Consider the following 72,089-nt stretch of genomic DNA (forward strand, 5'->3'; position numbering starts at 1 on the left):
TAAAAAAATTAACTAAAGTGATTCTGCACTTTTTAAGTAAAAAAAGTTACTTGTAACAAATCATAAATGAAGAACAATTATCTGAAATAAGTCACTTATCTACTGATGTCGGTAGAAAAAGTTACTTATTTGGTGGTATCCAAATGGTACATAAGTAATTTTAAATAAAATAAAATAAAATAAAACTTATTTGGCAGTATCCAAACAAGCCCTTGATATCTTTGGGAAAGACTGACGGATTCTTGTGAGACCCATTGCCAAATCATCTTGGTCCGTGTCTAGTTTGCTAAGCTCCGAAGCGTGTGCAATGAGACTCATGTAGAAGCCACACACGAGCTAACATGACATGACATGTAGGAGACCCAGCCTATCCATCATAACAACACTAAGGCTTTGATAACTTGGCCCAAGAACGATCTACTGATCATGTGGGCTATAATTTACAAAATAAATGTATGGTCCTGAAAATTTCAACCCGTTTTCAATATTCGGGCCCATGCTGATATGGCCAGATTCTAGTTTTCTAAAAACATGTAAAAGGTCAAACAAACACAAACCTTTCCTTACGCTGGAATATCATGTTTCTGTCACCTCGTGTTTCTCACTCTCTACCCTTTCACGATCGAGGATTTCTTTCATTTCACACTTTTACGCGTGGTTATAAATTGCACTGATCTTATGCCCCTGAGTCTGATTGCCAACTGTTAAAGTACCCCATATGCTGCTCGCAGCTTTTAGAGAAAGTGGTTATTTGACATGGATGGTATGTATCTAGTCGTATATGGTGCCAGTTATGTTCCCCCAGGTGAGGGCATGTTAGTTTTTACTTCATCCAAGTCTTTGTAACCTAATCAACGGGGCTAGATGGCGAATGGACATTACAATTGGCCTTAGGAAGTTTTTAATGGTGGGCATTCAATCACTCCTATTTTCATATGGTGTATTTTATATATTATTTTATTATTAAAATATTTTTTATTAAAATCAATATTTTTGCAACACATACATCATAGTAGCTGAAGCTAGAGAAATACACCAAATTAAGAATACGAGGTGTTGGTAGTGAAATTTGTTAGGTGTTGGTCGGAAGATTTGCCTGGTGTCGTGATGGATTTTTTCTCGATTTTCTTGTGCTCTATTCTCATCTACTAACTACTATTTATACTTTAATGATTGCTTCAACTCAATCATTTCCACGTTAGTGCGTATTGAGCTGAAATCCCTTTCTCAATATTTTAGTAGCATGTGGATCACGGTCTAGACTTTTGCACCGATTTGAAAATGATAGAGATCCTCCTCGCACATGGGCACTCATGTACATCCAGACCATCCAAATTGAGATATTTGACACTATCTAGAGAGAGCGGATTAGCTGTTTTCTTGCTGAGAGGAACCACGCGTCCATCCTCTTTGTCAGCTATTTTTACGGCATACGAAACAAATGAAGCAGGTCCAAATTTCAGGTGGACCACACCACAGAAAAAAGTGGTGATTGAACCCTCACCATTAGAAAGTCCTTGAGGACCATGGTAATATTTTTTTGCCATCCGACCTGTTGATAAAGTCACAGGGGCGTGTGTATTAAAGGAAAGGCAGATATCAATTTAATTCCAATACTTGTGTGGTCTCCAAGAAGTTTTTGACCGTTGCAAAGTTGCTAGAAAAAGGTAAAAACTATAGAAGAGGAGGAGAAAGAAAAGAGGGGAGGAACTCTCTCTTTTGCAGTGCATATTTTCATTAGACCAATCCGGTATTTATTCAATAAGTGAAACTAATTTAAGAAGATTAAAATAGGAGTTTTTACCTGAAAATTGCTCCCAAGTTCGTGATAATCCAAGAGACATTTCTAAAGTAGCGACACGGATGGTGAGTGAAAAGTCTAATTTACCTCTACAATGAATTAGTGAGCTGGAAGCCTCACCAAAGGTCGAGGATAATTAGGATTATGAAAACTGGACACTATATGGGTCCATTTTTGAAATCCAATCCAATTACTAGCTGTGTAACTCAATTTTATATGTAGGTCTCAAAAACTAGCCCCATCTGTAGTTCAGGTGGACAACCTTCGAAACTGCTTTCATTAGTGTGCCCACCTAAATCACAGATTATCATGACTTTTCGGCCTAGCTTAAATGTTTTTTTTTTTTTTTTGACATCTAATGGTTGGAGTCGATTCATATAATCATCACAGTGGACTCTATAGAAAATCAACTGTAGACTTCTCTCTCCCAACTGTCTTCTTTGGTGTGCCCCATCTAAATCACATGTCCGCTTGATCTTCTGGCCGTCGCCTTAAGGCAGGTTTACATATCTAATGATTAGAGTGGATTTCACATACTTAATGGGTGATGCCAAAAATTGGCGGGACATCCCTCTCCGTGGTGTTTGATGAGGAAGGAATTGCCTGCACCACCACTACATGATATCTTGTGGCATAATCTGACCCAAGCTCAGGGCCCACCATGATGTATGTGTTTTATCCACCCCGTCCATCTGTTTCAGGGCATACGATCAATAATGATGCAGATCCAAAGCTCAAGTGGACCACACCACAAAAAACAGTGGGAATTGAACTTCCATTATTGACACCTTCCTAGGGCCCATCATGATGTTTTATTTGCCATCTAACCTCCTCATGAGGTCACAAAGAACTCCACGAAGGGAAGGCATAAATATAAGTTCCATCCAAAACTAATCCGGTATTTATACAATAAGTGAAATTAATTTAAGAAGATAACAATAAATCTATTTTCAATCAAATCTAGATTTTTTTCAACTGTACAATAACAGTTAAATTTAAAACAAATATAGCAATTATCTTAACAAGTCATCTTAACTATCCTTACTGTTATGGATGAACAGTCCTGATCATGTAGTGCTTTAACAGGGAATTGAATCCCTACTGTGTGGTCCATTTGTGATTTGGATCAACTTTTTTGGGAAGATGCCCTAAAATGATTTGGAAAAATGGATGGATGGCATGGATAAACAGCACATATATCAAGGTTGGCCCCACAGTCAGGGAAACACCCACTATTATGTTGTACGGTTGACACCTAGTCCGTTACCTATTTAAAAGTTTGCTAAACCATTTCTTACCGTGGTCTTAAGTTACTTAAAACAAGATATTTATGCCTTAAGTAGCTTATTATTATGATTTTTACTTATTAAATTGAACTGATTAAGGGCCATTTGGATAGTAAGTTGCTTAAGATAAGCTACTTATTCCACAAGTAGCTTATCTTAGTTTCTACTCATTAAGAATATGATTATGTTTGACAAATAACATATTTATCAGCTTCTCCTCTCTTTCATCCATCCTTATGCCTCTCTTCAACAACTTATGAAAGTAGAAGAGCTAAAAAAATTAACTGAAGTGATTTTGCACTTTCAAGTAAAAAAGTTACTTATAGTAAAAATTAAACCAAACTCACTTATTTGAAATAAGTCACTTATCTATTTCTATAAGTTTTTAGAAAAAGTTACTTATGTGGTAGTATCCAAATGGGCCATAAATAACTTTAAAAAAAAAAAAAACTACTTAAAAATGATCATAAATTAACTTATTTATATCGAATTAAGTAACTGATGTGAGTTAAAAAAGTAACATATTTGGCAGTATCCAAACAAGCCCTTGATATATTTGGGAAAGACTGACAGATTCTTGTGAGACACATCCCCGAATCATCTTGGTCTGTGGTTAGTTTGCTAAGCTCCCAAGCGTGTGCAATGAGACTCATGTAGACGCCACACACCAGCCAACACGGCATGACAGGTGGAAGACCCAACCCATCCATCAGAACAACACCACGGCATTGATGTCCTGGCCCAAGAATCAGGTTGATCCACTAATCAGGTGGGGTACAATTTACAAAATAAATGTATGGTCCTGAAAACTTCTACCTGTTTTCGAGATTCGGCCCATGCTGATAGGACCAGATTTTACTTTTGGAAAAACATGTAAAAAGGTCAGACAAACCTTTCTTTACGCTGGAATATGTGTTGGCCACCTCGTGTTTCTCACTCTCCACCTTCTCATGAGAAATTCTTTCCTTTCACACTTATTATAATTTAAAATGTATGTAGGACCAGAGCCACGTCCCAAGTAATTGGGTCACCCATTACAAATCCTATTTGATCAAATAATCTGTAAGGCCCTATCCTTGATGAATGAGTAAGTGATGTGGAGCAGGCCGCGGACACTTTCATAGCCAAGATGTACCAGAGAAGGCCTGATCAGCGGCCAAAGTGATCAGAACCGTCAGAACCCTAAACCAGGCATATCTTGAGGTGTTGGTAGTGTGATTTGCTGGGTGTTGGTAGAGAGATTTGCATGGTGTCGTGATGAATTTTTATTTTTCTTTTCTTTTCCTTCCGTCGTGTGCTCTCTTCCCGTCAACTTACTAATCTTATTTATATTTGGGCTATGCTTTAAGTTAATCTTGACATTACTTTCTTAATATTTTAGCAGCACTTATTGCACCACTTTGAAAACGGTAGGGCCTCCTCACACGTATCTATAACATCCAAATTGCGAATCCCATTGTGGATGGAGCCTATATTTAAAATAACACTGATCAAGAAACCCTAACCATCCACTTAATGGTAATATTTTGTCAAGAGTAATTTTTGGGTTATGCACCATCCACAGTTCGGTCATCAATTTGGAAGGTCTAGATTGCATGAAACTATGCCTCGTGCAGCATTGAAGAGCCACTCCCATGTGGGCATGCATGTGCGGTCAGCAATTTTAATGGTCTTGGATTGAATGGAACTTTGCGAGCACTAGGTAGAAACTGCTCTGTACCCATCTCTTAGAAACTGCTTGGGGTCTTCTGGGACCCACCAAGTACCTGTAGTTACTCATCTGTGGTACAGTCGGCAAATCCAATCAATCTAGTATGTTTGATCTGAGGTGGATTAGGATAGTTATGATTTTTCATGCAGTGGCCAATCCATAATAGTTTCAATGAGATGGGCAGGTGAACTATACTAACAAGCAATGGCTGGAGTGCACAAACAAGAGGTGTCCCAAAGCCCGGGCTGGACCAGGCGAACCGACTCATTTCCCATAGCTTTGCATCAACTCACGTCCCCCTTGCCATGGAAGTTTCTTTCATTTCACACCTACGCAAATTTTGTCCTTTTAATCATATCCAGACAAAACCACACGAGGGCCAAGCTCACTTAATCGCATATATATAAGCAAGTCTTCAAAGACATCCATGAAAAAGCATAACTGACATTGTCAGCATTATACAATGTGTGATGATGTGGCTCCTGTATGTTGCAAGTAGAGGATCCGGATTCCTATTTAAAATATATATACAGGAGATGAGCATAACTTCAAAATATGCACGAATGTATCATGATCAACCTCTGTCATAATTTACTTCATTATCTAAGATATGCTTAACCAGTATCTATTCTAACACTAATTTGTACAGGTGGGCCCATGTTTCAGAGAGGCCCCATTCTAGAGGGCCATGCATGATGCACCAAACAACTCTCTGACAAGAAAATCCTAACTCATCAGTTAATGGTCAGGAGGTAGGCAATTCACCTGGAAAGGGACAAACATGCAAACCCCTTCAAATCTGGGGGCGCTGGCCATCTGGGTTGGGGCCCATCATAGAAATAGTTCCAATCACTGGATTATCAGCCTACTTGTACCCAAAATAAAAATAAAAAACGCAAACCTGAGTGCACCATTAGAACCCTCAGTCGAGCATTATGTAATGCCCTCTTACAAATGTCCTCATTGGGGTGGATGCAGACTGGAACCGAGTCAAGGGAATGTTAATTGGCCTACAAGTCAAGCCTAGGGGCAAGCCATTTAGTAATGAGGCCTTTGACTTTAACACCATGAACAGGCCTAGTCTTATATCAGCTTGAAAACTTTTCAAGCTCCATTTATTAAATCAGCTTCAAAATCAGGTCATCGCCCCACCCATGGCCCATCCATTATAGGAGCATTAACCCAACCCATATCAGGCCCAAACCCAAAACCCAACGGACCAGCCTGGATCTTTTTGCCACACCTAGTCCTCACATACAATTTTAAGTGACAGGCAAGTGCAGATCATGGCAGAATCGATTAAACTGCTGTCCAATGTGGCAGTGAAATAGCAAGCACAATTGAGAAGAAGAACAAAGAAATGATGAACAAAAATAATGTAAAGTTCACCACCAACGATTGGAAACATGGACATGCAAAGAGATGGAGTGGGAGAAGTAAATACTGATAGGTGTTGCTTAGTCTTGAACATCCATTATCTCGATGACAGATGAGTCCCCAACTTTCTGAAAGATGACAGCCCTATCATTAGGCTTGACTATCCCCACTGCCTTACCATATTTCAATGCTAGTGTGAGCCCAGACTGTCCACTGAATGCACCCGAACCAGCCTGCCATTATAATTATAAAATATGCATCATTTAACTACCTTGTATAATGTAAATTTACTGGGAACAATAAAAAAAACAATTGGAAAAAGTGGAACTTCAGATTTGCTGGAACTTGTTTTGAACAGTAGACCAAGGTTACCTGGATCATGGCTAAATCCACTGTGTTACGGAAACATGTGTGCTATGTGCTACTTCCTCCAAAATGTGGAATGCTAGGGGTTGGATCACGTAGGTCTCGATGGTGCATGCATTAAGTATGTGCAATTTAGTTTTATTTATGAATTTTCTTTCTAATTTACATAAGAAATGATAATTGTACTTATGATATAGGGGTAATTGTAAAAACTCCTTTGTGGTTTCTAACAATTGCAAAAAAACTCCCCTCTTGTTTGAATTATTGCCAGTACCTCCTCTTTTGTTTAAATTATTGCTAGTACCTCCCCTTTGGTTTACAGACTCATTGCAGCTTCCCCACACGGTCTATTAGCACCATTATCTTTGAGAAGTTCACCATCTTACCCCCTATTTCATAGGCAACTGGTTATAATTGTGTGGGCCTAGTATAGTGTACGTATGCCATACCCCCTATTTCATAGGTAACTAGTTAAAATTGTGTGGGCCAAGCATACTGTATGTACGCATACCCCTTATTTCATAGTTAACCAGTTATACTTGTGTGGGCCTAGCATAGTGTATGTATGTCATCCAACCCGTTTAGTGTGGCCCCACCACCATGAAATTGGGAAACCGCAAAAATCAGGCAGATCCAACCAATATGTGTCCCACCACGTAAATTTTGGAAGTAGTTAATTAGGTGTGGCCCATCAGATGATTCGATTAGCATAGGGCCTATTTGGTTTGCTTCCAGAGAGAGAGAGAGAGAGAGAGAGAGAGAGAGATACGAATGCAATTGCAAAGGAAGAAGAAAGAAGAAGAGAGGAAGGATCTTTTACAGATATGTGATGTTTTTTTCCTTTGGATTTAGTTTTTTTTTTTTAAAAAGATTTTTTTCGGAAAATTGGGCCCTGGCACTGTCCAATCTTGATTTCTGCACTATAATCTGGATTTTCCTCCAAAAAATCAAGAAGGGTTTGTTGGAATTACCTAAATGTTAAATTAGAAGCAAAAGATTTAGAGGAAAATGGGGGGTTTTTTATTATAGAAAAAACGAAAAATAAAATAAAATGGTTGGTTTGTATCGCACAATATCGATTTGTATCGATGGTTTGGAATCTTCATAAAGGGTTGCTGATGAGATAGCGACACGTATCAAATATCAGCCATAAATTGTGATATTGTGCTAACATCACCGATATCAGGAAGAATGGTAAATAAACCCTGATTTTGTATCACTAACTTGTCATACAAATAATATTGGCCAATATTATCAATGTTGTCAACACTGGAGGAGGCTAATCCAAACCAAGGGGGAGAGAGGTATTACAATTGTCAGAAACCAAAGGGGAGGTGTTTACAATTATCCCTGTAATATAGGCATGTTATTAAGTAAATCGAAGTATAAGTCTCTTACGTTCTAAACATAACTTTCAATACGACTTCATCAACACTAATCATATAGAACCACCATTTTGGGTCAGCAAAAATAGTGAACCAGATCACCCTAGTTCAACAGTTTGGAGTCTTTGGACAGAACCTTCTTTTGGAAAAACTTTAGGCAGTATGGGCTGTCCTATCTTTACCCTTCTCCTTTCTTATTCTAGAAACAATGCTGTCACTAGGGGTTTCTATGGGCCCATTTTGGCATGAGATGGGTTAAACTAACAGTACATTTGGGTGCCTCCAGTTCCTGATGCCAACATGATGCACTAGCACCAAGCCACAGAAGAGATAAAAACAGGACCTTCCTGATCTCAACCATCATTCCAATCAGAAAAAGTGGGAAAACAGTAGCCCACTTGATGTGCAATCGATTTCTATGCCGACCCAAATACGAAGTGCATCAACTAGAGGCTTGGAAAGCCCCGTCAAACATGACGGGGCAGTAAAACACAAATGCTAGCTCAAGAAAAAACAAGATCATTTTGTTATTTAAGCAAGAGATGCTAGCATGAAGCAAACACTGCATAGCCATCCAATAAGTGGGGCCTGCAAAAGGGACAGTTAGAGTAATGGTCTCCATTGAACACTTAAAACTCACAAGAATGGGAGGGTTTCACTGTCATTCTGGTAGCCCACCAGACAACTGTCCCTATCAGCACATGTTTACCACCTGCACCTTGAGGAGGGAACTGCATATTACTTCTATGCAGCGCAGGCTGCAGATTATCATGTCCCTTTTAAGAAATCAGGGATGTCGCTGACAGATTATATCAGAAGAATTTCTCCAAACCGAGGGTCTAATGATAGTGTCAATGAATGTTGGTTATGAGGATGATATCCTAATCTTTGTAATTCAAGAAACCCTTAACTTGCTTACCACATTAGGAATGGCCAGAATAGGATATACTCCTCTTGCTGCAAGACATTGCCGAGCCTGCACTGAAGAAACATTAGTGTATTTCCATCTTTAAAAAGCAAGAGATATTAAAACTTCCCAAATCTGAAGTCATCCCAGTAATATTGACTTTCAATTTTATTTTTTTTTCTTATTCTTTTTTGGTATGGTAGAATTTCAAACAACCAACATATATTTAAAACACTGAAATGGCCCTAAACTCAGCTGGAAAAAATTATGATACCTGTGATGTACCAGAAAAACTCCAATTCAGTGAGTCCGTCTTAAGCCTTGGGATCACGACTGCTAGAACGGGTACCATGGGCCTATATTTTGCGATCAACCTATGTACACGAACTCAACAAAGTTCAGTCAGTCATCTGCAATTTAAATCTTTTGTGCCAATTTAACATAACAGTAGTTCAGGACTGAGAGCTTGAAGATATGTACCTCGCGGCTCTACCAGATGACGTGAACACGACAATGACTGCAGCCTTGACTTTAATTGCAGCACGAACCTTGTGGAAACAAAAATAATCGGCAGATACATCAATACACGCACAGAGATCTATTTACCAAGACGTACAAACAGATGTATTTCATTTCACCTGATTACTGTCACAAGAAGGTAATAACTGTAAGGATAATAGAAAATGGAATATTTAAATACCGCTGATGACGCAACAGATTCGGCATGTGACATTGGCTCTCCAACATATTTGGACGTTTTCTTGAACTGAAGCGGCTGGTTGTAGACACTTTCGGCCTGCAAAGCATATTAGTTTTGAGTTACGCCAAATTAAATATACATGTGTTTCTGAATGGGAGAGGATCTAGTGCCTTGGGACTTTGGTGGCACAGGAGGTATCATGCTTCTGTGTCATTATTGCTCACATAACATGCATGGATGAGATAGACATCACTCATTCAGTTTGCCAATACTTGCACTGTTTGGACAATCCTAACCTTTAATCAGTCACATAAAAATTAACACACAAATTAGCAAAGATTCATTTATTAGAAGGTTAGGATAGTCCAATCAAAGCAATTGTTGATGGGTGGTCAGTCATTGCACAACCCAATGCTTGGCATGGATCACCATACGCATGCTGCATCTATGGTACACAATATGCAGGCATGTGAAAATGGCATGTTTCCAGAGGTACAAGTGTGTGTATGCGATCCACAAAAGCATGGCCCTGAAGTTGGCATAAGAATCATGAGCATCTGTCAATCTTCCATTACAAGTATCAGGAGGTAGAGTTGATCATGGGATTGAGAAGTCAGCAACACTGTATCATCAAACCCCATTAAGACATTTTCTTTATCAAAAGCCTCAAATCTTGTAGAGAAACATTTGGGTGCTAAAGAATGTGTTTTTCTTGTCATGGCACAATTTCTTTTTCTTATTATTTTCAAGAAAAATAGGACTTTTAAAGTTTCAACAGAAATGAAATACTGTGATTGGTTTGATAAATATTCTTTCAAGGTTCCCTTGTTGCCTGAAATTTCTTTTATCTGATTGCTTTTCTTCTTTTTTTTTTGTTTTTTTGTTTTTTTTCTGGTTTTTATCTATAGACCCTTTTTGTTTAGAGTTTATATTATTTGATGGTTCGGATTTTTCCTGGATTGATTCGGGTCTTTTTCTCATTGTTTTTCTATATTTGAAATCTCTGTTATTTGATTGTCTGGATAATTAGCTTGTGTTTTTAAAAATATCTGTCTATTTTATTTCACTATTTAATTCTTAGTTTTTAATGGATATTTGTTTTTGTTTTAACATGCACACGCGCTTAAAAGCCAATCGGATCTTGTTTATTGAAACAGGGTCATGAGGGATCCTGGAGATTATTGGAATAGAGTTGTTAATGACTTTGTTCTTATTGATTGTGAATGGAAACTTAGACGTATATATTTTTAGTGGTCATAGTAGATTCCTCTGCTATGCTATGCATGATGTCTTTGTAGGGAGACACGTGATGGGAGGATCAGATTTACAGTAGGCCCCACAAACAGTCATGTATATCAACCATCATACTCTGCTACGCATAATGTCTTTGTAGGAGTAATCTCTTCACCTTTAATATGAAACCTAGGGGTTTTGCCAGTAAAAAAAAAAAAAAGAAGGCCGGGGGATCTCTTGTAAAGTGTTCACAATTTTGTAAAACACTTTACAAGTAAATTTCTCCATCCAAACACTAGTTGTCAGCCATTTACTTGTAAAACCTTTACAACTAAAGGATTTTACATGCATCCAAATGACCCTCTAGTCTCATGAACATAGTGACAAATCTCATACCCAGCAATTTCTCTGCTCTAAAATTTCTTGAGAGATTTTCAGATTTTGAGGTTTTTCTTGAGATATTATCAGGGAGATCTCACTTAGAATTTATTTTAAAAAAAAAAAAAAAAAAAAAACATTTATAAATATTCTATTCTAAATTAATAAATAGTTTAAAGCATATATATATCTAGTGAATTGTTTAAGGTTTTTACTATTTCCAAAGTTAAATCACAATGATTTCATAATATTTTAAAGTCTACCAACATTTTAAAATCTCGGGATAATAAATATTGATTAGAATTTTTATTTTTATTTTATTTATTTATTTATTTTTTTTTTTGTGAAATCATTGCAAGATTTTCAAAATCTCATCAACATCTATCACACTGCTCATAAAGCTTTGCTTGGAAAATGGTTGCAGTGCTTTGGGATGAGGACAATTTTTTTGGAGAAGAGTGATTAACAAAATATGGTCTTCGAGAAGACAGTCGAGGGCGGCCTATCCAGATACACCAGTTCGGGGACTTGAAAAGCTATTATGGCTATGGAGCCAACTTTCTCTTAAGGGAGTTGGCTTTGAAATTGGTGATGGACAAGTTATAGGTTTTGGGAAGATTTGTCAAGTGGAAGTGGCCCCCTTTTGTAGAAGGTTTCCCTCCATCTACAACATCGCATCCAATTGCCATGCAATGGTTATGGAATGCTTCAAAAGTTTTAGTGGTCACACAGTTCAGAAACTTAACTTTTAGGTGGAATCTTTAAAGAGGGAGAGTTGGAATATCTGGTTGGGCTTCAGGAGCACTTTCAAATGGCTGAGAAATTCCATTGAATTTAACATGACAACTCATATTGATGCAGAGACATACCTCAGCACAAATTCTACCCACAGTTTTTATCGTCTCGACGGGATAGAGGCCTCTAAGTGTCTCCGCACCCAATAAAATACCATCGGTCCCTGTACAAAAAGCATTAGAGAGAGAGAGAGAGAGGAGGCTTTCAGTTAAGTTCTTTAAAAGCATCTACAAATTAAGGTTCATGACCATACAGATCTACAAACCATCAAGGACAGCATTTGCAACATCAGTTGCTTCTGCACGAGTGGGGCGTAGATTGTCAGTCATGCTATCCACTACTCGAGTGATTATAGCAGACTTCCCAACCAAGTTGCACCTATGAACAGCAGACTTCTGAAACAGGAATACCTGCAATAGAATGGGATCACAAGCATGGGCCTGCATTGGTCAGGTAACATTCTCGGAGAAGCAGGCTAAAACTACAAACAAAAAAAGTATATGCAGGATTTTTTTTATCCAATTGTTTGTTTCCACCACAGGAGGCAAAACAAAAGCTACTACAATGAAACCCTTCATAGACGACCTTTTCCTTTTGATGGTTAAAAATATTTTCATTTTCCACAACATCAGACACGTTTTTCCATCATATCCTATCAAATATAAAACCAAGAAACAACCAACAGTATGATCTGCTCAAGTGGAATATCATACCATTTTGTCAACACATTCAAACCATCAACCTTAAATCCTTCTAGTTAATCTTAGTGTCAGCTTACACTAATCCAGTTTTACATTGTTCTTTCCAAGTGTAGATCATGTCTACCATGCCCACTATAGTCAAAGTGAATGAACAAAAGGTTTATAAGTAGATTATTACTTTATCAAGAAAAAACTCCATAAGCAATAGGTTTCAGTTTAAGAGATTAACTTCTGATGCAAGCTTTATTTGCTGAGAGAAATGTTGACCTCATACCTTACAACTCAATGTCAGAGAAGAGTTAGATATTGCATTGCACACATCATGACCACCACAACCATCACGATCATTTGGTAGGCAAACATGAACCATTGAGAGAAATGATTATGAGGGGCTGTTTTTTTTTTTTTTTTTTTTTTTTAAGTAAGCTTTCTCACCTTCCCAAATATCCTCTTCCCTTCTCTTCTTCACCTCAAAAACTGTGGACATTCAGTTCCCACACAAGAGAAACACAAGGTGACCATTTGAGGTGAACATATGTGGAATCCATGTAAAACTGGAACCCAACAACGAAAGGAAAAAAGCCATGCTTTCCATTTCCTGAGGAATCCATGTTATATTTTTGGATCCACATTTTAGTTTTCCTTCATCCAATCAGCCTTTAAGCACAACTTCACTAACTGATGATGCAATCAAGTTCAAAGTTTCATCCGATTGAAGCAAGAATTTAATTCTAAATGTTTATATCATATTGACAACATCTGTGTCCAAGAAGGTTCTAATGCCATAACAAGAATTAGAGAAATTGATTATCACTGTGATCTGAAAAGAATTCTACGCCATGAAGGAACCAGGGAAAAAAGATAGAAAGAAAGAAACAGGTGGCAATACTTTGACAGTAAGTACATGCATACAACCTTTTCAGGGGGAAGGTCTATTCCCAAATTCCCACGAGAAAGGATAATGCCATCCGCTTCTTGGAGGATCTCATCAAAGTGCTTCAAACCCTGTTGAGTTAAAATCACAAATATAAAATGAAAAAAAAAACCTAACTAAAATTTACACGCATTTAGTCATTATTATTATTATTATTATCATGGCCAGACCTACCCATCTGACCCAACAGATGAATGAGCTTGATCTGATGTGTCGGACCAATGACTAGACCTGAACTCAACCTAATTATTATTGTGTCTGATCTTTAACACCTGCGAGGCCTAGCTTGATGACCTGGCGGGCTAGTCGAACTCATTAATCCCTTACCAACCACAAAAAAGATTTTAACAAATGTTCTGTCACAGCAACAAAGCTTGTCAAAGTATCTAAATATTTTCATCTTAATTTAAGGTGCGTTTGGTTGAACCCAATGAAATTTCATGGCTAATCACTCTAGTTTGGTACAAAATTTCATAAATTTTAGTTCAACCAAATAAACCCATGGCAATTCTATGTTCTGTTTCTCATAGTAATTCTATTTCTTTTGCTTACCTAGATTGGACCATGCTTTTATGTAGAGTTCAATGTTGTGTCTATTTGAACTGCTTGACTAAAAATTGCAATTTAGCGATGACAAGGCATGCTGCACACCACTTAAAGAAGTTGTTAGATTAAAAGGTTAAAAAAAAAAAAAGATTTGAAAAATCTAGGAAAATGATTTTTTGTTTTCGTTAACTAACTTGTTTTAATTGAGATTACTTTTGTTCCATATTGAAAAGTTGTTAAGAAAACTAAGCATTTATATTAAAGTTCTTCATTAATTTTTTGTATTGAAAACAAGGATATGCCTTGAGGGCAACTTCACATGCACTTGGCCGCATCCATGGTCGTGGTGCGGTGCGGCGCGGCCGGGGGCAGACTTTACTAGCACCCAAAGTGCACTACATGTAAGCCATTCATCTTGAAGGAGAAGCTGTTGTATCCTAGGGGCAAACTTACTAGGACCTAGTGCATCAGGGATCCTCTTCCTATGAGGGCAAATTTGTCTTTAAGACAACGTGCCTCAACTCTCCGAAATCTTCTCTTCTTATTATGGTTTATCATTTTAGATTTTCTACTACATATTTGTATTTTAGAATCAACAAAAGTGACATTTATTTCTGCAAGATACTTGGCGTACATGTTATATACAAGTATGTCCGTTTGACCTGCATAACTAAGAATTTACTATATCTATCAATTAATCTTCCAATATCACCATATCTAACCATTGATCTTCAATTGTTACAATATCTGATAGTTGATCATCACTTATCGGTCCATCTGACCATTGATCTTCCATTATTGCTAGATTGGATGGTTGATCACTGCTAAATCCAACCTTTTATCATCCATTATCGCTATATATAGCGATTGTCCATTGTTGTTGTTGATTTATTATTTGTCAACATGATATCTAATATGGACTTCTTGTTCGTCAGCCGGTGACAAGCTAACCATTGATCATTGTCATCTGACCTTTGTTTTGGCTCACCTGGGTGTCTTTGTGCCCTCTGATTTCATTTTGAACAAATTGGGATGATGGATCTCACTTTGAGAGGCTGGATGTTGGTATGGGCAATGTGAACAATGGGAAACGATTCTGAGTGCTAACATGTTGCTTGACAAGTCGGCCACTAACTGGGATGATTTAATTTGAATTTCATCTTTGATAGGGTGTAGTTGGGGAGAGGCTGCTTGCATGATAGAGAGAGCCATTATGTTGTTATTTCCAAAATGAGAAATCTATTTCTCTCTCAATCCATTATACTTTTCTTAATTCTGAGTGGGAGTTCTAAAATTTCCAATTCTGCCACTCTTTACTCGAATTCTAATTTTGGAAATTTAAAATTTTAAAATTTCAATAAACTACTGTTTCTTTATCATGCAAGCAAAGCTGCAGTTTGTTAACTCATGAAATTACCATGATACTCTGTGCACTAAAACAAACCCTTAGGTACTATTTCAGGTGAGGGATTTGGGGCAGTAATTTGTGAAATCCATGGATTTCAGATCTCCACTGTTTGTTTTTGGTTAAGGATTTGTCAAATTTGTGGATATCCCAAATCCACATCTCCATAAATCCTTGGGCAAATTCAAAATCCAATCCCACCCCAACAACAACAACAACAACAAGAGAGAGAGAGAGAGAGAGAGAGAGAGAGAGAGAGAGAGAGAGAGAGAGGAAAAAACTTTGCAAATCCACTAAATGAGAGACTTGCTTAAAAGCAATAAAATTTATTACATTGCAATAAGTGCTCTCAAACCTAAGGATTTGTAGCTTGATTCCCAAACGGCAGACTTTGGGATTTGCCAAACCAAAATCCAATGCATATCCATGACTTTGACAATCAAGGCCTGAGAGAGCTAGAAGAGTATTTACACCGGCCCATATAAGTTGAGAACAGGGTTCGTCAAGAAAGAAACTTACTATAGAAGATGATGAATGTACATGATGGGTAAATATCTGCGTAAGCTAGGAAAGAACTTAACCATGTGGACCATGGCTTGACTTGGTAAAGAAACTGAACCCTATACAATAAACATGCTTTTCATATTTTGAGATCCATCAATTGATACAATGTAATAGCGTGGGAAGGCTCTGGCAAATGTTTCTTGCAAGCAGACAGCTCATGGGAAACACGCCGCATGGTCGGACGATGTTGTGGGCTGGAATGTAAGCATGCGAATGCCACCATTACTATCAAAATCACTTCCATTTCGACTCTAACAGTTGGAGGTGAGAGACGTTGGTCTAACACATCCTTCAGAAGTATATTTTCACCACCTGATGATGATAAAGAGGAGATGAGTTCCCCAGGATGCCTTCCCATAATCACTTCTAAAGCTACCACTCCAAAGCTGTATACATCGCACTTTTCCGTCATCGCCATTGTGTATGCAAGCTCTACAAAGAAGAAAGAAAAAAGAATGAAGTAAAATTGAATATTTCATTCATGTCCATTTGCTATATAACATTGCAAGTGGGTGGGCAGCACAGGATGCATACAGTGGCCTGAACCATGAGCTAAGAAAAGTAAAAAGGGATTGGGCCATGGGGTTCATTCGCCTGTTAGTAGTTGAGAGAGAGAGAGAGAGAGAGAGAGAGAGAGAGAGAGAGCATTGGACTTAACCTGGAGCAACATATCCGTAGGTGCCAACGGGTGTCGTCCAATTAGATGAATCAGGCTTCAAAAATCTGGCAGTGCCGAAGTCAGAAACACAGGCTTCATATTCCAAATCCAACAAAACATTGTTACTCGAAAGGTCGCGATGTACCATTGGAGGGGTGCAGTCATGGTGCATGTATGATAGAGCATGTGATATTCCTTTGATAACTTCGACCCTTTTAGCCCACTCCAATTCTCTAGCCCCTTCCTCATTCCTTAGGATGCTAGCCAAGCTTCCCCTATCCATGTACTCATACACCAAAAACATGCATTGAGAATGGGAACAAAACCCATAGAGCCTCACTATATTACGGTGCCGAATTTCTGTTAATGCTCTTATCTCATTCCTGAAGTTCAATTCAGCAGTCAGCTCATTCCCTTCCGTCAGCTGAATCTTCTTTACTGCTACTACCTGATCAGTTGATAACTCTGCTTTGTAGACTCTCCCGCTTCCTCCCACCCCAATGCAATATTCATCATCGAAATGGTTTGTTGCATCAATGATGTCTTCGTATGCAATCCTTCCATCATAGTTCCATACCGAAAAGAGATCTCGACGGGCCATTTCTCTTCCCTCTTTCTCTACACTTCTTTCTCTTCGCCAAAAGGTGAAAAAGATTCTGAAAAATGCAGATGAAAGAAATAACATGCCCAAAAGAGGAACAACAACGAAGATGACAACTTTGTGACTGTTTCTTGCACCCCGACTTTTCATTAGAGAGGAATTGCATGGTGCCAAACCTTGTACTTCACCACATAAACCTTTATTTCTTATGAAGGCATCCGGGCATGCCGATGCCTTTTGGAATGTTCTGCTTTTAGGAACAGGGCCCACCAAGTTGTTGAATGACAGATTAACACATGACAAACTGAGCATCTCATTGAAAGAGGATGGAATGAGTCCTGAGAGATTATTGTGGGAGAGATTCAGGTTTTCCAGCTTCTGCAGTTTTCCAAGCTGTGACGGTATCTCTCCACTAAGTGAGTTATGACTAAGATCTAGTAAAACCTGCAGCTGTACTAGATTACCAATCTGATATGGAATTCTTCCATTCAATTGATTTTTGCTCAGTTTCAGGAACCACAGCTTGGAGCAATCCCCTAGCTGTTGTGGTATTGGTCCAGTGAGGCTGTTTGCTGATAAATCAAGTTTATCCATGTTGGACAATTTTCCAATCTCCGGTGGTATCTGACCGGATAGCTGGTTATCATGTAAGTCGAACTTGATTAATGAAGTCAACCTAGCAAATTCCTTTGGAATTTCTCCAACAAGATTGTTTGAGGAAAGATCGAGTTCTTGAATCCGATTCAGATTTCCAAATTCAGGCGGTATCCTGCCTACAATCTTGTTCCCAGAGATACGCAGAATCAGCAAATTCCAGCATTCACCCAAGTTTGAGGAGATCTGACCATGCAATTTGTTGTAGCTCAGACTAATAGACGTGAGGTTGGGGTTAATGTTAAAAACTTCAGATATATTCCCCGTGAGCTGGTTTCCATCGAGAAAAACATGGGTCAAGCTAGAGCAATTTCTCAAGATTTTCATAATGGGACCTTGTAAATGATTGTCTGTCGCAGCTAAGTATGTCAGTGATCCTCCTCTGCACATATCTTGTGGTAAGTAGCCAGAGAAGTGGTTTTTACCCAAGTTGAGGAAATAGAGATTTGTCAGATTGGTTATTTCTTGAGGCACCGGACCGAATAACTGATTGTCGAATAGGACAAGATAGCTCAGCTTTGTCAGTTTACATAAAGATGGAGGTATCCGACCTGTGAGATTGTTGATTTCGAGACGCAGAACTTCCAGATCTTTTAGATTTCCCAATTCTTGAGGGATGGGGCCAGAAATCTGATTTTCGAACAGTTGCAACCTGGTAAGTTGAGTCAAGTTGCCTAAATCGGAAGGGATGGAACCTGTTAGAATGTTTTCTGACAAGTCTATGTCATCCAGTTTTTTCAGATTTCCTAATTCTTGAGGGATGGTGCCAGAAATGTGATTTTGGAACAGTTGCAAGCTGGTAAGCTGAGTCAAGTTCCCGAAAGTGGAAGGGACGGTGCCAGAAATGTGATTGTCGAGCAGTTGCAAGCCGGTAAGCTGAGTCAAGTTCCCAAAAGTGGAAGGGATGGAACCTGTTAGAATGTTTTCCGACATGTCCAGTTGACCCAGTTTTTTCAAGTTTCCTATTTCTTGAGGGATGGGGCCATTAATGTAATTTTTCCATAGGTACAAGATGGTAAGCTGAGTCAAGTTCCCAAAAGTGGAAGGGATGGAACCTGCTATAAGGTTTGTTTGCATGACTATTTCTATTAGATTTGTAAGATTTCCAATTTCTAGAGGAATTGAACCAGAAATTTTATTCCCATCTAGCCACAATAAGCTTAAGCTGATCAAATAATAAAAATCCCTATAAGATTGTTTGTTCTGAAACCGAGTTTAACTAATTTCTGCAGATTTCCTATCTCTGGAGGTATCAGACCGCCTATATTATTATCATAGAGGCACAAGTAACGGAGATTCGTAAGCAGGCTGATTTCAGATGGGATTTTTCCAGTGAGTTGATTGGTTTCGAGCCCAAGATACGTTAGTTTGGTCCAATTGGTGAAGAAACATGGATGTATTTCGCCGGTTATTGCATTGCCGGAGATGTTGAGCTCGAGAATGAGAGTGAGATTGGCCAGCGAAAGCGGCAAGGCACCAGATAGCTGATTCAGAGACAGATCAAGGTAGCTGAGTTTAGATAGAGTACCGACTTGTGACGGGATGTGCCCGTGGAGTTTGTTACTGCTGAGGTTGAGATAGGTGAGGTTTGGAAAGGAAGAGAAGCGAAGATTGTTGAGCGTGCCATGCAAACCAGCATTAGGGAGGTTTATACCGGTTACACTTCCGCTGATATCGTCGCATTCAATGCCAATCCACTTGCATGGACTTTTGATGCTGCCAGAAGTAGCATTGGGGAGCAACCATGAATGGAGGAGAGAATTGCTTTGGAGGGTGGATTTCCATATCAGGAGTGCTTTTGCTTCTGATTGTAATGGTATTGAAGCAGTAGCTGAGGCTAGAGAAAGACACCAAATTAAGAAGACAAGGTGTTGGTAGTGAGATTTGTTGGGTGTTGGTTGGGAGATTTGCATGGTGTCGTAATGGATTTTCTTGTGCTCTATTCTCATCAAGTAACTACTCCTATTTATACTTTTAAGGCTGTGCTTCAACTCAATCATTCCCACGTTAGTGTGTATTGAGCTGAAATCCCTTTCTCAATATTTTATAGTAGCGTGCGGATCACGGTCTAGACTTTTGCACCGCTTTGGAAATCTAGACTTTTGCACTGCTTTGAAAATGATGGAGATCCTTCCTCCTCGCACATGGGCCGGCACTCATGTACATGCATCCAGACCATCCAAATTGAGAATCCCGTTAGAGATGGAAGAGGGAAGAAGAGGGGGATTTGGCATTGGAAGAGATAAGTGCATAGTTGTTATAGATTGTTACTGATACCTATTCTTCATTAACTTCAACTTACTATATTCGGCTGGGTCATGCTGGAATTCAATGATGCATCCATCCCTTACTTTGATCATTTTATCTTGCTGTGTATAGAATTGTTACTTATTTGGTGGTATCCAAATGGTACATAAGTAATTTTAAATAAAATAAAATAAAATAAAACTTATTTGGCAGTATCCAAACAAGCCCTTGATATCTTTGGGAAAGACTGACGGATTCTTGTGAGACCCATTGCCAAATCATCTTGGTCCGTGTCTAGTTTGCTAAGCTCCGAAGCGTGTGCAATGAGACTCATGTAGAAGCCACACACGAGCTAACATGACATGACATGTAGGAGACCCAGCCTATCCATCATAACAACACTAAGTATTTGGCAGTATCCAAACAAGCCCTTGATATATTTGGGAAAGACTGACGGATTCTTGTGAGACACATCCCCGAATCATCTTTTGGTCTGTGTTTAGTTTGCTAAGCTCCCAAGCGTGTGCAATGAGACTCATGTAGACGCCACACGCCAGCCAACATGGCATGACAGGTGGGAGACCCAACCCATCCATCAGAACAACACCACGGCATTGATGTCCTGGCCCAAGAATCAGGTTGATCCACTAATCAGGTGCGGGTACAATTTACAAAATTAATGAATGCTCCTGAAAACTTCTACCTGTTTTCGAGATTCGGACCCATCCTGATAGGACCAGATTTTACTTTTGGAAAAGCATGTAAAAAGTTCAGAAAAACCTTTCTTTACGCTGGAATATGTGTTGGCCACCTCGTGTTTCTCACTCTCCACCTTCTCATGAGAATTTCTTTCCTTTCACACTTATTATAATTTAAAATGTATGTGGGACCAGAGCCACATCCCAAGTAATTGGGTCACCCATTACAAATCCTATTTGATCAAATAATTTGTAAGGCCCTATCCTTGATGAATGAGTAAGTGATGTGGAGCAGGCCGCGGACACTTTCATAGCCAAGATGTACCAGAGAAGGCCTGATCAGCAGCCAAAGTGATCAGAACCGTCAGAACCCTAAAGCAGCACATCTTGAGGTGTTGGTAGTGTGATTTGCTGGGGTGTTGGTAGAGAGATTTGCATGGTGTCGTGATGAATTTTTATTTTTCTTTTCTTTTCCTTCTGTCGTGTGCTCTCTTCCCGTCAACTTACTAATCTTATTTATATTTGGGCTATGCTTTAAGTTAATCTTGACATTACTTTCTTAATATTTTAGTAGTACTTATTGCACCACTTTGAAAACGGTAGGGCCTCCTCACACGTATCTATAACATCCAAATTGCGAATCCCATTGTGGATGGAGCCTATCTTTAAAATAACACTCATCAAGAAACCCTAACCATCCACTTAATGGTAATATCTTCTCAAGAGTAATTTTTGGGTTATGCACCATCCACAGTTCGGTCTTCAATTTGGAAGGTCTAGATTGCATGAAACTATGCCTCGTGCAGCATTGAAGAGCCACTCCCATGTGGGCATGCATGTGCGGTCATCAATTTTAATGGTCTTGGCTTGAATGGAACTTTGCGAGCACTAGGTAGAAACTGCTCTGTACCCATCTCTTAGAAACTGCTTGGGGTCTTCTGGGACCCACCAAGTACCTGTAGTTACTCATCTGTGGTACAGTCGGCAAATCCAGTCCATCTAGTATGTTTGATCTGAGGTGGATTAGGATAGTTATGATTTTTCATGCAGTGGCCAATCCATAATAGTTTCAATGAGATGGGCAGGTGAACTATACTAACAAGCAATGGCTGGAGTGCACAAACAAGAGGTGTCCCAAAGCCCGGACTGGACCAGGCGAACCGACTCATTTCCCATAGCTTTGCATCAACTCACGTCCTCCTTGCCATGGAAGTTTCTTTCATTTCACACCTACGCGAATTTTGTCCTTTTAATCATATCCAGACAAAACCACACGAGGGCCAAGCTCACTTAATCGCATCCGGGTATTTTTCCAACACACACACACACACACACACACACACACACACACACACACATATATATAAGCAAGTCTTCAAAGACATCCATGAAAAAGCATAACTGACGTTGTCAGCATTATACAATGTGTGATGATGTGGCTCCTGTTTGTTGCAAGTAGAGGATCCGGATTCCTATTTAAAATACACAAAAAGCAGACCATGGAGATGGTTTCTGAGGCATTCTTGAGCAAAAACAGGTAGCAAGAGTAGCTAGCAGACTTAAAACTGTGGAAAATCTGGTTGTATGGATTTTTGGCTTGAGTGGAGACCGTGGCAACAAAAATATATTTATTCAAAAATACTCAACAAGCAGATCATGTAAATGATTTCTGAGGCATTCTTGAGCAACAACAGGTAGCAAGAGTAGCTAGCAGACAACTGTGGAAAATCTGGTGATGGATTTTTTGCCAATGGAGATGATGGGAACAAAAATATTGTATTCAAAATACTTAAAAATCAGATATGGAAGTGGTTTTGAGGCATTCTTGAGCAACAGCAGATAGCAAGAGAAGCTATCAGACTAACTGTGGAAAATCTGGTGATGGATTTCTGGCGTGAGTGGAGATGGTGGCCACAATTGCAGGTTTGAGTGTTAGAAGTGGCAAAGTAGATTCTGCCGACGACAAACTTCAGGCGATTAATAACAGCTAAAGGAGACAAATGATGGTGACAACAGCTTTGGATTGATAGGAAATTATAACAAACATCAGACTTAAGAACCAACAGACAATGCAGACAGGGATGCAACATGATAAACAAAAAAATCTAATCTGGAGATGATCAAATCCAAATTTAGATGCCAGGTAAAGGACAATTCAATCAAATATGGCAGGTGGGCTGAAACAAGCTTGCAGATAGCAGTTACCAACTGCATTAGGCACAAGTGCAAAACATATCGGATTTTTGGATCCAGTGAACTAATGACACCGGATATCAGATCCAATCAAGATTGGGTGCTGGAGAAAAAATAGGACCAGCCAGAAATGCCAGGGGCAGGAACAAATCTTGAGTAGAAAAGTCCACACACAACAGAAGCCAGATCTAGGCAGAAAGCTCAGGACATCTGAAAACAGGTTTGGTCACAAGTTCCCGCACAACATTGATAAAGTCCGGTCACTTGAGCATTTGAAATGACAGATACTGAACATGCACACACATTTCAGTGCACCCAGAGCACCAAAGGAAAGCAAATAACACACCCCTTTTTTTTTCATATGGGTTGTTACGCATGGTATTGGTTGGTTGGTGTTTCTATGACAGGAATGAAACAGAGATGGCAGCGGACTATAGAGGTGTGGGCAGCATTTGACTAGCCAAGTGCAATGGTGATGAGATATGTCGTCAGATTTAATGGCAATGGTTGCTGGTGATATTGAGATTTGAACCATGAGCTTGGGTGTCGGTTGGGATGGCTGAGACAATGCTCTGACAGAGGCAATGCAGGCAGGCAAATCGATACAGGGGCCGCATGGACCAATGGTGGTGTGTAACGCACAGACTGATGGGTTCTGCTAGATCCACTCAGATCTGATCAGAGAAGATATAGTCATGTGAAATCGGGATGTAGCAGGTGTATTGAGTGCTGTAGCAGGTGTGGGCTGGGTGTGGCAAGTGCGGATTCAGGTTGTGAAGAGGAAGACGATGCAGGTGCAAATCTGATTTGGAATGTTGTTCACTGCAGGAGTTCCAGTGCTGGACACTGCAGAGATCCGAAAGCAGTGGCGGTCACGATGGCAGATATGCAGGTGGGGTACTGGAGACTGACAACCAATGGGCTGTATATCCAGCAGAGGAGAAGCAAGCATCGGTCACGCCAAAGATGGTGGGTACTGCTATTTGGGATATGAAGATGGATTAGGAGCAGTCTGCAGGCATTGACAAGATCAGGGTGGACGCTGATGAGGAGAGCGATGGGTTCTGGATCTGATGCAGAGCTCCGGTGGGATAGGATGCAAATCCATTCAGTTACACTGCAGTTTATGATGACAGATCGGATCAGGCGCAGTAGATCAAATGCTGGGATCGGGGATGGGTTGATGGATGCAGGATGAACCATGAGAAGCGGCTACATTGTAAATGACTTGTGTATTATTCCAATGGCAACAACCAATATACATACAGGAGATGAGCATAACTTCAAAATATGCATGAATGTATCATGATCAACCTCTGTCATAATTTACCTCATTATCAAAGATATGCATAACCAGTATCTATTCTAACACTAATTTGTACAGGTGGGCCCATGTTTCAGAGAGGCCCCATTCTAGATAGCCATGCATGATGCACCAAACAACTCTCTGACAAGAAAATCCTAACTCTTCAGTTAATGGTCAGGAGGTAGGCAATTCACCTGGAAAGGGACAAACATGCAAACCCCTTCAAATCTGGGAGCGCTGGCCATCTGGGTTGGGGCCCATCATAGAAATAGTTCCAATCACTGGATTATCAGCCTACTTGTACCCAAAATAAAAATAAAAAATGCAAACCTGAGTGCACCGTTAGAACCCTCGGTCGAGCATTATGTAATGCCCTCTTACAAATGTCCTCATTGGGGTGGATGCAGACTGGAACCGAGTCAAGGGAATGTTAATTGGCCTACAAGTCAAGCCTAGGGGCAAGCCATTTAGTAATGAGGCCTTTGACTTTAACACCATGAACAGGCCTATTCTTATATCAGCTTGAAAACTTTTCAAGCTCCATTTATTAAATCAGCTTCAAAATCAGGTCATCGCCCCACCCATGGCCCATCCATTATAGGCACATTAACCCAACCCATATCGGGCCCAAACCCAAAACCCAACGGACCAGCCTGGATCTTTTTGCCACACCTAGTCCTCACATACAATTATAAGTGACAGGCAAGTGCAGATCATGGCAGAATCGATTAAACTGTTGTCCAATGTGGCAGTGAAATAGCAAGCACAATTGAGAAGAACAACAAAGAAATGATGAACAAAAATAATGTAAAGTTCACCACCAACGATTGGAAACATGGACATGCAAAGAGATGGAGTGGGAGAAGTAAATACTGATAGGTGTTGCTTAGTCTTGAACATCCATTATCTCGATGACAGATGAGTCCCCAACTTTCTGAAAGATGACAGCCCTATCATTAGGCTTGACTATCCCCACTGCCTTACCATATTTCAATGCTAGTGTGAGCCCAGACTGTCCACTGAATGCACCCGAACCAGCCTGCCATTATAATTATAAAATATGCATCATTTAACTACCTTGTATAATGTAAATTTACTGGGAACTAAAAAAACAATTGGAAAAAGTGGAACTTCAGATTTGCTGGAACTTGTTTTGAACAGTAGACCAAGGTTACCTGGATCATGGCTAAATCCACTGTGTTACGGAAACATGTGTGCTATGTGCTACTTCCTCCAAAATGTGGAATGCTAGTGGTCGGATCATGTAGGTCTCGATGGTGCATGCATTAAGTATGTGCAATTTAGTTTTATGTATGAATTTTCTTTCTAATTTACATAAGAAATGATAATTGTACTTATGATATAGGGGTAATTGTAAAAACTCCTTTGTGGTTTCTAACAATTGCAAAAAACCCCCCTCTTGTTTGAATTATTGCCAGTACCTCCTCTTTTGTTTAAATTATTGCTAGTACCTCCCCTTTGGTTTACAGAATCATTGCAGCTTCCCCACACGGTCTATTAGCACCATTATCTTTGAGAAGTTCACCATCTTACCCCCTATTTCATAGGCAACTGGTTATAATTGTGTGGGCCTAGTATAGTGTATGTATGCCATACCCCCTATTTCATAGGTAACTAGTTAAAATTGTGTGGGCCAAGCATACTGTATGTATGGCATACCCCTTATTTCATAGTTAACCAGTTATACTTGTGTGGGCCTAGCATAGTGTATGTATGTCATCCAACCCGTTTAGTGTGGCCCCACCACCATGAAATTGGGAAACCCCAAAAATCAGGCAGATCCAACCAATATGTGTCCCACCACGTAAATTTTGGAAGTAGTTAATTAGGTGTGGCCCATCAGATGATTCGATTAGCGTAGGGCCTATTTGGTTTGCTTCCAGCGAGAGAGAGAGAGAGAGAGAGAGAGAGATCTTTGATTCTAGAGAGAGAGAGAGAGAGATCTTTGATTCTATGAGTGCTTTTCGCAAGTTTGTAGATATGGAAACAATAGTAGAACATAAGGGGCTACAGTGATGTGGAAAAAAGCGCAAATTTGAACTTTTATTTTTCTAAAATTGATTAATTAAACAGTAACCAAACACACTTAAAACCTAAGAAAGTGACATTTATAATCAAAATCACCCAAAAAAAACCTTTTTAGCAAAGCCAAACCAGACCCTAATTTTTTGGGCATCCAATATTTATGGAGGTTAATAGACGGATTGAATACAGGGGAAGAATGAAGTCTTAAGATGAGGGTATTTTTGTCATTTGGTGAAGATTCCTCTATTGTGTCTACCAAAGAGGAGGTCAATGTTTTCCATATTGGTATCAACAGATGCATTGCACCCTTGGGATATGGAAACACATCAGTTATCGCATGGAAAATATCAGATGCCTCGCTGTTTTTGGGAAACAATGGGAAATTGCTCAAAATTTTCAATGAAACTTTAGGAGATATTAAAAAAGACATTATTACACACTTAGAAATGAATAATATGTTTTCTTAGCATAGGGAAATAAGCTATAACCTGTCTAACAAAACATAAGTGATGCAGTGATATCCAAAAGAAGTTCATCTCATACAAATATCCTATTACTAATCAGATTAAACCATCCAAAATTACGGGTCCCAATTAGGTGTATGGTGAACCAGAAATTATGCTTATTTATTCATCTGACTATTAGATGAGTGGGCTAACAATTCGGACGGTCTAGATTATTGTACAACTATGGCATGCATACGATCAAAGAGCTACACCATTTTTTATACAATGTTAAACTTAAATGGCAGTTTATTCTAAATAAGAAAAGACAAAAACTTCAATACTCTAGCAGAGTGTGATGGATAATATGAAGGCACTTAGAAATTACTCAGAAATTGCAGATGGCATTCAAGAAGTTAAATAAAGCCATCCAAATTATGGTAGCCAATGCAGATGTATCATCAACCAAAAGTTAAGCCTATTTAATTTTCTGATTATCGGCTTAGAGACATTTATTGGATGGCTAAAAGTGAACTATATCCAACGGTCTTATTTCCACAAACAAGTATCCACGAATTAGAGGTTAGGATGATTCAACCAATCTTTGGATTGTGATTTGGTGACAGTGGGCTGCACAGTCTACACAGTTTTATTTAAATTAATATATGCCATGTGTATAATTTGAGAGTGCATGTGTATCAAGTGTCATACATTGCCTGAGTATCATATAACTTGTAAGAAAAACTCTGATACTCTATCAGAATGTGTTGGATGATACAAACCATTTAGAAATTACTTAAAAATTGCAAAAGTTGCATGAGAGTATTAAACTCTCCTGATTATTCTTTTGTAGTTTAGATGTATTATAATGCAAAAAGTACGCTTATTTCATCATCTAACAATCAAATTGGTGGATATTTATTGGATGGTTAACAATGGAAATATGCAATGGTTCTGTATCAACAACCGTCTATGAATCAGAGGTTTGGATTGTCCAAACAATCTGATTTTGGGACTAAGTGACAGTGGGTTCCACAACTCAATCAGTTTATTATGAGTTTATAGAGAGAGAGAGAGAGAGAGAGAGAGAGAGAGAGACATTGAAAGCTGTTGCAAAGGAAGAAGAAAGAAGAAGAGAGGAAGGAGCTTTTACAGATGTGTGATGTTTTTTTCCTTTGGATTTAAGGTTTTTTTTTTTTTTTTTTTTTTTAAATTGTTTTGGATTTTTTTCGGAAAATTGGGCCCTGGCACTGTCCGATCTCGATTTCTGCACTATAATCTGGATTTTCCTCCAAAAAATCAAGGAGGGTTTGTTGGAATTACCTAAATGTTAAATTAGAAGCAAAAGATTTAGAGGAAAATGGGGGGTTTTTTATTATAGAAAAAACGAAAAATAAAATAAAATGGTTGGTTTGTATCGCACAGTATCGATTTGTATCGATGGTTTGGAATCTTTATAAAGGGTTGCTGATGAGATAGCAATACGTATCAAATATCAGCCATAAATTGTGATATTGTGCTAACATCACCGATATCAGGAAGAACGGTAAATCAACCCTGATTTCGTATCGCTAACTTGTCATACCAATAATATTGGCCGATATTATCAATATTGTCAACACTGGAGGAGGCTAATCCAAACCAAGGGGGAGAGAGGTATTACAATTGTCAGAAACCAAAGGGGAGGTGTTTACAATTATCCCTGTAATATAGGCATGTTATTAAGTAAATCGAAGTATAAGTCTCTTATGTTCTAAACATAAATTTCAATACGACTTCATCAACACTAATCATATAGAACCACCATTTTGGGTCAGCAAAAATAGTGAACCAGATCACCCTAGTTCAACAGTTTGGAGTCTTTGGACAGAACCTTTGACGCAGGTATGAACGTGATGAGGATAACTACTCCGAATCCACGGAGCTTCTCTGGACTCCTCACAGAGACTTCTCGAATCCACGAGGAAAGAAAGCAGAAAATAGAAATAAATTCTAATAAATTCGAAATTGATTAATTGATGAATAAAAACGAGTTCACAACCCTTTAAATAGGGGTACCAAGCAATGGGAAAGAAATCAGAATCAAACTACAACTCAAACTCCTAGAATCCGCGACTTACTATAAATAGTAAACTTACTATTTATAGACGGTCGTGATGTCTACTAGTGCGCAAGGTTTTCGGCCAAAAATAGTAAGTGTCCTATTTGGCTTCACCAAACCGTTCTCCTAATTATTCTAAGCTCTTTTCACGTTGGGCAACTCCTAAAGCCCGACGGATGAAGAGTTATAATCAAACTAAAACTTACTATTTATAGCAAAAGCGAAATTAAAACGGGAAACGACCATCGATCCAGGGGTTTTTCGCAATTGCGGGGGAACCCGGCATAGCCGGGTTGGTTGGCTTCGATAGCTCGTTCTACCCCAAAATCATATATTTTACGTCGATAAATCATTCCTGATGGCAAGATACGCCCGATTTCAGGTTCGATGGTCGGGATCACTTCTGTCATTGACCGGGCCTTTTCGATCCATCTTGGCCATGTAATCGTCCGCGACCCGCTCTACATCGCTCCTCCACTTCAAAAGAACTCGTCCTCGAGTTCTCGTCATGCTCTGGTTCATGATACTCGGTTAGGTCCATGACATTAAAAGTCCGTGAGATGGCCATGTCATCTGGGAGATCAACAACATAAGCGTTGTCATTGATCTTTCGGATGATTGGTACCGGTCCAATCTTCTTATTTTTTAACTTATTGTACGTCCCGGTCGGAAATCTCTCTTTGCGCAAATGGACCATAACGCGGTCGCCTACCTCGAACACTTTTTGTCGCCGATGCTTGTCCGCTTGTTCCTTGTACTTCTCGTTCGAGGCATGTAACTTGGTCTGCACTTCTGCATGGATGCCCATGATCTTGTCTGCCATATGTTCTGCTGCAATGCTCGTGCCTGGGTGCTTGGGCAGAGGGACCAAGTCAAGTGTGTGGCGAGGCACTCGTCCGTAAATAATCTGGAACGGTGATCTCCCTGTCGAGCGGTTCACCATATTGTTGAATGCAAACTCTGCTTGAGACAAGGCCAAATCCCACTGCTTCGGTTTTTCTCCTGAAATACAGCGAAGGAGGTTTCCCAACGTGCGATTCACAACTTCGGTCTGCCCATCAGTCTGTGGGTGGTAAGCACTACTAAATTGAAGTCGTGTATCGAATCGATTCCATAAAGTCCGCCAAAAGTGGCTAATGAACTTCGTGTCACGATCAGAAGTAATGGTCTTGGGGACCCCGTGTAGCCGAACGACCTCCCTGAAAAATAAATTCGCCACGTGTGTTGCATCGAGGGTCTTCTTGCATGGGATAAAGTGCGCCATCTTTGAGAAACGATCTACCACCACGAACACCGAATCCATGCCACGTTGTGTTCGTGGGAGACCAAGCACGAAGTCCATTGATAAATCCTCCCAAGGACCGTTAGGCACAGGTAACGGGGTGTAGAGGCCCGTATTCTGAGATTGTCCCTTGGAGGTCGACAAACATGACAACGTTGTACGGCTTTTCCCAGTTCGCGTACTATCTTCGGCCATAATACCGCTCTTCCACAAGAGCTCGCGTCTTGTCTCGCCCAGTGTCCACCAAGGCCACCTCCATGTAGCTCCCGAATAATCTGCCCTGAGAGAACTTTGGGGGATGCACAATCGATTCCCTTTGAAGAGAAAATCGTCTGTATATGAAGGTCACCGGGTGACCTTCTTGACACTTCATCCAAGAATCTTTGAAGTCCTCATCCTCGGCATACGGATCCTTGAGACAGTTGAAGCCGACTACTTCGTTGCTCATCGTAACAAGTAGTGATGCACGACGGGTAAGTGCATCAACCACCTTGTTCTGTTGCCCTGACTTGTGCTTCAGAACGAATGTGAATTTCTGTAAAAACGTAACCTATCTAGCATGCACACGATTCACGTTAGTCTGACTAGTTTACTTGATGGTCTGTGTACAGAACAAACTCTCTTTGAATTAGATAATGTCGCCAATGTTGCAGCGCCTGAACAACTGCGTATAACTCAATCTCATAAGTCGACTACTTCTTTCGGGCTTCGCTGAGCTTCTCGTTGTAAAAGGCTATCAGCCTGCCTTCCTATGATAATACGCCTCCAATTCCGACATATGAAGCGTTACACTCAACCTCAAACAATTTGTCGAAATTAGGAAGCACCAAGACCGGTGTTGTAGATAAACGATGCTTAATCTCATGAAAGCTCTTGTCAGCTTTATCGATCCACTGGAACGGTCCTTTTTTCATGCAATCTGTTATAGGCGCGACTATGGTGCTAAAATCTAGCACAAATTGACGATAGAAGGTCACAAATTCGTGAAAACTCCTAACCTCATGAATGTTTGTTGGGATCGGTCATTTTCTAATGGCTCGCACCTCTTTATCATCCACACAGATGCCTGTGGACGTTACAACAAATCCTAGAAACAATAGGCTGTCAGTTAAAAAATTACATTTCTTCAAGTTGAGGTACAACTTGTTAATTTGTAAGACCTGCAGCATCTGTCTGAGATGTTTCCTGTGCTCCGTCTCATCCTGGCTATATATCAAGATGTCATCAAAATATACTACTACAAATCGGCTAGTGAGCGGTTTTAGAACTTGATTCATCAAACGCATAAAAGTACTTGGTGCGTTCGATAGGCCGAAGGGCATGACTAGCCACTTATACAACCCTTTCTTTGTTTTGAATGCCGTTTTCCACTCATCACCAGGTCGGATACGAATCTGATGGTACCCGCTCCTTAGATCTAGTTTAGAGAACACCTTGGCCCCTTCTAGCATATCGAGCATGTCGTCCAACCGTGGTATTGGGAACCGATATTTAATAGTAATTTTGTTGATTGTCTAGTTGTTGACACACAGCCGGCTCCCATACTTTTTGGCGTTAATAATGCTGGTACGGCACATGGGCTCATGCCTCTCTCAAGAGACCCTTACGGATCAATTCCTCCACTTGCCCCGAAGTATCTCACACTCCTTCGGACTCATCCGATAATGAGGGCGATTAGGCAAAACTAGCCCCCGGGACGAGGTCTATGTGATGTTGGATGTCCCTCATGGGGGCAATCCATCGGGTAAATCTCGGCCAGATTTCTTTGAATTCGTTTAGCAACAGTCTTAAACTTGGAGGAATGTTTGAGGGTTCCTCTTCCTCGCCTTTCACCACTACAGCGTATACCTCGCCGGTTTCCTTGGATTCTTCCATAAAATCCCGAATGGTCAAGAGGGAACTCCCCTCCACTTTAGAGGCTTCAGGGTGGTTCTCTGGTGCCATAGGGGCAAGGATTATTTTTCGACTATCCTTGACAAATACGTAAACATTATCTCGTCCTCGATGGGTCGCATCACGGTCCGACTGCCAAGGTCGACCGAGTAACATATGACAAGCTTCCATATCGACCACGTCACAAAGTATTTGATCTTTATAATTTTTGCCAATTGAAAAGGAGATAGTGCATTGTTCAGTTACCTTGGTCTCATTCACCTTTTTTATCCAGCCAATTGAGTACGGGGAAGGATGTTTCATCGTTGGTAGCCGCAACTTGTCCACCATCACTCTTGAAACGATGTTCTCGCTACTACCACTGTCTATGATTACATCACAGACCTTTCCATTGACGGTGCACCGAGTTCGAAATATATTGTGTCGTTGTGGATGTAATTCCTTTCGTGGGGCATACAGCAATCGCCTCACAACTAGAAATTCGCCATGATCCTCGCCCGTCATTTCATCGCCACCTGCTATTTCTTCAGTGATTTGTTCATGTTCATCAAAGCGATGGTCTTCTTCTGCGGCCTCATCTTCAGTGCCCCCTTCATTTATAGTCAAGTGTGATGCGGGACGTTGAGGACAAGTATTTGATAAGTGGCCTAGTTGGCCACAGCGGTAGTAATTGTTCGACCTTGGCCGAGCATAAGGATTTGGAATCCTACTCGGACTCGCTGTTGTAGGTGCTGCACGTTGAGGCCTGGATGAGCCGCTCCCCATATCACGGTTTGCGGTTATAGGAAGTTGAGGTACTGGGTCTTTTCCTCGTGGCAGTACTGGATTCTGCGTGGGACCCGTCATGGGGGTCGAGTTGAAGGATATGGACGAGCAGGAGCTCTTACAAGTTGTGTTTCGGCCCCCTGCCAATTGAATCGCTTCATCCACAGTCCCGATCGGGTGCATCTGAACTCTTGAATTGTTGGCCGCAACCCACCTATAAATCGCGCCACCTTCGGTGACTGATTCTGCAGATCGTTTCGTGTAGCCAGCCGTTGGAATTCTAGTAATCTGTGACTGTTCGATTTCCTTGCTGCAATTTTGATATTGTTGGAATAATAGCTGCTCATAATCACTGTGGAGAAATTATGATCGAAGAAGACGTCTCATCCGTGGCCATGATGAGATAGGCGCCTTGTTCTAGTGGGCTCCTGAGAGTTGTAATTGTTCCCACCATGCAGAAGCACCAGATTTTAATTTAAACGCTACCAATTTTACCCTTTTATGATCTGGCACGTCCATGTAATCAAAATATCTCTCTACTTCGGCTAGCCAATCGAGAAAATCTTCTATACGTAATAAACCGTTAAAACTAGGAAGTTCAGCCTTACCTCGATAGTCTCTTTCAGCACGATCTAGACGATCACCTCCATGGATTGGTCGTCGCGCAAAACCCTCATTAAGGTCCTCGTCGCTAGAACTTGAATCATCTGGTGTAGCCCTACGGTTTGCCACTGGTAGTGCTCTACGAAAATCGGGGTTGTGTCGTACCGCGACCATGGGTGGTGGAGCCACCACGGGTGGTGGAGCACCGCCTAGGGCTCGGGGCGGAAGTAGCGCATCCGCAAGACGGTCGAGAGTTGCCTGCAGCCCTTGCATGGTCAACTGACTCTCCCGGTGGAAAGCTTCCATTCTTTCCGAAAGATAACGAATCCCTGGATCACCGTCCACAGGATTTTGATTCATACCTTCGTTGTTTGCCATCGGCCCAAGGGGAATCCTCGCTTTGATACCAATTGACGCAGGTATGAAAGTGATGAGGATAACTACTCCGAATCCACGGAGCTTCTTTGGACTCCTCACAGAGGAAAGAAAGCAGGAGGAAAGAAAGCAGAAAATAGAAATAAATTCTAATAAATTCGAAATTGATTAATTGATGAATAAAAACGAGTTCACAACCCTTTAAATAGGGGTACCAAGCAATGGGAAAGAAATCAGAATCAAACTACAACTCAAACTCCTAGAATCCGCGACTTACTATAAATAGTAAACTTACTATTTATAGACGGTCGTGATGTCTACTAGTGCGCAAGGTTTTCGGCCAAAAATAGTAAGTGTCCTATTTGGCTTCACCAAACCGTTCTCCTAATTATTCTAAGCTCTTTTCACGTTGGGCGCAACTCCTAAAGCCCGACGGATGAAGAGTTATAATCAAACTAAAACTTACTATTTATAGTAAAAACGAAATTAAAACAGGGAAACGACCGTCGATCTAGGGGTTTTTCACAATTTCGGGCTGCGCAACCCAGCATAGCAGGGTTGGTTGGCTTCAGTAGCTCGTTCTACCCCAAAATCATATATTTTACGTCAGATAACTCATTCCGGATTGCAAGATACGCCCGATTTAAGGTTCGATGGTCTGGATCACTTCTGTCGTCGACCGGGCCTTTTCTGATCCATCTTGGCCTAGTTCAACAGTTTGGAGTCTTTGGACAGAACCTTCTCTTGGAAAAACTTTAGGCAGTATGGGCTGTCCTATCTTTACCCTTCTCCTTTCTTATTCTAGAAACAATGCTATCACTAGGGGTTTCTATGGGCCCATTTTGGCATGAGAAGGGTTAAACTAACAGGACATTTGGGTGCCTCCAGTTCCTGATGCCAACATGATGCATTAGCACCAAGCCACAGGAGATAAAAACAGGACCTTCCTTATCTCAACCATCATTGCAATCAGAAAAAGTGGGAAAACAGTAGCCCACCTGATGTGCAATCGATTTCTATGCCAACCCAAATACGAAGTGCATCAACTAGAGGCTTGGAAAGCCCCATCAAACATGACGGGGCAGTAAAACACAAATGCTACCTCAAGAAACAACAAGATCATTTTGTTATTTAAGCAAGAGATGCTAGCATGAAGCAAACACTGCATAGTCGTCCAATAAGTGGGCCTGCAAAAGGGACAGTTAGAGTAATGGTCTCCATTGAACACTTGAAACTCACAAGAATGGGAGGGTTTCACTGTCATTCTGGTAGCCCACCAGACAACTGTCCCTATCAGCACATGTTTACCACCTGCACCTTGAGGAGGGAACTACATATTACTTCTATGCAGCGCAGGCTGCAGATTATCATGTCCCTTTTAAGAAATCAGGGATGTCGCTGACAGATTATATCAGAAGAATTTCTCCAAACAGAGGGTCTAATGATAGTGTCAATGAATGTTGGTTATGAGGATGATATCCTAATCTTTGGAATTCAAGAAACCCTTAACTTGCTTACCACATTAGGAATGGCCAGAATAGGATAGACTCCTCTTGCTGCAAGACATTGCCGAGCCTGCACTGAAGAAACATTAGTGTATTTCCATCTTTAAAAAGCAAGAGATATTAAAACTTCCCAAATCTGAAGTCATCCCAGTAATCTTGACTTTCAATTTATTTTTTTTTCTTATTCTTTTTTGGTATGGTAGAATTTCAAACAACCAACATATATTTAAAACACTGAAATGGCCCTAAACTCAGCTGGGAAAGATTATGATACCTGTGATGTACCAGAAAAACTCCAATTCAGTGAGTCTGTCTTAAGCCTTGGGATCACGACTGCCAGAACGGGTACCATGGGCCTATATTTTGCGATCAACCTATGTACACGAACTCAACAAAGTTCAGTCAGTCATCTGCAATTTAAATCTTTTGTGCCAATTTAACATAACAGTAGTTCAGGACTGAGAGCTCGAAGATAAGTACCTCGCGGCTCTACCAGATGATGTGAACACGACAATGACTGCAGCCTTGACTTTAATTGCAGCACGAACCTTGTGGAAACAAAAATAATCGGCAGATACATCAATACACACACAGAGATCTATTTACCAAGACGTACAAACAGATGTATTTCATTTCACCTGATTACTGTCACAAGAAGGTAATAACTGTAAGGATAATAGAAAATGGAATATTTAAATACCGCTGATGACGCAACAGATTCGGCATGTGACATTGGCTCTCCAACATATTTGGACGTTTTCTTGAACTGAAGCGGCTGGTTGTAGACACTTTCGGCCTGCAAAGCATATTAGTTTTGAGTTACGCCAAATTAAATATACGTGTGTTTCTGAATGGGAGAGGATCTAGTGCCTTGGGACTTTGGTGGCACAGGAGGTATCATGCTTCTGTGTCATTATTGCTCACATGACATGCATGGATGAGATAGACATCACTCATTCAGTTGGCCAATACTTGCACTGTTTGGACAATCCTAACCTTTAATCAGTCACATAAAAATTAACACACAAATTAGCAAAGGTTCATTTATTAGAAGGTTAGGATAGTCCAATCAAAGCAATTGTTGATGGGTGGTCAGTCATTGCACAACCCAATGCTTGGCATGGATCACCATACGCATGCTGCATCTATGGTACCCAATATACAGCCATGTGAAAATGGCATGTTTCCAGAGGTACAAGTGTGTGTATGCGATCCACAAAAGCATGGCCCTGAAGTTGGCATAAGAATCATGAGCATCTGTCAATCTTCCATTACAAGTATCAGGAGGTAGAGTTGATCCTGGGATTGAGAAGACAGCAACACTGTATCATCAAACCCCATTAAGACATTTTCTTTATCACAAGCCTCAAATCTTGTAGAGAAACATTTGGGTGCTAAAGAATGTGTTTTTCTTGTCATGGCACAATTTCTTTTTCTTATTATTTTCAAGAAAAATAGGACTCTTAAAGTTTCAACAGAAATGAAATACTTTAATTGGTTTGATGATAAATATTCTTTCAAGATTCCCTTGTTGCCTGAAATTTCTTTTATCTGATTGCTTTGGTTTTTTTTTTTTTTTTTTTTGTTTTTTTTCTGGTTTTTATCTAGAGACCCTTTTTGTTTAGAGTTTATATTATTTGATGGTTCGGATTTTTCCTGGATTGATTCGGCTCTTTTTCTCATTGTTTTTCTACATTTGAAATCTCTGTTATTTGATTGTCTGGATAATTAGCTTGTGTTTTTAAAAATATCTGTCTATTTTATTTCACTATTTAATTCTTAGTTTTTAATGGATATTTGTTTTTCCTTCTAAAATCAAAGAAAAAAATTTTGGGAGTGAAGGTTTTTGTTTTAACATGCACACGTGCTTAAAAGCCAATCGGATCTTGTTTATTGAAACAGGGTCATGAGGGATCCTGGTGATTATTGGAATAGAGTTGTTAATGACTTTGTTCTTATTGATTGTGAATGGAAACTTAGACGTATATATTTTTAGTGGTCATAGTAGATTCCTCTGCTATGCTATGCATGATGTCTTTGTAGGGAGACACGTGATGGGAGGATCAGATTTACAGTGGGCCCCACAAACAGTCATGTATATCAACCATCATACTCTGCTATGCATAATGTCTTTGTAGGAGTAATCTCTTCACCTTTAATATGAAACCTAGGGGTTTTGCCAGTAAAAAAAAAAGAAGGCCGGGGGATCCCCTGTAAAATGTTTACAATTTTGTAAAACACTTTACAAGTAAATTTCTACATCCAAACACTAGTTGTCAGCCATTTACTTGTAAACCCTTTACAACTAAAGGATTTTACATGCATCCAAATGACCCTCTAGTCTCATGAACATAGTGACAAATCTCATTCCCAGCAATTTCTCTGCTCTAAAATTTCTTGAGAGGTTTTCAGATTTTGAGGTTTTTCTTGAGAGATTATCAGGGAGATCTCACTTAGAATTTATTATTATTATTTTTTTTTAAAACATTTATAAATATTCTATTCTAAATTAATAAATAGTTTAAATCATATATATATATATATATATATATATATATATATATATATATATATATATATATATATATATCTAGTGAATTGTTTAAGGTTTTTACTATTTCCAAAGTTAAATCACAATGATTTCATAATATTTTAAAGTCTACCAATATTTTAAAATCTCGGGATAATATTGATTAGAATTTTTTATTTTTATTTTTTTGCGAAATCATTGCAAGATTTTCAAAATCTCATCAACATCTATCACATTGCTCATAAAGCTTTGCTTGGAAAATGGTTGCGGTGCTTTGGGATGAGGACAATTTTTTTGGAGAAGAGTGATTAACAAAATATGGTCTTCGAGAAGACAGTCGAGGGCGGCCTATCCAGATACACGGGTTCGGGGACTTGAAAAGCTATTATGGCTATGGAGCCAACTTTCTCTTAAGGGAGTTGGCTTTGAAATTGGCGATGGACAAGTTATAGGTTTTGGGAAGATTTGTCAAGTGGAAGTGGCCCCCTTTTGTAGATGGTTTCCCTCCATCTACAACATCGCATCCCATCGCCATGAAATGGTTATGGAATGCTTCAAAAGTTTTAGTGGTCACACAGTTCAGAAACCTACTTTTAGGTGGAATCTTTAAAGAGGGAGAGTTGGAATATCTGGTTGGGCTTCAGGAGCACATACAAATGGCTGGGAAATTCCATTGAATTTAACATGACAACTCATATTGATGCAGAGACATACCTCAGCACAAATTCTACCCACAGTTTTTATCGTCTCGACGGGATAGAGGCCTCTAAGTGTCTCCGCACCCAATAAAATACCATCGGTCCCTGTACAAAAAGCATTAGAGAGAGAGAGAGGAGGCTTTCAGTTAAGTTCTTTAAAAGCATCTACAAATTAAGGTTCATGACCATACAGATCTACAAACCATCAAGGACAGCATTTGCAACATCAGTTGCTTCTGCACGAGTGGGGCGTAGATTGTCAGTCATGCTATCCACTACTCGAGTGATTATAGCAGACTTCCCAACCAAGTTGCACCTATGAACAGCAGACTTCTGAAACAGGAATACCTGCAATAGAATGGGATCACAAGCATGGGCCTGCATTGGTCAGGTAACATTCTCAGAGAAGCAGGCTAAAACTACAAACAAAAAAAGTATGTGCGGGATTTTTTTTATCCAATTGTTTGTTTCCACCACAAGAGGCAAAACAAAAGCTACTACAATGAAACCCTTCATAGACGACCTTTTCCTTTTGATGGTTAAAAATATTTTCATTTTCCACAACATCAGACACATTTTGCCATCATATCCTATCAAATATAAAACCAAGAAACAACCAACAGTATGATCTGCTCAAGTGGAATATCATACCATTTTGTCAACACATTCAAACCATCAACCTAAAATCCTTCTAGTTAATCTTAGTGTCAGCTTACACTAATCCAGTTTTACATTGTTCTTTCCAAGTGTAGATCATGTCTACCATGCCCACTATAGTCAAAGTGAATGAACAAAAGGTTTATAAGTAGATTATTACTTTATCAAGAAAAAACTCCATAAGCAATAGGTTTCAGTTTAAGAGATTAACATCTGATGCAAGCTTTATTTGCTGAGAGAAATGTTGACCTCATACCTTACAACTCAATGTCAGAGAAGAGTTAGATATTGCATTGCACACATCATGACCGCCACAACCATCACGATCATTTGGTAGGCAAACATGAACCATTGAGAGAAATGACTATGAGGGGCTGTTTTTTTTTTTTTTTTAGTAAGCTTTCTCACCTTCCTAAATATCCTCTTCCCTTCTCTTCTTCACCTCAAAAACTGTGGACATTCAGTTCCCACACAAGAGAAACACAAGGTGACCATTTGAGGTGAACATATGTGGAATCCATGTAAAACTGGAACCCAACAACGAAAGGAAAAAAGCCATGCTTTCCATTTCCTGAGGAATCCATGTTATATTTTTGGATCCACATTTTAGTTTTCCTTCATCCAATCAGCCCCTAAGCACAACTTCACTAACTGATGATGCAATCAAGTTCAAAGTTTCATCCGATTGAAGCAAGAATTTAATTCTAAATATTTATATCATATTGACAACAGCTGTGTCCAAGAAGGTGCTAATGCCATAACAAGAATTAGAGAAATTGATTATCACTGTGATCTGAAAAGAACTCTACGCCATGAAGGAACCAGGGAAAAAAGAAAGAAAGAAAGAAAGAAAGAAAGAAAGAAAAAGGTGGCAATACTTTGACAGTAAGTACATGCATACAACCTTTTCAGGGGGAAGGTCTATTCCCAAATTCCCACGAGAAAGGATAATGCCATCCGCTTCTTGGAGGATCTCATCAAAGTGCTTCAAACCCTGTTGAGTTAAAATCACAAATATAAAATGATAAAAAAAAAAAACTACTAGAACAAGAAATATGATTGTAGCAAAATTGAGACAACATCATTAGTGACATGTCCATGTCAAGTTTGTTGGCTCACCTCCACATTTTCAACCTTGGCAAATATTTGAGTTTCATGAAGATTTTGTTTGTCAAGGAAAGCTCTAAGCTGCATAAAACAATAAATATATGAGATATCATGCACACAATTTAATGACATATACATACAATAGAAGATAAGATTTGATAGCAGTTTAGAATCAAACTGTATTCAGGTGAAAAATGAAATGATTGTTGGGAAGATACATTGAACTAAAACTACGCATGCCTACATAGCAAAAGAAAAGGCATGAAACGGAACTCACCTCCCGTACATCCTCTGGATGGCGAGTATATGAAAGGGAAATAAAATCAACATTATTACGAGAACCCCAAGTTGAAATGACCTGTTAAAATTACAAACCAAAAGTAAGTGCAGTTTTACCAGTAATATCAACTAAAAAACAGAATCTTTGCAGTAGTACCACATTTCTTAGGATAGTAGGGTCACTAGCTATTAGAACAATCATTAATATATTTTTACATGTTTTATATATAAATGAAGTTAGTTTATACATGAAAAGTATCCCTACCACAGTATTAAATTCGGGGAAGGGGTATGTGTGTGTGGCAATGAATGCAAGACTCTTCATCTAGCCCCAACACTTATGTTAAGCTGAATTAAGGGTTCTCACTATGGTTAGAAGGAGATTTTTTCAATGTCAACAGATGTAGACATCTTTCCAATCACCCAATGGGAGTTTAAGCGATCCAAATCCTCATAATCATAGGGAAGAAAATTCAGTCATTGATCAGATAAGTAATTGAAGATTGGTGAAGATAAGCCCTAAAAGGAGAGTGTAGATTCCTCGAGGTTAGGGTTAGTTCATTCTGTCTAATCTTTTAATGATGTCGCCCCTCATAAAAAAGGGGGGGAAATATCTTCAATATTGTCACATATCAATACAGATGAGTGGGCATGAGCTTACTAGAGATTTGGCAAGAGTAGACAAGTATCAGATACCTTCAAGCGTCCAACATAATCATTTAAACCAATCGAAGTGAATCAATGTATTATTAGAGCAGAAGTTGCATGTCACTATTTCCTAGCACGTATAGGTCTAATAGAGAATATCATTGAATCATTCACCCCTCAATGACCCATTAAGCTTGGCAAGACTAGCAAAAGCATATCGTTGAATCTTAGATGAGCCAAGCTAAACAGAGTAGATCAGCATCGAATCTTCTAATCATTTTTTTCCCTTCCTCCCTTGAATGGTATATCACAATCTAATTCTTACAGGATTGCATAAAGCAAAGAAAAAGGCCTCAAAACTAAAGTCATTCCATGAACCAAATCACATGAAATCACGATCACCTGGCATACAATTAATAATTATCAACCTATAGATGATTTCAAAGCTCCCATGCAATTATGCTATTATACATTCAACAGAAGCTATGACATTTAGGATAGTAGCAGAAGTAAGGATTACCTGCTTATCAATGTCGGTTAGAGTAGGCAAATTGATATGAACTTGTGAGACATGCATGGTGAAAATAAACCCTGCAAGTGTAGCACTATTCTTCACGAGACAAATGACTTCTGGACCATTTGTCTCCAGCACCTACATAGATAAATTACATTAGTTGTGGAAGAGGTTGAGAAATATCATATTGGATCAACAAGACATTTCAGTCAAAGATGAGCAATGTAAAACACAAGTGGAACTCTCACCTCAAGCCATACTGAGGTTGACTCACTTCCTGTGAAAAGATATTGCCCAATAAAGATTGTATCACCCTTTTTAACTGCCTACAATCTCAGAGGGAAACAAAAACAGCACCACTAGTGAAGGGGAGGAAAAAAAAAACAGAGTAGGTAGATAAGCAAGCATTTTCCATCCAAATGGAATAATGTTACAGAAGGTTGTATGATTTTGACAGAATTTCTGGATGTTTTAGTCCTTTTTAATATTTTGTTAAAATAAGATGGTTAGGATTATATTCAATGAAAGGTTAGGAGTAAATCATGGTTTCTCTAATTTTGGAAAAAGTAATAAAGTGTGTGTGTGTGTTGTGCAATGGATTTTCTGAGTGGTGTGATGACTCTTCTACAAAGGAATGTTGTGCAATGGATTTTCTGAGTGGTATGATGCTCCTTGTCTGGAACTATGACACTTCTAGATTGTAAGGTGAGACTCCACACAACCATGATTTGGAGATTTTCTAAATCATCTATCCTTTTCCCTTGAACCTACAAACTGTTTTCATCTAATCGTACAGCTTCCCTGCATCTGTCCTATGTCAATTCATTTAGTTAACAAATACTAATTCTTAAAAACATTCAGTGAGGTTCTGTGGTTTGTAACTACGTATTGCATCTTTGCCATGTCTTCTATTTGTTTAAGCAGGAGAGGCAATCAGCTGGGCTAAGATGAGCCGAGCCATGGTTAGCACTGGCCTACACGGCTGGACCGAGCCCTGTAAGGAAAAAGATTTAAATGATCGAGGTTTAAAATAGTCCAATAAAAAAAAGGGTATCCTTCATCAATGACCAGTCCCATCATATAAATAGTTTTGATCATTGAAACATGACCATGATCAAACAAGCATCACATGTATGGTGAATGGGAACCACTCAGTAGTGCCTTTAAACCATCCATTCTTATATGGTGGCCCACTTGATGATTAGACCTGGCCAATGGCACAAACCACTCACCATTGTCCTGGGACAGGCCCAGGCTTGGCTGGACACTGGTCCTTGATTTCAAGTCTGGGCCAGGCCTTTGGGCCAAGTTTGGGGGCCCAAGCCCCCTACCAGACCAGGCTGCCTAGCCCATTGCCACCCCATGTCTAAGTTACAAAAATAATAATAATAATAAATTTGAGTGCTTGCTTTTTTGTTCATGACACATTCCTAACCTTTCTCGTGACAGTTTGAACAGATGTTTCAAATGTACTGAAGGCAAGACTGAATACCTTCACAAATCAAGACAAACCTACAGAACTAACAAAAAGAATGACAGTACCACAGCAAATTAGACCACTTGATTTCCTTCAGAAATGGTTGGGGTAAGATCTCACACAAACCTCAGCAAGTTCAGCATAATTGACAGGTAAGACCTCAGCTGAGGCTTCTTTGGAAAGATCTGGAGTTAATGTTAAATGATCATCAGCCTTTAGCTCGATGGGATTCCCGGTCCTATTACAAACTTGAAGCTCAGGACCCACAGTGTCCAGCATAACCTGAAAAATAATGATTTAGAGACTGCATTCAATAAAATCAGGTAGCAATAATTTGCATAACCAAGCATACCATACCAGCATTGTGAAGAGAGAAATTACAATATCATTAATGAAAAAAGCATGAGAAATAACTAAAAAGAATGCCTGACAACAAAGTGGATGTTCCATATTAGAAAACATTCAAAAAAGGAATTAGGTGTGTCAAGAGTGTATATATATAAATTGACTAGGGGCATTTCCTTATTTGTTTAGATGCATTTCTGTCATTCTCATAGAAATAAACACATGTTGCAGTTTTCCACAATGTAGTCTCTCTAGTTTAACATGGTATTAGAGCACCCGATTTGGGGCCTTTGATCCACACCGTTCATCTCCATCATTCTCATCACAAGCACCACCACGTTGCCACATCACCACCGCAGCCACACTAGCCGTCACTTGCAAATCCGGCAAAACCCCGTCTCAGACACTGCTTTTCTAGACCAACACTTAGATCCGCCATCATTTCCGTCTCTGAGATCCCATTCGCAGCCCACAATCTCACCGTCTACATTTTCTTCAGCCATCGCCGCCTTTGCTGAAGCCCATCTCCATCGGAACCCTTGTGAGCACACCACCAGGCACCCTTTCCATTCAGATCTGGCATCCCTGCTACTATTGCTGACAGGAAACAACAACACAGATTCACCACTGCAACTACTTTCACCCACAACAGTCTTAGATCCAGTGACTTTAGATCTAACTTCTGGCGACCCATCTCCAAATCTGCATCCAATCTCAGATCGGGCACAACTGAGATCTAAGTCTAGCCAATGATTCCGGCCAGCGTTCTGCAACTGACTCCGCCGCAGCACCATCATCCACCATTAATGGTTGCCTGTCTGAGATTGCTATCTGCACGCTGCGATCTACATTTCCTATTTATTTAATGATCTTTTGTAACAATGCTTGGTAGCCTAGGCTAGGATTGTGCATGATCTTCTTTTTGGGTTTTTTGGCATTTGTGATGATAATAGTAAGTTTTATGATTTTCATTAATTATTTTAATTTTGCTACTTGATCTCACACAATATTTGAGTTCATGCATCGGTCCTACATCATTGGGTCATTGACCGAACTCTCCTCGTGGGCCCCAAATCCATGGGTTCCGCCCCCTCATGGGCCTTAAATCACATGTGTTCCGCGGGCCACCCACTCCGAGTGGGCCCACGCATCCCAGGGGCCACCCCACTCGAGCCCGGTATGAAAATGCCCCTTCATTAATCACCCCCGGTAAGGAGTCTCAAACACGAGACCTCCCGCTTTGATACCAATTTGATGTAAGACAATTAACCACTTGCTCTAAAAGCTTGAACTGATTGAGCATGTCGAATTAATTCCTTTATCTCATAGCCTAGGTCCCACATCCATGGGTTCGGTACTCGGTCGAACCCTCCTTATGGGCCCCAAATCCATGGGTTCTGCAGGCTGCCCGCCGTGGGCGTGCCCCTGCATTACTAGGCCATTTGTTTTTCCAAGATGCTATTGCTCTTGTGCGCCTAGATCTTGCATAATACTATGAGATCGCATTTTCATCTTGATGTGGGGCCCACTGACCTTTAATCGCTGAACATCCACACGTGTTCGGTCAAATTGGGGTTATTATGCCACTCATATAATAATAATAATAACTGGCCATTCCAAATCTTGTTGGGCCATTCCTCATTCATTAAAAAAAAAAAAATGCGTATGTAATGGTTATTGTTGTTGGGCCCACCTAGTAATGCATTTTGCTGAAGAACATTGTCCATGGGGCTCACATTACTAATGTCTGTAAGGCCCACATTGTTGCTTGCATGTTGCTGGCCCATCTAAAGTGATCAACCACTCTTGATCATCTCTGGACAATTCTTTTAGGTCATTTATGTTGTGGGGACCACTTTGTTGATGAAATGAGGGTTGGTCACTTCCTCTTATCTGGTCCGTTGGTAAATTTTTCCGCACCTACTTGTTGGTACAGGCCCATTCTCATCTCGATGTTGCTGACCTATTATAGGCTATTCTTATGTTTTGGGAAATTATTATTATTACTCGCATGTATTGGATGCTATGAGCTCCACCACCTCCATTCATCGGTGTCATGGACCTCGCTCAATCATATCCACTACACGATACAACTTCTTTGAATCAGGAATTTTAACAAGATGAGTTATATTTTCTACTCATTTTATTTATTTTTGTTGGACATATTGGACCAAACTTGTGTTTGTCCAGGGCGTGTTAGACCGGACCTCGTTACCCATCATCATTATAATGGGACCTGTTTTTATTTGTTGTCGAAACATCTAGAGCTACAAGAAGAGCAACGGTTAAACTCTTAGCCACTGGAAGTGTGTATCCATCAGAAGAGCAAATAGGTAAAATCTTGGCCACTAGTAATTTTGTCAGATCATTCGAAAGTCATTCGATGTGTTCTTGGTTCACATCCCAAAAGTCGTCAAAAGTGCCTGCTCGCTTGAGGCCACTCATCATTTCATCGCGACTCGTCATTTCGTCACCCCATGCTAGAGTTGCAGTTTTTTGTTTTTTGTTTTTTTTATTTTTTTGTTTTTTATTTTAATAAATGTTCATCGTATCTTGCAAACTCAAGTTACTCCTTTCAAAGCACCTTGAGTTTGAAGGGGGGCTGTTAGAGTATATTAGATTAGATTAGAGTATATCTAGTTTGATTAGGGACATTTCCTTATTTGTTTAGATGCGTATCCATGAAGATCTCTTCATATCTCTACATATCTCCTACCAGATCTCCTATCTCTATATATTCATGTCATTCACATAGAAATAAATACAAGTTACAGTTTTCCACAATGCAGTCTCTCTAGTTTAACAAGGTGCTTTTCAAATGAATGCCCAAGCTCTAAATTCCGAACTTAGAAACTAGAGAAGACGATCAACTAGTCATGCAAGGCAAGAAAATAACTCGAAACACAATTTGCTAAAGGTCCAAATCTCGGAGCTATAACATTTGATTCTAAAGAATGAGGAAACCCAGTAAACTTATCACCCAGAAATTGGAGGCATAATCCACATCTTGGAATTATCAGCTTATAAGCAATTGCCTTGACATCCACAAGCAAGACCAGGGAAACATTATTAGAAATTATGATAAGCAGCAGCTTTCCTATTGGATATTCTCAAAAGCCACTAAAAAACTGAAACATCTCTTCCTCAATATACAAGGCAATGAAGTTCTGGGTAGTTAAAAGCCAAATGGTATCAGATGAAACTACATAAAGAAACCAATGTGGCATTAAGGAAGAATCAATTATATGAAATACTTGACATACCTGATGACAAAATTTCAAAAAGAAAACATAGAAGGAAAAAAAAAAAAACAAAACAAAACAACAATGTGCATATGTTGAATTTTATATTTATCTCTCATAACAAGGTGGGAAAATGCTGGACAAAGGTCATGCTTTGGGTCTCATCTCAAGGTTCAAGGTGGAAATTTTCAAACGGCAGATTTCTCATCTCCAACTTGCGGATGATACCTTAATCTTTTGCAAGGCACAAGAGGTCATGGTGGATAATGTAAGAAAGATTGTGAGATGCTTTGAGGCGAAGTTAGTTTTAAAGCTCAACATCCTTAAGCGCAAACTCTTGCGGATTCGTATTTCTGGGTGAGGTGGCAAAATACGCAATGATTTTTGGGTGTAGCTTTGGCTTCTTTCCGTTGACATACCTCAGCCTCCCTCTTTGTGTGAGCAAGCTGGCAAAGTATTTGTGGGACAAGGTCGTTGAAAGAATGGAGAGGAAGTTATAAAGGTAGGATTAAACAGCTTTCCTTGGGTGGGAGGCTTACGTTCATCAAAGCGGCTTTGTCGATTCTACCCATCTACTTCAGTCATTGTTTAGATGCCTGAAGTCAGTCAGCCTGAATTCAATGCTGACTCAATTGGAGAAGCTGAGGGATTTCCTTTGGCAAGGTACTGCATAAGATCGCAAGTTCCACTTATTGGAGTGGGGCAAAGTTTCTGGGCTTATGAAGATAGTGGGGCTGGTCTTTGGAAGCTGGAGGTTGTCAACCTTACCTTGTTTGGCTAGTGGCTTTGGAGATTTGGGATGAAAGTAGGTAGGTTATGGAGAGAGGCGATGGCTTGCAAATATGGTGTTGACGATAAGGGATGGTGGGTCAGGCAGTCCTCTCTCTATAGGGCTCTCGCTTTTTGGAACATGATAACAAGTGTGGTGGGTCAATTCAAATAAGGGATTTGTTTTTCCTTAGGGGATGGAGATTGTGCGTTTTTGGATGATGTTTGGTTGGGAGAGACCCCAGTTTGTTCGGTGCTCTTGAGGTTTGCTAGTTTATCTCTAGAAGTGAACATCTCTATTGCTAGGTGCTTTTCTGCTTCTAGTGCAGATGGAGTGTGGGTCCCCCTTACAAAAGGAACTTGTCGAATGAGGAGTTACACGATTCCATCCATCTTTTGGCGTGGCTTCAAGGAATTTGCCCCTCTATTTAAGTGAAGGACAAGATGGTGTGGTGCATAGACAAATATAGAAAATTTTCAGTTCGATCCTTCTATGGTTTGCTTTCTCACTCCCTAGGGGAAGTGTGTTGTCGCCATACTACCTTTGTGTGGCACTACGGAGCTCCCTCTAAAGTCATAGCCTCTGCCTGGTTGGTGGGAATGAATGAGGTGCTAACAAATGACAACCTTGGAGGTCTTAAAAAGAGCGAAGCTAGCTGTCTTGGAGTGGGCTACTTAATTTCTAGGGTTCTATTGGTGTTTTAGTTTTGTAAGGTGTTGGTTTCATTTTTGCTTGGGTTGAGCTCTTTGTATAGTTGGCCTTTGGGCTTGTTTTAATAAACATGGATTACTTCTCAAAAAAAAAAAAGAAAAAAGAAAACCCTTTGGTGATAGACTGATAGGTTTGGCACAACCATATCCTTCACCAAATGAGCTTTTTCATGAGCAATATAATTTCTTGTAAGGTATCATAAAGGCATACACATAATATCTTAACCAAATCTAATGACCCAAAAAGTATATACTCTTTGCAACCTCCATGAAATTTTCTTCAAGAACAAGAAAGTAGAAACATAGGAAAATTGCAATGTTTGCAACTTACGGCACAAAGCTTTTTAACATTTTTCACAGCACTGCTCAAGTTGTTGAGAGTTTCTTGGTGGTACTCATCATTTAACCAAGAGAAATCAAAGCGTGCAACTGCCAAAACAAAGCACATGAATATTTGTCATTGAAATTCAAGTAAGTTGGAACTATGAAATTTTGCAACGAGAAGTGTCGGTAGAATCACCTGACATTCCTGCCTTTAAGCATTCCTCAAGCACCTCAACCGAACGTGATTTTGGCCCAAGGGTCCCGACAATTTTCGTCAGTGAAGGGAAGAAAGTCTGTAGATTTGAAAGACCAGGAGAATTAAGAATCTAGATATGTTACATGCATTTTCATTCAGGTAAAAAGACCACCAACACAAACAGGATATTTATAATCATTGAATCTAAAGACCTAAGACAATGGCAACATTGGATACCTTCAAATAGCCAAGAAAAAGGAAAGGAAAAAAAAAGAGTCATGCATATGAGCAGAGAACTGTAGAAAACAGAGACTTACATCACCATGATTCATAACTTTCTAAATAACAATTATAACTTTCTCTATTAAATTATAAACTCATCAAATCCATGAAAGGCAAAGGGCGTAGATTCGAAAAGGAGGGAAGTTTGCACGAATGCAAGAAAGGGGAAAAAGAAGAAGGAAAGAGACTGATGAAGGCTTCATAAGTATGATGAAGTGTACACCGAAACAGCTTCACCACACACGTGGTACTTGGTCCCACTAATCGCTTTTGCTAGCCCATCATGTTGATGGGTTGTAACCCAGAAATCAAGGCAATTGGAGTATGTGAGCCATCTCACCCCTGCCTGAAAATAGTTGTTAACTTGCAATGGTCAGCAATCAGCAGGCACAAAACGTTCTAACGGTCAGATGGTTAGGATTGCCCAGTTACTTTGATTATAGGGCTATAGCTATTTCCTTGCCGGCTGACTCGATCAACAGCCCCAATCACACCTTTGTCATGAAGAGGGAATGTAAAACGTTACTCTGAATCAGGACGAGCAAGAAAATTAGAAAGAAGAAACATGGATGAAAACAAACCAAAAAATGGAACCCATAAATGTAAGTAAATTCGACAAAAATCAACATAATGCTGTTAAAATAAGATCAACAAAATGGGGAGGAGAAAGATCGAGGATCGAATCCAAACGCATGCTCTAAAATCCGTAGATGATGGTGAACTAGGCAAGACAGCTGAAAGAAGGAAATTCCAATCCATTGATCTTTTGAAGGATAAAAAACCATACGAGATAGAACAGAACAAGAAACAGGAGAAACGGAAACTGTAACCTTGTCAGAGAAAATTGTTGAAAATGTGAGATTGAGTACACAGGCAGAGACGACCATACGAACAGGGAAAAAGGTGTTTTGAGAATTAGGGTTTTCGCTAGTTCCTGAGATAAAGAAAGAGAGGGAAAGAGAGGGAGAGAGATTACAGGTTTGGAAGGTGTGAGAACGGAAGAGAGCCGTAGTGGCTCTTCTAGCAGCATCTGCCCTCCTTGCATTGAGTGTGTGCGTGTGTGTGTAGAGAGAGAGAGAGAGAGAGAGAGAGAGAGAGAGAGATTCTTTGGTTGCTTCGATCGTTGACGTGGAGAATTTTGGCGGGGAAAGGAGGGAGGAGGGAGAGGAAAAAAGAGAAGGTGAAGGGGCTATTTGTAGGGGAAGGAGGAAGTGTGGGGCCCGGAGAGATTTTCGCGCGTTGGAATGCGAGAGGTAGGCATTGGCGAGAGTGTAGCAACTGAAATTACCAGGCAGTCCTTGTGTCTTAGAATCAGGGCATGCCACGTACCTTTCGGATGGAGCCAAGGAACATGGCCGTTGGAGGCCGCCTTGAAATGAAGGTCAGTTGGTAACCCTACAGGTTTTTTTTTTATCCCCGGCACCTAATCCCCAGTAAGTCCTTTTATTTCTTAATCTTAGAACTCTCCCTATAAATAATCGTAAAAGCAAAAGCATCAAAATTGTTAGTGTAATTGTTGGTTTCAAAATTAGTCACACGTGTTTTGTATGCGTATAGTATGTGTCAGCCATGCCAGGGCTAATAGTAGCTCACTCCACCTAAAGGTATTGTTAGCGTGGTATTTGTTGGTTTGGAATTCAGCCATGCGGTACACATGTATAGTTTATGGGCACGTCATAACTGATTGGTGGTCCAATTCAAATTAAAATGCTGCTAACCCATGATGTTGAGATAGAATGGTGAATAAATAAATGGTCAAGAGGCTAACCGTCTATGGTCAAGAGGCTAACTGTCTATTATATCAACTGTTAAGGAGTACGCTAATCAAGCGATTTGCGGTAGTTATGGCTCTTTCTCAAAAGAATTCTTTTTTACCTTCTAAATCAATGACTTTCGAAGGTGCAACAAGTGTTTGGTCAAACGAAAAATGAATATGAAGGTAGAAAAGTGAAACTTACTACTAAAATTGGATCACTATCGTGACTAAGAATAGTGGAGTGCTTAACCAAGCAATGTGCTGATGAGCAATGAATGGGCAATGCCTAGATTACAACCTACTGTCAACCTAGTGTGTGAGCGTAGGTGGACGACGGTTCCTAAAACCAGGACATTCCTTCAGATCCGACACGCAGGTGCAAATGGAAGGGAATTACAACTACTATAAGACTAAGTTGGTTTGGTGTATAACATGGATGAATTGAACTACTCCTAAAAACTAAATGTTACACTCTAATGAGCAGTGGAGCTAATAAGTGTCCCGGATGACTAAACAAACAGTAAAGCATTGGAGTTGGTTTGACTTACTGATTATTGGGTTGATTCTATATTTGATCGAATCTCCTACATCGGCGTTCTCCTTTATTATTTATAGACTTCTTAGGGATGTCGAGAGAATAATTGTTGCTTATGCAGTGACACCGCATATTGCCAACTATAAAGTGTTAGTTGCCTCTATTCAATTATGCCTCGGCTTTGTCTAACGCTCCTTATCACGATTGTTAGTGTACTTTGTTTTTCATTCATGTAAGTCCATGTGTCAGGGAGTCGGTTGAACCCTCAGAAGCTGAAGATAGAAGACATAAGAGGACATGAAGCGTCGGGCAGAGAATAACAGATAAATGAGATATTTTGGTGAACCTGACCTTGACCCGAAACAATATTAACCTCTAAATGATCATAACTTTCATAGGTAGACCTTGTTTGATAATCACATAAACCTTATGAGCTTTTATTAGATCATGTTTAGATTGACTTCAGAGATTCCGTACCAGCGAATTCTAGGTGAATTCGATCAATATAGCACATCACTGATCGATCTTGAGCAATTGGGCTTGATTGATCGAACATGGCAAAAACAATCCAACGAGTTCACTGGACTATTTTGACCTAGCTCGATCGATCAAGGCTAACCGTTAAAGTCCATTTTTTTTTACCGTTGAAACTCATTTCCTTTATATATAATATTCGGTTCTTAGGCATTTTAATAGATTTTTTGGTACAATTAGATGATACATGTTTTTCCACTTATATCACACATCCTAAACTCTATTTCAAAGAGCTTCATGCTAATCATCTTGTGATTATTCACTTTAACGAGCATTTCATGCTCTTATTCGAAGTATTAGATGGACTCACATTTTTAGAGATTAGACATTATGCCTAAGTCAAATTCTTATTTATATTCTCTAGACTACCATAAGTTGTAAGAGATTCAACCAACCTCCTGTCACTTTGGTCACCTCTTGGAGCATCATATGTAAGATGATTGATCATAGGAATTGAAACATCAACGTCAACGATCGATGGAGTAATTGATGAGTGAATTTAACCATGGGTGAGTTTTGAAGAAGCAACTCAAGTAAGACGCAAAAAATGGACTCAATCTTATAAGTAATATCGTCAATTTAAAGTCCATACACTTATTCTTTGTGTAGGATTGAGTGTAAGAATTTATGACTCAAACTCGATAGATTCTTGTGTATGACATGGACTCTTATGTAGGGTTAAATTTATTGAACATAGGTGCATACATGTTAGTCTCTATAGGGAGCCTTTGGCGGGAGTGAACATAGGCCATGTCCTTGGATTATGATCGCTAGTATTTATTGGTGAGCCGATAGAAAGCCAACTATAATCTCTCACGAGACCACTGACGCAGGTGAAAACATGTTTCTTCGACACAGGAGTGTACTCGTAAGTTAGTGGTTAGCCTAGGAGAAATCATGTAAATGTTAGAGGTGAACCGGATTTAAAACATCTAATAGGTAATACCAATATACTCGAGAAGAGTGCGTCCGCCGAGAGTGGAGTAGGGAAACTAAATCACTATACACTAAAAATGAAAAGCTGATCCCTTATCATGTTTACCTGAAGAATCTGACCGATGAATTTGAAGAGATCACTTTGTCTTACATGCCCCGAGCCAAGAATCAATTCGCAGACGCCCTGACTACCCTCGCCTCGATGTTAGAGATCCTTAGGGGAACCACTGAATGGAAACTCATCATCAAACTTTGGGAAGAACCCGCATTCTGCTTACAAATTGACGAAGCGGAAACCTTACCGAACAATCAGCCACAGTACACAGACATCAGAGAATATCTCGAGCATCAGAAGTGCCCGGAAGGAGCGATATCAACCGATCGTTGCACAATCCAACGGCCAACGACCCAATTTACGATCACTGGGGGATCCTCTACAAGCGATCCTTCAATCAAGTTCTTCTCTGTTGCGTGGATAAAATAGAAGTAGCTCAGATCATGTCAGAAATTCACGAACGACTATACGGCCCACACATGAAATGACATATGATGGCAAAGAAGATCCTATGACTCGATTATTATTGGCTAATGATAGAGACGGATTGCTGCAAACACGTCAGGAAGTGCTTCAAATGTTAGGAACATGTGAATCAAATCCACGTGCTTGCTTCCGAACTATACAATCTGACGACACCATGACCCTTTTCTATATGGGGACTTGACATCATCGAAAAAATCAACCCCAAAGCTTCAAACGGGCATGAATACATCTTAGTGACAGTTAATTACTTCACCAAGTGAATAGAAGTAACATCTTACACTATTATCGCACCATCTCAGGTGATAAAATTCATGAAGATCAATATCACCAAATTAAAAGATAATGTTGAGAAGTGTTTATGACAGAAAAATAATAAACACCGTATAGATAGAAAGTAGCATTGTGTTGTATTAAAGTGGCGTGGGGCCTTAGCTCTTCATCTACTATTGACATTATAGAGGTGTAACATGGTTTATTGGAGATGCATAGTGGAATTTGTCTTTGAGATCTTTTGATTGATTGGCTAATTAGCATGCGTGGCCAATTACACTTTTAACTCGAGATGAGTTTGCGATTTTTTTTTTTCAGTTGGCTAGTCACTTAGGTAACCGTGTTTTTAACTTAAGATTATTTCCTATGATTAGCGGTAGTCAACTAGCTTTTAGCTCGTTTGACTACTCACGTTGTGCCATGTGTCACTGTCAATCACTGCCTTAAATAATCATTCATTTCAGAGCTATTTTTATTTTTTCTTTTTTATTTGTATCTAACAGATTCGTATACATGGGGCCAATCATTTCTCGCCAAGTGTTATGGGATGCATCATTTCCAGCTGAAACAGCGGCCATGACTTCTACTGCAAGCCACTGTAGGGTTTATGACCTTTCTCGTATCGCCACATGTCACAATACAGCTTTGCAATGTGTCTTATGGCAACAACGTTACTTGCGTTTCACGATCTCTTCCTAACGATCATATCGACTATGAAGATCTTGTTTTTATCTTTCGAACAATGGTGCTGCCATGTGTTAGTTTAGTAACTATTAGATATAGCGCAATTAGATCCGGTGTAAACAATAATATAATGCGATTAAATCAATTGAAATACTCTTAGAAAATTTTATTGTAAAATTCCCCACAAATCCTAATTTTACTAAAGAATTCCCTGACAAAGAAATACCCGAGCAACACTCTTTATCGGAGAAAAGTTGCCGAAGCACCCTCTTATATATATATATATATATATATATATATATATATATATATATATATATATATATATATATTAAAAATAAGTTTTTCTGTGTTTGCGGGACATTGTGTGCGTGACATCCAACCTATCAAACGTAGACATCCAACCATGATAATCAAAGCATCACATGAGCAAAAAATATTTTTAATTGAATCACCAAATGGGTCACAGTCACGTGTGCATCTTGTTGGCGTATGTTATTTTTTATGGTGTGGCTTGCCTTATGTTTCTATCAACTATTTTTTTCTTAATACCATGGCGGATTACATTTATTGAACGGGTTGGATAACATATAAATATCACATGAGGCAACAATTCCCCGCTTACCACTTTCTAAAGAAGAAAAAAAAAAAAAATACAGTAACTCAACCAAAATTTAAAACTTCCGCATGGATACCTCGTAATTACTGATGGATGTGGAGAATATTTGGACTATCATGGCAACGGAGATAGAAGAGGTTATATATATATATATATATATATATATATATATATATATATATATATATATATATATAGGGAAAGGTCCTATGCGCTCGACCTCACGAGATCATCCCATGAGGTCAAGTTGTGTGGGCCCCACCGTGATGCGTTTCGAACATCCACCCCATCAGTCAGATGCACCATCAAATTATGAGATATGCAAAAAGTCAGCCGTATACGGAACTCAAGTGGGCCATACCATCTAAAATCATGTGAAGACACCGTTAAAACATATAAAAGCACCTGATGGGGTCCACTTGAGTTTTGAATGCTACTGAAACTTGGTCTGAACCCTCATCCAAGTGGGACACACATAATGGATGGGCTGGATTTGCAAACCACATCTCGGGGGCCCCAAAAAATGATTATGAATGTTTTAATAGTGCATGGCCCCTCTCCACTTCTGAATGTGGTGTGGCCCACACAAGTCACTAATTGACTTGATTTTTGAGACCTAGGCCCACGATGGAATGGTGCATCTGACTGATGGGGTAGATGTTCGAAACGCATCACGGTGCGGCCCACACAGCTCGACCTCATGGGACGGTCTTGTCAGCTCGAGCGCATAGTACCTTTTCCCATACATATATATATATATATAATGGTACAATGAGGTTAAGTGTGTGGGCCCCACCATGATGTATGTTGAACATCTACCCCATTAGTCAGATGCACCATTCCATGGTGGGCTACGGGCTTAAAAACTCAATTGATGACTTTGGTGGGCCACACCACATTCAATAGTTGAGAGGGGTTACCCTCCCATTAAAACATTCATGATCATTATTGGGCCCACCAAGATGTGGTTCATCTCGAGACCATCCATTATGTGTGTCCTACTTGGATGAGAGGTCAGACCAAGTTTCCGCCACATCCAAAACTTAGATGGGCCCCACCAAGTACTTTTATATGTTTTAGGCATGTCTTCACATGGCTTTGGATGGTATGGCCCACTTGAGTTCCATATACAATTTTTGGGATATCCCATAACCTAAAGGGGACCCATTAAATGCACGGTGTTGATGTTCGGCACACATCATGGTGGACCCCACACAGCTAGACCTCATGGGAAGTTCCCATGAGGTCAACCTCAAAGTACCATTTCCCATATAGGAGGTGGCAGTGACCACTTCTTCAGTTATTTTTAAACTAATATCACGGTGGAAAAATAAAAGAAAAAACAAGAAAATTATTGCAAGATTTTTCAGGAGCATAGATTTCATTATAAAAGTCATGTTGGAATAACAAGTAAAATTCAAATAAAGCTCTTGCAATGTGTGTTATGGGAAAACTAAACTACCCAGTTATATACGACACGTGGCGCAGAATTGGTGGAGCAACTACCTTGAGCCATCAACACGTTGACCACCTGGGAAGTCAAGTTGAGCTTTGATAAAAGACGTGTAAGAACTCTATCTAGTAGGCCTTATTGATCAACGGTCTGGATTATTATTCAGTTGAACTGGATGATTGAGTAGACCAGTGAGCCTCACTTTAGGTGATTCGCTGCGCAACTCTGATTGCACAGCAGTGCATATTAGGGCTAGAATGCTATAGCTGTTTAAGCAGACAACAATTTGAGTCGAACTAGGATACAACAATGTGAAGCATGAGAGAGGGAGTTTTGATGGGTTTCAAACTCCCCCTCCATAGTCTCTATATAAGAGAGCTGGGTCCCTGATCCTACACCACGGCAGAATTCGAGTCTCACCTTGTAAATTGCAAAAAGGGTGTGAAGGAGAGGAAGATCCTAAGCTCTATAGGAATTCTGGTATTCTGGTATTCTTATCCGGCTTCAATGACGGCATCTCATCTAGGTAAGCCATCCGAACCCTAGATCTTCATGACCTATGCACAGCCGATCTCTGAAATTTCTACATCCAGATAATAGTCTTACAGGACGCACTTGTCGAGCTAAACTAGTTAAGCTCAGAATTCGTTAATGAGATTCATCAACCAACCTAACCATCTCGACCTCAAAAACCGACCTCGACTTCGAAATTGAAATGTTCGGAGAGAATCTCTCATCGTACTGAATCATGATTGATCCAACGAGATCCCAATTGAAAATCACACCAATTAAGGTGGAATTAGAGATATTCTCATAAGCATATTTATACTCCAATATGTGCCCCTCTAAGTATATTTGACAGATCTACCAAGATCCACAGATTGCCTAGAGAACATATAAATATGCTCATTGCCTTGGGTAAAAGGTACGCACAAAAATCCTAACTCTAGCCACTCCTACTCTAAATTCATCTATCTGACTTAGGTATTGGAGAGTCCCGACCACAACTGGCTCCCCCATTGGCCTTGGTTCTCTACCAGTGCAGGTGTTTAGTAGCTCACAAGTGGAGCTGTGGGTTTGACCAGATTTAAACAATAACAATGTATTTAAAGGTTGAGTGTAGTGTTTTGGCAGTGATTATATTTCAAAATCAATACTTCATGAACTGCCACATAATGAAAAAATCTGTCATTCCCCGCCAACCCCCTCCGAGCATGGTCTTAAGAAAAGTCTCAAAAAAGCGGAGTTAGGTGAGTTGAGCGGACGCACCTGCTGCTCAAACAAGAGTTGAAATTTGCACATGTTCAACTGACCATGGAAATGGAAGGATGTGAAACATCCAACAAACACAAATCCAGAAGAAACGATGAAAATTACAGGCGAGTCTCTTTCATCCTCCCTTCTCCTTTGCCTAGGCCGTTGTGATCCTAACCCACCTAACCCACTCACCTACCCTATAATATACAGTGGGCCAGACACTTGGTAGGCTCTCAAGTAGAATGCAGGCCCCACTAATTGATCACCGTCAGATCTCAATTCATTCAATTGATGTCGAATCCGTACACTAGGTCATATCCGTTCGTTGATTAGGTGGCATGGCCTGCAGAACTCTCGGTCCACTCATTATATGTTTCACCATGTATATGACGTTCATAAAAATCAGACAGGTCTGCTCATAAGGTGGACCTGCACTGAACATGGGCTATTCCTTAATTTCTCCATTGGTTCAGTTATTTCGAACACGGATGATGATCCAAATAGACTAATTCTTGGGCATGGCATCCACAGAGATGGCCCAGCCTGATGAGCGGCTTGGATCTCCAACACGTGTCATTCAATTCTTCATCTCATAGGGGCACGTATGAAAGTCCATAATTATTATTCTAGGAGGAGCAAGTGAAGAGAGATTTAAATCTTTTTCTCCAGTCGTCCTTGGAAAAGAAGCCCTTTAAGAAATTGTATGATATCATGGGACTATTCGCTCCTGAGACTATAGGTCAGTCTCTCTCTGTGGAAAGAAATCTGGGAGCACTTGAGTTCTCCAAGTTTGAAAGGTTTGTCATGGCCTAAGGTGAATTCGGAAGTCGCAATGTCTCATGGGTCTTGTTTTAACACGAGGTCTGGGGTTCGGGTACCCATTGTGGTGAAAAATCACTAAAGTGTGAGTGCGATGGGCCCACCTTGGCTCTGTCTTCAATGTGAGCCGTCCATCATGTGGGGCCAATGTGGAGCATCCACCTTGAGAGGCCCACCTTCAATGTGGGCAATTCATCATGTGGGGCCATCTTGGATGTGGGACATCCATCATGCAGGGTCCACCTTTAATGTGGACTGTCCATCATTTAGTGCCCAACTTCAAAGTGGGTGGTCCATTATGCATGGCCCGCCTTGGATGTGGCTCATTCATAAGTAGGGGTCAACCTTCAATGTGAACCCTCCTCATGTGAGGCCCACCTTAATATGGATAATCCATCATGTGAGGCCCACCATCAAGGTTAGTGTTCATCGTGTTAGGCCACCTTCAATATTCACCAGCCATCACGTGAAACCCATGTTTGATGTTGACTATCCATAGTGTGGACCCCACCTTCAATGTGGGCCATCCATTGTTAGGGTGCTAACCTTTGATGTGGACCATCGATAATATGGGGCCCACCTTGATGTGGGTCATCCATTATGTGGGGCCCATCTTCGATATCCACTGCCCATCACATGAAGCCCACCTTTGATGTAGACTGTCCATTGTGTGGGCTCCACCTTTAATGTGGGTTGTCCATCATGCAGGGCACTTGGATGTGGGCCATTCATCATTAGGGGCCAACCTTTGATGGTAGGCGTCCAATCACCACTGTTTCTTATGTCTGGTCCACCTGAGATATGGCCCTGCCTCATTTTGAACTTGTGTAATCGTGCCTTAAAATAAGCTGAAAAAAAATGGATGGATGGCGTGGATACAACACATACACATCATGGTGGGATAAACCTTGGGAATGTAAGGGTGGCAATGGGCCAGATAGCCTGTTGGACCTACTAGCTAGGCCTTTGGCACCGAAGCACAATCACTAATCAGGCTTTTCAGGCCTAAACATGCACCTGACCCAATGGACGGGTGAGGGGTGAATACCTAAGCCCAGCTAATGATGGACCATAACCCAATATCTCATTGGGCTGCCCGCCCAAGCATGGGTTTTAGACTTGGATGAGTCCCATGTGACTCGTCCGAGTCGACTCAAACTCATTTGGAATTGGACCCTTTCTGGTTTGATACCTCGAGTCACCCTATTACCCCAGCTCGGGCAAGCCTCGACTGGTGAGACGTGCTTTAAAAAGCTTCCTTCCAAGGTACCTGCAACACAAAACCCTGTGTGGTCCAATGTGTAGTCTGTGTGAAATCCACTCCGTCCATCCATTTTTCCAGTGCATGTTAGGATGAGAATCCAAAAATGATGGAGATACAAGACGCAAGTGGGCCACACAGTAAGCAATGGGAAAGGAAAAGCCCAACGATTGAAAACTTCCTGGGGCTACCATGATATTTATATGCCATCCAACCCGTTCATAAGGTGATTCGCACCAGGATGAAGGAAAAACACAAATATCAGCCCGATCCAAAACTTCTGTAGGCCCTAATAAGGTGGCGTCGACCATTTGAATATTGGATCCGGTTCAGCTCTGCAGTTTGCGTCATAACATGAGCTGGATACACTGATGGACGGAGTGGATTTCACACGGACAATGCGGTGGGGCCCACAGGGATGTGTGAGTGTTGTCTTGCGTCCTTACAGCTGGGGATTTCTTAGAGTCAGTTTGACGACTGAGAGGTTCTAAGCATTTGATTTGATAATGCGACATGAAAAAGACAATCCAGATTGATAGTACCAAAATGGGCCCAATCGATCTAAAAGTGTAGAATGGAAGGTTGAGATTCTTTACAAATGAAAAGGACCCAGCACTAACTTGCACCGTCTATCATGTGAGCCCCACCTTGATTGCCCATGTCTCTCAAAACAATCTTGATTGGATCATTTGCGAACTAGGATGAATTTGATGAAATGATCATAATCACCGTGTCAATATTTACTAGGAAAATTGATGATCAATATTAAATAGAGGGAAATGAGTATAATCATCAATCTAAACCGTTGAGAATGTGGGCCCACTGATTGCATGTGTACCTTAAGGATTGCCTTCTTAAGACTATCCTAAACAGCTAATCGATTGTTAGAAAATTGGACGGTTCATACTGATTGCAGGAAAATGGGTCTAATGGTCAACCTCGACTGACCATAATTAGGGCCCCACTTTTGATTGCAAGTGTAATAATCCTGACCATTTTTTGATCAGTAATTGGATAGGATTTCCCAATGGGCGCAATCTTCCATATGTAACCCACACACAATGGTAGCCACATGCTAATGTGGACGAGTTATTATTATTATTTTTAATTATTTTTGTTTTTTTATACACCCACATCACATGGGCACGGATTTGGAACCTGAATTTAAAATCCTTATATTGTGTTTGGCACCTTGGATTCAGAATCAACATTAATACAAAAGTAGCTATGCATACCTTTACTTATGCACCTATTTATACTGAATGCCATTCGTTCTAGAATCTGATTTTAATTTTGAAATTGTGGGGGATTGTTATGTTTTTTAGAATAAAAATAAATTTTAAAAATAAAAATTATTTTTATAAAGTAAATAAATATATTAATTAAATAATCTTTTCATAAGTAGTATCTATAGCCAGTCTGTAATAGAAGGGGTTTTTTCCTATGCAACCAATGATGGAATAGCCTTAACACAATCTCATTACCTAGAGAAAGTGTTAAAGAAGTTTAATCATTATGATGGTAAACCGGTTTCAACCCCATTTGATCCAAGTATTAAATTGGTTAAAAATACTGGTAGATGTAAAGCGCAATAAGAATATGCAAATATTATTGGGAGTTTAATGTATATGCAATGAATTGTACTAGACTCGATATAGCATTCACAATAGGAATGCTAAGCAGTTATACTAGTAATTTAGGACAAGTACACTGGAATACAATTTCGAGAGTTTTAAAGTATCTAAGAGGAACCATAGACTATGGACTGCATTATAAATCATATCCCACTGTACTTGAAGGGTATAGCGATGCAAGCTGGAATGCAGATAGCATAGAATCTAAATCTACAAGTGGTTGGATATTCACTCTTGGAGGAGGAGCAATATCATGGGCATCTAAGAAACAAACATGCATATTTCACTCTACAATGGAAAGTGAGTTTATTACAAATGGCGCTGCTAGTAAAGAAGGTGAATGGCTAAGATACCTACTAATGAAAATCCTGTATTGGCCAAAACCTTTTCCTGTCACATCTATCTTTTCTAATAGTCAAGCTACTCTTTGTCGTGCTATGAGTAAGACTTATAATGGTAAGTCTAAAAATGTAGGTCTAAGGCATAACTTTATGAAAGGATTACTCAGAGATAGAGTAATTATAGTGGAATATGTTAAATCCATCATAATCTTAGCAGATCCATTGACAAAAGGTTTATCGAGAGATTAAATAAGAAGAACCATTAAAGGAATGGGACTAAGATACATAAAGACATAACTTTCACTCTTAATGGCAACTCTAACTAAGTTTTGAAATATAAGTTATGTTCAAAGGGACAAATAAGTGAAGTATGTGACTGAAACATGCATTAGAAATAAATTGAGTCTTATTCCTAAAAACTCTAGTGCTTGGTTTCTGCATTTCATAGGAGGTTGAGTACCAGCTCTTAATATGTCTATAAGCAAACTTTGCTAAGATGAAGCAGAATCATCTTTGATAGAGTTACCTATATGAGTAGAGAAGTGAGGCCGCTTTTGAAGAGATTGTGATCGTCTCTAGAATACTCATGAAATTAGGATATGCACAAGGCCAGAAATGTGCGAACTTTTAAATCTCCAGTTATATATGAATAGATATGTGTTATGTGTCCGGTGAGTCATATAAGGTCCTTAGTTTAAGACTAATGGGTCACTAAGTACCTGATAAAACCTTGATAATTATACACTAAAGTAAAGGTTCAAATCCATAAGATACCTATACTTATGCACCTATTTATACTGATATGCCATTCGTTATAAAATCTGAATTTATTTTTAAAATTGTGGGAGATTGTTGTGTTTTTTAGAATATAAATAAATTTCAAAAATAAAGTTATTTTTAGAAAGTAAATAAATATATTAATTATTTAAACTTTTCATAAATAGTGTGTATAGCCGTCGGTAAGAGAAAGGGTTTTTGCTTATGCAACCAGGGTTCAAATTTCCTCAAGGATGGTGCGACGCACCATTCGCACACGCGCGCGGGGCGTGGCCTGTAGGGTTGCTTTTTGGCACATGGTTCAAACTTTTTTTGTCATGGTACAATTGGAATTGAACGAGGGTTTATCCTAATGATTTTATGACCTTTGTTGATTAAGAGTAATTGTGACATAATTGTACATGTGTCACCTATGTCATGTGTCGCTTATGTGGATACAGTTTTTCCTGTTGGATAACTGCTCCTGTCTGAATGTGCTATAGGACAAAGAGTCATGTCCTTTCATGGAAAGACAATTATTTGCTGTGAATAGGTATGAATTTCTTGAAGAGCCTCTTTAGCACCTCTTCAGGAAGAAATCCATAACCTTTCAATTGATATAAATCCTAGATACTATAATCCAGAAGGAGATACTCTTAATCCCTAATATCATATCATTTTCCGTGCAATTACTCTCGATCTAATCTCTTGCTGAGTTTTTTCTGAACGTCTTAAGGCATATCGGTGTCAAAACTAGAGATCTGTTCAACACTTAGATGTGCAAATTTTCGTGTTGAAAATCAGATTGAGAGTTTATTGTATCCTGAAGACAATTTACAGATTTCCTTCGTTTGTACTTGCTGAAAATTTCAGAAAAAGAGTAGCAAATCTGTCTTGAGAAATTGAATTAGTAAATCAACTTTAATATTTCTAATTAGTAAATTTATGTAATGTTTGACACAATAATTGTAATAAGCCCACTGAAATATATACTTTGCTTGAAAACGGTGAAATTCCAAGTCTCAGATGGGCGACAAGCACAAGATTACGTCCGAGTGAATGGTCAACTATTTTTAACCGTTGATTTACATGGACAATGTTTGGACGACACTGATCATCATATTAAAGTAATTATAGTGATGCAATTGATAATTTAATTATTTTAGGATATTATTGTGGGCCATGTGTCCAATAGATTAATAGTATAGTGACACGCATGTTACATATGTAACTCTAGGAAGGATTTAGATGTAATCTAAGCTCTAATGGGAATTTAAAACAACTCTTTGAGGGAATTTGAAACCCCATTTGCTTTGAGGTGCCAAACAACCAAGGGATTTGAAATCTCCTCAAATCCCCTGAATCCATGATGCCAAATAACCTGTAAGTGTCTGATTTTTCTCTCATCCCTCTTCTCTCATTATGGATGGGAGAAGACTAGTTAAGTTCAAGTCAGCTTTAGAGGCTAAAGCTATCCAAGAAAGAAAAGGACAATGGCTTGGCTTGGCTTTAGTTAAGAGGGACCATTTACCCCTTTTGTTTAGCGCCTGGGCCGATGATTTCAAACATCTTAAATAGCTCGGAGCACTAAAAAACACGCCATGTGAGAGGTGTGCTTATGAGATACTGAAGGCCTGCCCAGAAAACCGTATGGCACAAGAATCTCAAAATAGACGTTGAGGCATGTGCACATGGTTCATATGGTATGTTTTAAAATTGAAAAATGGTATATGTGGCATATGTGGGCTATTTAAAGATGGAGAATTAACCCATCTAACATGTATGATACATGTATACAAAATGCTATTTTCTAACTGACCGTGAAAGAGGAAATATAAATTTAACACATTTTGTTTTGTTAGGACATGCTACCCAGAAAATCGTCCACAGTCAAAAATAAGCTAACTTCCTCTTGACTCTTGTGTGAAAATTGGTCCCCAATCCATGGATGGGACATGGATAAGACACTTTTTCCTTGTAGCTTGCTACTCCATGTGTGGGACAGCTGGATGGTTAGCAACTTGGAGCCTGTTTGGAACCCATGATTAAATAGTATTCATGAATTGCATTAGCTGAAATTAATCTCATTATTACACAATGATTACATGTGGAAAAATACCATTCAATCTTACGTTTGGGATCAAATTCTTTCGAAAAACATTGTATTAAGTAAAACTTATGTTTAGTGGACCAAAGAATTGTAATTAATGGACTAGATTTCACAATTGATGCCAATCATATGTATGCATATGTAATACGAATGTCAAGTGCAAAGGGAACAACTAGACGGACATCATATAGATAAAACATATGCATTAACATATGTCACACATGTAATGAATTTCAAAATTCACAAAAAATCCTGTAGTATCTTGAGTTAGTAATGAATGATATGATACCTGAATTAATCCAATAATAATTCCCATTGTTTCCAAATGCTAAATGAAATTTAATTGGACCAAATACAAATCTATACCACTTACCCATGTTCCAAACAAGCCCTTAGCATTATCAAACCAGGAGGACCTATTAAATGGATGTCAAAGATGATGATTGCATCTAATCAACTAAGATCTTGATTGTGCATTTGTGTGGCACAAGAATCTCAAAATAGATGTTGAGGCATGTGCACATGGTTCATATGGTATGTTTTAAAATTGAAAAATGGTATATGTGGTATATGTGGGCTATTTAAAGATGGAGAATTAACCCATCTAACATGTATGATACATGTATACAAAATGCTATTTTCTAACTGACCGTGAAAGAGGAAATATAAATTTAACACATTTTGTTTTGTTAGGACATGCTACCCAGAAAATCGTCCACAGTCGAAAATAAGCTAACTTCCTCTTGACTCTTGTGTGAAAATTGGTTCCCAATCCATGGATGGGACATGGATAAGACACTTTTTCCTTGTAGCTTGCTACTCCATGTGTGGGACAGCTGGATGGTTAGCAACTTGGAGCCTGTTTGGAACCCATGATTAAATAGTATTCATGAATTGCATTAGCTGAAATTAATCTCATTATTACACAATGATTACATGTGGAAAAATACCATTCAATCTTACGTTTGGGATCAAATTCTTTCGAAAAACATTGTATTAAGTAAAACTTATGTTTAGTGGACCAAAGAATTGTAATTAATGGACTAGATTTCACAATTGATGCCAATCATATGTATGCATATGTAATACGAATGTCAAGTGCAAAGGGAACAACTAGACGGACATCAAATAGATAAAACATATGCATTAACATATGTCACACATGTAATGAATTTCAAAATTCACAAAAAATCCTGTAGTATCTTGAGTTAGTAATGAATGATATGATACCTGAATTAATCCAATAATGATTCCCATTGTTTCCAAATGCTAAATGAAATTTAATTGGACCAAATACAAATCTATACCACTTACCCATGTTCCAAACAAGCCCTTAGCATTATCAAACCAGGAGGACCTATTAAATGGATGTCAAAGATGATGATTGCATCTAATCAACTGCCCAGAAAACCGTGTGGCACAAGAATCTCAAAATAGATGTTGAGGCATGTGCACATGGTTCATATGGTATGTTTTAAAATTGAAAAATGGTATATGTGGTATATGTGGGCTATTTAAAGATGGAGAATTAACCCATCTAACATGTATGATACATGTATACAAAATGCTATTTTCTAACTGACCGTGAAAGAGGAAATATAAATTTAACACATTTTGTTTTGTTAGGACATGCTACCCAGAAAATCGTCCACAGTCGAAAATAAGCTAACTTCCTCTTGACTCTTGTGTGAAAATTGGTTCCCAATCCATGGATGGGACATGGATAAGACACTTTTTCCTTGTAGCTTGCTACTCCATGTGTGGGACAGCTGGATGGTTAGCAACTTGGAGCCTGTTTGGAACCCATGATTAAATAGTATTCATGAATTGCATTAGCTGAAATTAATCTCATTATTACACAATGATTACATGTGGAAAAATACCATTCAATCTTACGTTTGGGATCAAATTCTTTCGAAAAACATTGTATTAAGTAAAACTTATGTTTAGTGGACCAAAGAATTGTAATTAATGGACTAGATTTCACAATTGATGCCAATCATATGTATGCATATGTAATACGAATGTCAAGTGCAAAGGGAACAACTAGACGGACATCAAATAGATAAAACATATGCATTAACATATGTCACACATGTAATGAATTTCAAAATTCACAAAAAATCCTGTAGTATCTTGAGTTAGTAATGAATGATATGATACCTGAATTAATCCAATAATAATTCCCATTGTTTCCAAATGCTAAATGAAATTTAATTGGACCAAATACAAATCTATACCACTTACCCATGTTCCAAACAAGCCCTTAGCATTATCAAACCAGGAGGACCTATGATGCGATGGCAAAGATGATGATTTTGCTAAACATGACTTTCACAGTTGTTTTTCATGATGTTTTGTTCTTTATAGACGTTGAGGCATGTGCACATGGTTCATATGGTATGTTTTAAAATTGAAAAATGGTATATGTGGTATATGTGGGCTATTTAAAGATGGAGAATTAACCCATCTAACATGTATGATACATGTATACAAAATGCTATTTTCTAACTGACCGTGAAAGAGGAAATATAAATTTAACACATTTTGTTTTGTTAGGACATGCTACCCAGAAAATCGTCCACAGTCGAAAATAAGCTAACTTCCTCTTGACTCTTGTGTGAAAATTGGTTCCCAATCCATGGATGGGACATGGATAAGACACTTTTTCCTTGTAGCTTGCTACTCCATGTGTGGGACAGCTGGATGGTTAGCAACTTGGAGCCTGTTTGGAACCCATGATTAAATAGTATTCATGAATTGCATTAGCTGAAATTAATCTCATTATTACACAATGATTACATGTGGAAAAATACCATTCAATCTTACGTTTGGGATCAAATTCTTTCGAAAAACATTGTATTAAGTAAAACTTATGTTTAGTGGACCAAAGAATTGTAATTAATGGACTAGATTTCACAATTGATGCCAATCATATGTATGCATATGTAATACGAATGTCAAGTGCAAAGGGAACAACTAGACGGACATCAAATAGATAAAAATTTGAAACCCCATTTGCTTTGAGGTGCCAAACAACCAAGGGATTTGAAATCTCCTCAAATCCCCTGAATCCATGGTGCCAAATAACCTATAAGTGTCTGATTTTTCTCTCATCCCTCCTCTCATTATGGATGAGAGAAGACTAGTTAAGTACAAGTCAGCTTTAGAGGCTAAAGCTATCCAAGAAAGAAAAGGACAATGGCTTGGCTTGGCTTTAGTTAAGAGGGACCATTTACCCCTTTTGTTTAGCGCCTGGGCCGATGATTTCAAACATCTTAAATAGCTCGGAGCACCAAAAAACATGCCATGGGAGAGGTGTGCTTGCGAGATACTGAAGGCCTGCCCAGAAAACCGTGTGGCACAAGAATCTCAAAATAGATGTTGAGGCATGTGCACATGGTTCATATGGTATGTTTTAAAATTGAAAAATGGTATATGTGGTATATGTGGGCTATTTAAAGATGGAGAATTAACCCATCTAACATGTATGATACATGTATACAAAATGCTATTTTCTAACTGACCGTGAAATAGGAAATATAAATTTAACACATTTTGTTTTGTTAGGACATGCTACCCAGAAAATCGTCCACAGTCGAAAATAAGCTAACTTCCTCTTGACTCTTGTGTGAAAATTGGTTCCCAATCCATGGATGGGACATGGATAAGACACTTTTTCCTTGTAGCTTGCTACTCCATGTGTGGGACAGCTGGATGGTTAGCAACTTGGAGCCTGTTTGGAACCCATGATTAAATAGTATTCATGAATTGCATTAGCTGAAATTAATCTCATTATTACACAATGATTACATGTGGAAAAATACCATTCAATCTTACGTTTGGGATCAAATTCTTTCGAAAAACATTGTATTAAGTAAAACTTATGTTTAGTGGACCAAAGAATTGTAATTAATGGACTAGATTTCACAATTGATGCCAATCATATGTATGCATATGTAATACGAATGTCAAGTGCAAAGGGAACAACTAGACGGACATCAAATAGATAAAACATATGCATTAACATATGTCACACATGTAATGAATTTCAAAATTCACAAAAAATCCTGTAGTATCTTGAGTTAGTAATGAATGATATGATACCTGAATTAATCCAATAATAATTCCCATTGTTTCCAAATGCTAAATGAAATTTAATTGGACCAAATACAAATCTATACCACTTACCCATGTTCCAAACAAGCCCTTAGCATTATCAAACCAGGAGGACCTATTAAATGGATGTCAAAGATGATGATTGCTGCCCAGAAAACCGTGTGGCACAAGAATCTCAAAATAGATGTTGAGGCATGTGCACATGGTTCATATGGTATGTTTTAAAATTGAAAAATGGTATATGTGGTATATGTGGGCTATTTAAAGATGGAGAATTAACCCATCTAACATGTATGATACATGTATACAAAATGCTATTTTCTAACTGACCGTGAAAGAGGAAATATAAATTTAACACATTTTGTTTTGTTAGGACATGCTACCCAGAAAATCGTCCACAGTCGAAAATAAGCTAACTTCCTCTTGACTCTTGTGTGAAAATTGGTTCCCAATCCATGGATGGGACATGGATAAGACACTTTTTCCTTGTAGCTTGCTACTCCATGTGTGGGACAGCTGGATGGTTAGCAACTTGGAGCCTGTTTGGAACCCATGATTAAATAGTATTCATGAATTGCATTAGCTGAAATTAATCTCATTATTACACAATGATTACATGTGGAAAAATACCATTCAATCTTACGTTTGGGATCAAATTCTTTCGAAAAACATTGTATTAAGTAAAACTTATGTTTAGTGGACCAAAGAATTGTAATTAATGGACTAGATTTCACAATTGATGCCAATCATATGTATGCATATGTAATACGAATGTCAAGTGCAAAGGGAACAACTAGACGGACATCAAATAGATAAAACATATGCATTAACATATGTCACACATGTAATGAATTTCAAAATTCACAAAAAATCCTGTAGTATCTTGAGTTAGTAATGAATGATATGATACCTGAATTAATCCAATAATAATTCCCATTGTTTCCAAATGCTAAATGAAATTTAATTGGACCAAATACAAATCTATACCACTTACCCATGTTCCAAACAAGCCCTTAGCATTATCAAACCAGGAGGACCTATTAAATGGATGTCAAAGATGATGATTGCATCTAATCAACTAAGATCTTGATTGTGCATTTCTCATGCTATTGATTGGATGGTTGGGATCATTCAATCCACGGTTCATATGGTATGTTTTAAAATTGAAAAATGGTATATGTGGCATATGTGGGCTATTTAAAGATGGAGAATTAACCCATCTAACATGTATGATACATGTATACAAAATGCTATTTTCTAACTGACCGTGAAAGAGGAAATATAAATTTAACACATTTTGTTTTGTTAGGACATGCTACCCAGAAAATCGTCCACAGTCGAAAATAAGCTAACTTCCTCTTGACTCTTGTGTGAAAATTGGTTCCCAATCCATGGATGGGACATGGATAAGACACTTTTTCCTTGTAGCTTGCTACTCCATGTGTGGGACAGCTGGATGGTTAGCAACTTGGAGCCTGTTTGGAACCCATGATTAAATAGTATTCATGAATTGCATTAGCTGAAATTAATCTCATTATTACACAATGATTACATGTGGAAAAATACCATTCAATCTTACGTTTGGGATCAAATTCTTTCGAAAAACATTGTATTAAGTAAAACTTATGTTTAGTGGACCAAAGAATTGTAATTAATGGACTAGATTTCACAATTGATGCCAATCATATGTATGCATATGTAATACGAATGTCAAGTGCAAAGGGAACAACTAGACGGACATCATATAGATAAAACATATGCATTAACATATGTCACACATGTAATGAATTTCAAAATTCACAAAAAATCCTGTAGTATCTTGAGTTAGTAATGAATGATATGATACCTGAATTAATCCAATAATAATTCCCATTGTTTCCAAATGCTAAATGAAATTTAATTGGACCAAATACAAATCTATACCACTTACCCATGTTCCAAACAAGCCCTTAGCATTATCAAACCAGGAGGACCTATTAAATGGATGTCAAAGATGATGATTGCATCTAATCAACTAAGATCTTGATTGTGCATTTGTGGCACAAGAATCTCAAAATAGATGTTGAGGCATGTGCACATGGTTCATATGGTATGTTTTAAAATTGAAAAATGGTATATGTGGCATATGTGGGCTATTTAAAGATGGAGAATTAACCCATCTAACATGTATGATACATGTATACAAAATGCTATTTTCTAACTGACCGTGAAAGAGGAAATATAAATTTAACACATTTTGTTTTGTTAGGACATGCTACCCAGAAAATCGTCCACAGTCGAAAATAAGCTAACTTCCTCTTGACTCTTGTGTGAAAATTGGTTCCCAATCCATGGATGGGACATGGATAAGACACTTTTTCCTTGTAGCTTGCTACTCCATGTGTGGGACAGCTGGATGGTTAGCAACTTGGAGCCTGTTTGGAACCCATGATTAAATAGTATTCATGAATTGCATTAGCTGAAATTAATCTCATTATTACACAATGATTACATGTGGAAAAATACCATTCAATCTTACGTTTGGGATCAAATTCTTTCGAAAAACATTGTATTAAGTAAAACTTATGTTTAGTGGACCAAAGAATTGTAATTAATGGACTAGATTTCACAATTGATGCCAATCATATGTATGCATATGTAATACGAATGTCAAGTGCAAAGGGAACAACTAGACGGACATCAAATAGATAAAACATATGCATTAACATATGTCACACATGTAATGAATTTCAAAATTCACAAAAAATCCTGTAGTATCTTGAGTTAGTAATGAATGATATGATACCTGAATTAATCCAATAATGATTCCCATTGTTTCCAAATGCTAAATGAAATTTAATTGGACCAAATACAAATCTATACCACTTACCCATGTTCCAAACAAGCCCTTAGCATTATCAAACCAGGAGGACCTATTAAATGGATGTCAAAGATGATGATTGCATCTAATCAACTAAGATCTTGATTGTGCATTTGTGGCACAAGAATCTCAAAATAGATGTTGAGGCATGTGCACATGGTTCATATGGTATGTTTTAAAATTGAAAAATGGTATATGTGGTATATGTGGGCTATTTAAAGATGGAGAATTAACCCATCTAACATGTATGATACATGTATACAAAATGCTATTTTCTAACTGACCGTGAAAGAGGAAATATAAATTTAACACATTTTGTTTTGTTAGGACATGCTACCCAGAAAATCGTCCACAGTCGAAAATAAGC

General features: G+C 39.1%; 4 protein-coding genes across 5 annotated transcripts; 1 reads left to right on the forward strand and 3 right to left on the reverse strand.

Moving 5' to 3' along the window:
* Positions 1–6,065: 6,065 nt before the first annotated feature.
* Positions 6,066–14,916, reverse strand: LOC131224117 (pyruvate kinase 1, cytosolic-like). Its single transcript, XM_058219668.1, has 9 exons — positions 14,833–14,916; positions 13,556–13,690; positions 12,205–12,349; positions 12,014–12,102; positions 9,534–9,629; positions 9,314–9,381; positions 9,108–9,207; positions 8,846–8,902; positions 6,066–6,408 (listed from the first exon to the last, which is right to left on the reverse strand). Exons 1-9 carry the CDS (start codon positions 14,914–14,916, stop codon positions 6,256–6,258), a joined length of 927 nt encoding a protein of 308 aa, XP_058075651.1. The 3' UTR covers positions 6,066–6,255.
* Positions 14,917–15,830: 914 nt separating this feature from the next.
* On the reverse strand, positions 15,831–19,171 carry LOC131236501 (MDIS1-interacting receptor like kinase 2-like). Its single transcript, XM_058233738.1, has 2 exons — positions 16,748–19,171; positions 15,831–16,521 (listed from the first exon to the last, which is right to left on the reverse strand). Exons 1-2 carry the CDS (start codon positions 19,077–19,079, stop codon positions 16,166–16,168), a joined length of 2,688 nt encoding a protein of 895 aa, XP_058089721.1. The 5' UTR covers positions 19,080–19,171; the 3' UTR covers positions 15,831–16,165.
* Positions 19,172–25,142: 5,971 nt separating this feature from the next.
* LOC131236502 (pyruvate kinase 1, cytosolic-like) lies at positions 25,143–50,471 on the reverse strand. 2 transcript variants are annotated; one of them, XM_058233740.1, is made up of 16 exons: positions 50,214–50,471; positions 48,956–49,052; positions 48,767–48,864; positions 43,496–43,651; positions 42,141–42,218; positions 41,899–42,030; positions 40,729–40,809; positions 40,464–40,532; positions 40,249–40,338; positions 38,891–39,035; positions 38,704–38,792; positions 36,160–36,255; positions 35,940–36,007; positions 35,734–35,833; positions 35,473–35,534; positions 25,143–25,485 (listed from the first exon to the last, which is right to left on the reverse strand). In XM_058233740.1, the coding sequence occupies exons 1-16, from the start codon at positions 50,280–50,282 to the stop codon at positions 25,443–25,445; spliced, it is 1,473 nt and encodes a 490-aa protein (XP_058089723.1). In that variant the 5' UTR covers positions 50,283–50,471; the 3' UTR covers positions 25,143–25,442. The 2 variants fall into 2 exon arrangements, with proteins under 2 accessions (XP_058089723.1, XP_058089722.1); XM_058233739.1 differs by having other exon boundaries at positions 35,473–35,529; positions 50,214–50,458.
* Positions 50,472–50,588: 117 nt separating this feature from the next.
* LOC131224124 (uncharacterized) lies at positions 50,589–53,482 on the forward strand. The gene is made up of 2 exons (XM_058219675.1): positions 50,589–50,618; positions 53,111–53,482. Exons 1-2 carry the CDS (start codon positions 50,589–50,591, stop codon positions 53,480–53,482), a joined length of 402 nt encoding a protein of 133 aa, XP_058075658.1.
* Positions 53,483–72,089: the final 18,607 nt, after the last annotated feature.

Source organism: Magnolia sinica, chromosome 2 (assembly GCF_029962835.1).
Source record: "Magnolia sinica isolate HGM2019 chromosome 2, MsV1, whole genome shotgun sequence".
Lineage (NCBI taxonomy): Eukaryota > Viridiplantae > Streptophyta > Magnoliopsida > Magnoliales > Magnoliaceae > Magnolia > Magnolia sinica.

Coding starts and splice junctions, on each gene's coding strand:
- LOC131224117 (XM_058219668.1), bottom strand. CDS start 14,916: ATGGAAGATCAATGGTCAGATGGACCGATAAGTGATGATCAACTATCA. Junction 12,350..13,555: donor TAGACCTTCCCCCTGAAAAG/GTTGTATGCATG, acceptor ATTCTATTGCAG/GTATTCCTGTTTCAGAAGTC. Junction 9,208..9,313: donor TCATCTGGTAGAGCCGCGAG/GTACATATCTTC, acceptor TCGTGTACATAG/GTTGATCGCAAAATATAGGC.
- LOC131236501 (XM_058233738.1), bottom strand. CDS start 19,079: ATGCAAACAAACCTTATAGCAGGTTCCATCCCTTCCACTTTTGGGAAC. Junction 16,522..16,747: donor CTACGGATATGTTGCTCCAG/GTTAAGTCCAAT, acceptor TCTTCTTTGTAG/AGCTTGCATACACAATGGCG.
- LOC131236502 (XM_058233739.1), bottom strand. CDS start 50,282: ATGCAAGGAGGGCAGATGCTGCTAGAAGAGCCACTACGGCTCTCTTCC. Junction 39,036..40,248: donor TAGACCTTCCCCCTGAAAAG/GTTGTATGCATG, acceptor ATTCTATTGCAG/GTATTCCTGTTTCAGAAGTC. Junction 38,793..38,890: donor TGCAAATGCTGTCCTTGATG/GTTTGTAGATCT, acceptor CTTTTTGTACAG/GGACCGATGGTATTTTATTG.
- LOC131224124 (XM_058219675.1), top strand. CDS start 50,589: ATGGCCGTTGGAGGCCGCCTTGAAATGAAG. Junction 50,619..53,110: donor GAGGCCGCCTTGAAATGAAG/GTCAGTTGGTAA, acceptor GTTTACCTGAAG/AATCTGACCGATGAATTTGA.